The sequence below is a fragment of the Neltuma alba genome, unplaced genomic scaffold (assembly GCF_004799145.2).
Source record: "Neltuma alba isolate B1F8T4 unplaced genomic scaffold, ASM479914v2 tig00011705_pilon, whole genome shotgun sequence".
NCBI classification, from domain to species: domain Eukaryota; kingdom Viridiplantae; phylum Streptophyta; class Magnoliopsida; order Fabales; family Fabaceae; genus Neltuma; species Neltuma alba.
This window is the reverse complement of record NW_021636342.1, coordinates 532,603-604,691: the sequence shown is the minus strand read 5'-3', so window position 1 is coordinate 604,691 and position 72,089 is coordinate 532,603. Positions and strand designations below refer to the sequence as shown.

At 34.0% G+C, this 72,089-nt stretch overlaps 3 protein-coding genes and 3 pseudogenes across 3 annotated transcripts; 2 read left to right on the top strand and 4 right to left on the bottom strand.

Moving 5' to 3' along the window:
• Positions 1–2,258: 2,258 nt before the first annotated feature.
• On the top strand, positions 2,259–3,609 carry LOC114717032 (small ubiquitin-related modifier 1-like; annotated as a pseudogene).
• Positions 3,610–4,668: 1,059 nt separating this feature from the next.
• On the bottom strand, positions 4,669–11,393 carry LOC114717074 (uncharacterized; annotated as a pseudogene).
• Positions 11,394–23,007: 11,614 nt separating this feature from the next.
• Positions 23,008–29,901, bottom strand: LOC114717031 (nucleobase-ascorbate transporter 1-like). The gene is given in 14 exon segments (XM_028902109.1): positions 23,008–23,323; positions 24,141–24,298; positions 24,381–24,458; positions 24,651–24,742; positions 24,852–24,910; positions 25,496–25,582; positions 26,043–26,180; positions 26,182–26,406; positions 26,490–26,549; positions 27,038–27,120; positions 27,210–27,303; positions 27,704–27,880; positions 28,193–28,290; positions 29,826–29,901. Coding segments are annotated over 14 exon segments (1,638 nt in total). The 3' UTR covers positions 23,008–23,110.
• A 4,024-nt stretch (positions 29,902–33,925) lies between these two features.
• Positions 33,926–42,138, bottom strand: LOC114717051 (uncharacterized; annotated as a pseudogene).
• A 3,295-nt stretch (positions 42,139–45,433) lies between these two features.
• On the bottom strand, positions 45,434–50,375 carry LOC114717050 (probable plastidic glucose transporter 1). The gene is made up of 12 exons (XM_028902125.1): positions 50,073–50,375; positions 49,875–49,995; positions 48,985–49,185; positions 48,523–48,622; positions 48,069–48,181; positions 47,788–47,881; positions 47,557–47,713; positions 47,198–47,344; positions 47,027–47,100; positions 46,660–46,748; positions 46,043–46,157; positions 45,434–45,846 (listed from the first exon to the last, which is right to left on the bottom strand). Exons 1-12 carry the CDS (start codon positions 50,263–50,265, stop codon positions 45,664–45,666), a joined length of 1,587 nt encoding a protein of 528 aa, XP_028757958.1. The 5' UTR covers positions 50,266–50,375; the 3' UTR covers positions 45,434–45,663.
• A 13,821-nt stretch (positions 50,376–64,196) lies between these two features.
• LOC114717062 (endoglucanase 11) lies at positions 64,197–68,175 on the top strand. The gene is made up of 5 exons (XM_028902146.1): positions 64,197–64,664; positions 64,777–64,989; positions 65,102–65,302; positions 65,528–65,782; positions 67,329–68,175. The coding sequence occupies exons 1-5, from the start codon at positions 64,443–64,445 to the stop codon at positions 68,001–68,003; spliced, it is 1,566 nt and encodes a 521-aa protein (XP_028757979.1). The 5' UTR covers positions 64,197–64,442; the 3' UTR covers positions 68,004–68,175.
• The last annotated feature ends 3,914 nt before the right edge of the window (positions 68,176–72,089 follow it).

Below are 72,089 nucleotides of genomic sequence, written 5' to 3'. Positions count from 1 at the left end.
AATACAAATTTTGTCTCTCAAATTTGAGCCCACTTTGGTATTGGTCCCTGAAATTTAAAACGTGTGATATTGGTTTCTCAAATTATGTTCGTTTCAGACCGTTGATCCCTGGCATCTTGACACCATTAAATTCTGCTAACATGGTTTTAACACTGTTAAATATAAATTTTGGTCCCTCAAATTTGAGGCCATTTTGGTATTAGTCCCTAAAATTTAAAACCGATGGTATTAGTTCTCAAATTATATTTGTTTCTTGCTGTTGGTCCCTGATAACTTTAGCCCTCCTTTTTTTATCTGTTCCTGTAGAACCCTCTGCTTTGCTCTTATCTGGTTTCGACAGCTCTGGTGGCTTGTTGGTCATGCCTGCCTTCTTGTTGGAGTTGCCGGTGAGGTTCTTGTTGCTTCTTCTCAGGCTTCTTACTCTCGTGATGGGCTTCTTCTTGTTTTTTTTGGAGGTTCATCATTGTCTGTATCAGAAGAAGATGGCTTCAATGGGGATGGTTTTGTATCTGAAGCTGGCTTCTTCTTCTCATGAACTGTTAAGTCACCCTTTTGGCCAAAGGTAACGGAGGAGGTAGAAGGTTTAGCAGAGAATGCACTGCGTTTCCTCCACACTAATATAGGAGCAGAAGCTTTGTGTTTTGACAAAAGTGAATCCCAGATTGCATAGAGTTTCTTCGACCACGGCCTTCCATTGCTCATGTCATCAAGCTTTAGTTGCCAAGTTAGATGCCACATCATAGGTTAACAAAGTTAGTGCCAACTCAGACGAATTTGATGGCCTAAAGCTATCAACAAGGACCAACAGCCGGAAACGAATATGATTTGAGAGACCAATACCATTGGTTTTAAATTTCAGGGACCAATATCAAAATGACCCCAAATTTGAGGGACTAAAATTTATATTAACCCAAAACCAGGCCATAGCCACCTATATGCCAACTCATCAGTTCATGTCTAGGTCATATACCACCTATATGTCCAACTCATCAGTTAACGATGTTAATGCCATGTCAGCAGAATTTAACGGTGCCAAGATGCCAGGGACCAACAGTCTGAAATGGACATAATTTGAGAGACCAATACCTCACGTTTTAAATTTTAGGGACCAATATCAAATTGGGTCCAAATTTGAGAGACCAAAATTTGTATTAATCCTAATAACTTTTTCCCTCTGTTGGGAATAGGTAGTTAGGTCAGAAGCAGCCACAAGGGACCTTATGGGTATCAAACAATCCCAGATCTCATGGGGCATGTTTTGCCCAAAGCCACTGTTTAGGAAGTTGCTTTGTGCTAGAAGCCCCTTAGCATAATATTCTTCCGGTCTTAAATATAAGACTCTTTTTTCTGGTGTAATTTACACTACAAAAGAGGTCTTATATTTAGGACCAGAGGAGTATTAGAAACCAAGCTGAATAGTTGAATCTTATGACTCCTCCGATGATTAAATCAAGTAGGAGAGGAGAGAGAAAATTAAGAAAGATCTTTAGGGTGTATTAGAAAAAATATGTCATATTAACTAATTTAACTACCATCCTTGCTCTACTTAAATTAGTTAATTAAGTCATACATTAAGGAACGGAGGAGTACTTTGTTACTACCTCCAGTCTTTAATATAAGAACTAGTTTGGTACTCAATTTTGGTTCTAAATATAAGCCTGTAATATATTTTATCTTTCATATTTATTTATTTTTCCCCACGAATAAGTCCTTGTAGTATTTGCATATATTAAATATTTCATTAAATGATAATTCTAACTAATACACATGATTAGTAAGGGTATTATGAAAAAGATCATGCCTATTTATTACAAATAGTTATGTTAACAAACTTTCTTAATGTACTCAAATCAGTCATTTAGCTCTTATATTAAGAATCGAAGCTAGTATTTGTAACAAAAGAAATAGGAATTTTGTTGTTTTTTAGAATATGTATATACTTTTTGCCGACCACCCATATATTAATTTATGTCCATGAGGATCATTTTCCCCCCCAACACTTGTGACATTCGTATCTTCTAAAAGATGCCTTGTACTTGCACGGAGGAATAAATCAACGACGACTAAACAATAATAATGAAATGGTGGGAAATAATTGTAATGAAATCATCCGATTAATTTGGCCGAAAAAAGATAATCGGAATTAATTAATTGATACGGTAAAAATGAATGACAAGGATCCAATCAATTTGAGACATTAAGTCCAGAGTACCTATTTAATTAGGGTTTGCGAGACAAAAGAGAGGAAGCCGAAAACAATGCCTTCGACTCACGATGCTCAGCAAGACAAAGACAAGAAGCCCAACGTTCAGTCTGACCACATCAATTTGAAAGTCAGAGACCAGGTTTGTGACTTTTTTCTCTTTTTGACTCTTTTTTTAAATAAAGTTTTCATTTATAAGCAGGCTCAAGTTCTTTCTAAGTTTGAATCTTTTTGCATTCTGCTTTCATGTCTCGGTCTCTCGTGTTCTTGTTTTTTTTTTTTCCTTCCCAATTTCCCTCTTCTTATTGTCATTTTAGCTAACATGCACGAAGAAAACAGGAGCTTAAATTTAAGCTGTTTTGTTTTCTTGTTCTTCATGCCTCTAAGGACCCTGTTTTAATGTGAAAAAAGATTAATATTAAGTTTACCTCATTTTAGTTTTGGTTCCTTAGTAGGCAAAATAGTCCAAGTTTTAATTGAATTATTAGGACTAGTGTTTTAAATAAAAAGAAACTTAAATAATCAAAACTATAGTTTAAAATTTAAAAAACAAAAACTAAAATGAGAGCAAACTTGAGAGATAAAAAATTGTATTAACACAAAAAAATTAATGTTAAATAAAATTGTTATCGGCCTAAATGAGTCTTTTTTTCTCATAAAAGTAAAATCTTTTTGAGCTGAATGATTTTTAGAGTAATATTTTGGCAAATACTTTTCATCATACGGGATTTAGGTAATTCTTTTTTTTTTTCTAACTGTTTATAGCACTTTGATGAAAGTACCAAATCCGTATACAGTACCCTTACCCTTAAAATATAGGAGTCAGCACAGTTAAAGATCCTAGAGGGCAGTTCGGACTTTTCAATATGCTGCCCGATCATTAAACGGATTATACTGAAATTTAGTTTTATGAGCATGTCTTTAAATGGGCGACATAGTCTAAGAAAATGATTTGGTTGATTGTAGGGGGGCAATGAAGTGTTCTTTAGGATTAAAAAGAGCACTCCACTGAAGAAGCTAATGAATGCTTATTGCCATCGACAATCTATAAACCCTTTTTCAATTGTTTTCTTATTTGATGGTCAAAAATTCAGGGAGAACAGACTCCACATGAGGTAACATTCAGCTAAATTATACTTTTGATCCTTCTACTTAATGCTTGCTTTTGTCTCTTAAATAACTGAAATTAACGGATTAATGTAAATTCATAGTCAAGAAACCAAACAAAACGAAACATGAAAAGTGTATCTTGAAATAAAATTGAAAGATTAAATTGAGATGAAATGAGATTGAGAAATAAAACAAAAATTTGCTCCTTTTTCATGTTGTTTCAGCTTGAAATGGAGGATGATGATGAGATTGATGCAATGTGGCACCAATCTGGTGGAACCCAGACCATGAACTGATGAGTTAATTTATTGTTAATGAAATGAAGGAATACTTAGTTTATGTGACCTTTACATTTGCATTTTGGTAGTGTTCTCTCTGCAGCTTCTGTGATTGGTTTTTCACTTCTCATGAAATTTAGAGTCTCCAATGCTTTGAGCTTTTTGCAATCAGTAATTTCGTTTCCTAATAATGTGTTTACCCTTGTTCTTGGATGATAATCATTTAGGGATCAACCAAATGTACTCTTTTTTTTTTGGGTTATGACGAAATTCTCAAAATAGTTATTTTAACTTGAAGAAGGATTTCTGAACGTGGGGTTTGATTAAATTCTTATGGAAGGCATTTAATATAGCGTTTCCTTCGTGAAGCAATTTTACTATGAATGATATTTAAATTTAAGAAACGGGAATTTTCGATTAAATTGATGAAAGGTTGTGTAAAATTAATGAGCTTATTATTTAAAATAGGTAAAAGTAGACTCAATACTCTGATCTTATTTGCCAGGTGCATCAAGTATCTAATTTTTTTTATTCTAGATCGAATACTCTAATCTCATTTTTTTATATGTCCAATGCCACGATATTTTTTTTTTAGTTGCATCTAACAACCTAATTTTTAAAATGCTAAATGTATTAAAAATAAAATTAGGATGTATCAAAGAATCGGATGTTGAACACACTTTTATCCTTTAAAATTTATCTTTCTAAACTAATGTTAAATTCTCAAAAGGTAATCTAATCATAGAAATAAAGTCACTCATAATGCGCACTTCGAATCTTTCCATGTTCAAATAATTATTAACGTTTGAATAACGGTGTTTACGCATGATCGAACTGTAATAATTGAATCACAATAATTTAAATCTGCAACCCGATTCCATTAAAATAGGTCCATCCGTATTCACCTTGAATTTTCTAAATTTATTTATAAATATGAGGTGCTACAGTTTAAGATAATCAAGTAGATGCTACAGGTTATTTTTCCTCCACATCCCACTGATGATCATATGCAAATTCCATGTAAGAAGAACTCAAATAGAACATCAAATTCAAATGTATGAAAGCAGCGAAATCAAATAGAAAACCCAACTCCGCGTATACATTTTAAGAAATCAATGACTAGTTATGAAGAATTTACAGGTTGTTTTTGCTTCTGTGGCCACTCGAGAATTTACAGGTTGGCTATATATACATATATACATCTCATAACTTCGACCATAAAAAATGTCAGAGAACAGACGTTAACTTACAAATTGAAGTTATCTAAAGACAAAAAGGGAAACACCCACGCCAAATTTGTTGAAAACGAAAAAAGAATCTAAAACATCCTAACTTACAAATTGGTATTGTATTTGCAGCATCAGCAATTTTGTAAACCGCAAAGCTCTGTCTGTTCTCTGCTCACCGTCAAGTTTGTCATAGTTATGTTGCAATGCAATAAAGAGTAAAATCTCTGACGGGTTCAGCTCCTTTTCGCATGCACTTTCTCTTTTCCTCTGCCTGGAAATTGCCAGAAATAAGCCCCACAGAACAAAGTGAAGGTAACAATTGGATGCTATCAATTATATATGACCATATCAGCAGCAATACGCGATTCTCATTTGGTTTGCGTCTAATATAAACCTATTAACTGAGAGATGCTGCGAATGAGGAGCAGCAATTGCAACCCAGGAAAAACCATGTGACCCTCAGTTCTATTTTTCTAGAGATGACCTGGGATATGTTTTGCCCATCCTCACCGTAAAATCTACAGAACTTGAAAGCTAGCCTTTCTAGTGTTTTAAGTACCATCCAGATTCATATGGACCGCGTGTTCCTTGTATGCTTGATCATTAACTAAAGTCACTGCAATAGCGTTTGCAGGTCCTGACCCCCTATTAGCTCCAAATTAGACACATCCGCTTTTAGTCATCATCATTCTATTCATTAGTTATTAATACATCTGAGACTTGAAAGACTTTAAATTAGATACCCTCACCTTGCTATACCTTGAACCATAGATCAAGCCGAGCCACTAAATTCACAGGGCTAATAGATTGCTCTAGCTTATTAATCTAAACAAAACCGATAATCCAAATCCGTAGAGAAGTACCCATTCAAGTGGCCAGTCTAGATAATCCCATTTATATAATCCCAACTACGACAGTTTTTCTTCCTCTTGCTAAAATCAGCTTTCCACAAAATTAAATCACGACAAGGAACAAATGGTTCCCTAAAACTATCAAATTATTCAGACAATAATTACTTTTTAAACAGGTTGTATCTGGTTTTACCTTCTCTTAAATCTGCTTGTTGTGATCTCTGTCTCTGACAATATACTCTTCGAATAAACTCCTGTAGATGATTATAAATACTGCATATGATAAAATCAAATGAAGGTTAGAGCCAGAAAATACTGCTTGATTGGCATTCACAAAAAATTTACAATGCTCATGAGTTTTGTGCGTTGGGAATGATTATTTGGATTAGAAGCAGATACTACTTGATACAGATTCCAAACTCAGAATAAAGGTGACTAAGAAGAACATAAACTCTCTGGATTAAAATATCAATAAAATGGGTTAAGACTGAACTATTCAATTTGGCTTCTGATATTGGAAGCCCGTTAGCATAATGTTAGAAGCCACGTTGAATAGTTCAATCTTATTCATTGCGTTTTTATCACTTTATTATTTGTTACAAAAGAAGCAGGAATTTTATTGTATTTTAGAATATATTTAAAGCTTTTCAGTAGTTTAATAAAGGACAAATCATATTTCTTCCATTTGTGGTTTAGACTTATGTCCAAAGGAGCATCATTATCTACAAAACTTTGATCAGGACCTATTATCCTCCCTTAAACTACACAATTTAATTTTCCGTGTTTCTCTTTTCCACTGTCGCACCAAACAAAAGAAAATGGAGACTCCACACAATTTTTTCCATCTTCCCCCTGGTATCTCATTATGCTCTCCAGCAACTAACAAGGTCAAATCTCCACCAGGCGGATCAATGATTCCGACTGAGTCACCTCATTATTTCATAAAACAAAAGGATGGCCCAATATGCTCCTCCCTGAAACTTCTAAATAATTTATACACCAGCTATCAAGCCTAAAAATCAAGTTGTCACCAACTGTAGTACCCACGGTTTAAGAATACGGACTTTCGTTTTAATTTCTCACAACATAGACATACAAACAATATCTCACTCCTGGACCACCGCCAAGAGCAATGAATATGTTCTTAAGCAGTGCTGCAAAATCATAAAGTGCTTTTGGCACCGATTATCATGATGCTCATGGATCAACAGCACTGTCTACCCTTAATGAAAGACTTATCATATAATCTAAATTAACAGTGTGATGGCCTCATAAATTTTCAACAAGAAACTAGAGGTATATGAAGGCATAATGCGGTGAGTGCAGCATCAGACAGCAAACGTTTACTTAACATGATATGGTTCTGTTCTCTATATATCAAATGGGAAAAAAGACAAAGGAATACCTTAGTCGATGCCTGTTGCAGGCCATGAAGAAGGCAACAAATCCATTCAGTATACTCCTGACCGCACGGAAAATCTAGAAACAATGTTTGAAAAAATAGCAATTATGATGGTTCTCGTTTATTAAACCACCTAGACCCTCAAATTCATTAACATACAATTTTACAACCTGCGAAAAGAGGTCATTCCAAAGAGAGCGCCACATGGAAACTCTGTAGGTGCTAATTGTTGCCTCAGATGACGATGCCACCGCAAAAAAGCTAGAAACAAGCTGCCATGTCTCCCCAAGAATATTATATATGCTTGTACATATGAAAGCCACAAAACTCAAGATTGCAAGGACAAGCCGAATGGGAGCATATACAATTTCCCACAGAGTCCAAAATATAGGATATAAGATTGAAGTGGCTGCAGTACAATGAAAAATGATTATGCAAGCAATTAGCAGAAGACTTGTACATGAGTGACTGATATCAGAAATAATATAAAAAATGAAAAGCTCCAAATAAAATGATAACCTACCAATGCTCCAAAAAAGAGTAAGGATAGACCACAATGGCCAAAGTAAAAGCTCCAGTGCATCCTCAACAAAATTGTAGGAAGTCTCAATTGCAATCCAAACAACAGAACCGGTGTTTACTGCTAAATTATATAACAAATTCCAGCTTGGAAGAAGAAATCCAAAGAACTGCACCAATGGTTCTGCAAGAGGTTGAATAAGAACAGAGAAAAAGGATCTTGCGGTATGTGTGAAGGCAAGACACCACTTAACAGCCTTTTGAATGTTATGCAGAAACAACATTGTTCCTAAGTACTTAATCCTTGAAACCATCTCCCAAGTTTCTATCCAATCAAAAAGCGGCCCACATATACGAGATGCAGTTGCCTTAAGAACAGGAACATTTTTATATAAATCATAAAATCCAATGATGACAGTGACAACTGAGATAAGTGCATATAAAATTCTTGCCAACGGGCACATCCATGGGCGATATAAATTGCAGAATCCAGGGTAAGATTGTAGGAAGATGACCCAAGATGGAAGGCCAGCCTCTAGCAATGTAAGCAATCGCAGATCAGATACTATAACTTCCCTTAATTTAAATGGAAGGTCATGGTCATTAAACCTAAACAATATTAGAACGTCCTTGTACTGAGTGTTATCCACTACAATCCCAGAAACACCACTAGAGCTCTCGCTATAAATTCTATTGTTGTCAATTCCCCCTGGCATTTCCTTGGAGTAGCTATGAACTCTAGCTCCACTACAAAGGGACTTCATTAGTTTTCTCCTCTTGTATGGCCCAGATGGTGGAGGTGTGTGCAGCATGTCTTCCCTCTGATCCTTATTCTCACAATATATACCAAAATGGCTCCCCGGAGAGTCAACAGAATTATCCTCAATATTCAGCATACCCTTGCACATATTATCCTCATTATCAATAGGTATAGTCCGAGAAAAATCTTCACTAGCATCATAAAAGACCTCCCCTGAAAATATTGCAGATGAAGAAATAGTTAGAAACATTCTTTTCGTCTAGAAATTAAAGAAGGGGCAACCTTTAGGTAGCATCAAGTGATGAAATGAGATGCAGTACAATCTAGAATTAGATAACTAATGTGAAGCAACCACACATACGTGTATATAAAGAGAGTGAGAGAGAGAGAGACCAATGGACTAGAGATATGCATGTATCATTACACGCATATATGGGCGTATGCTTTACTTAAATTGAAGAGATAATCAAAGCCCAGGAACTAAGGAAATAAGATTTTGAACATACAATCACTTAAAGATGTACAACCAAATAAGTCAGGTAAAAGCAATCATTACCTTCACGTATTTATGTTTGATTCCACGCATATAGATGTTACATCAAATCAAAACCAGAATAGAAGATCGAAGCCAAACATAATCAATAAATAGAGAAAGAAACAACCAAGTGCTAAACGCAATGTCTTTAAGCTTTTTTCCAATGCGAAATTCTTGATTTCAACTAAATAGAAAAATATACTCATCCGCTGCCTTGACTCAACAGAATAATTAATAAGTAGCCTCATTTTGACAGACAATAATTTATGTCTAAGCAAATTGGCGACACATATTCAAAATTCTAGCTCTTGCATGACATATGAACTCCATACACAACCAGACAGATACTTATATTGTACTTTTTCATATTTGTGAAATTACACTCCATAAAATAATGAGAATCCACGTTACAACCTACGGTGGAATCCAAATACTCTTTCAAAAGCAGCTGCTCAGATGGTGTTCCTGAAAACCATGAAGATATACAGCTTGCAGCTTGAGCAATGCTGTCAAATTCCCATCTTTTCATAGACTTTGTTTCTATAGCCAACGAGGTATCAGTCTGCAAAAAAACAAAAAACATTAAGGCGTCATAGTATAGACAACTGCAAACAGAATAAGGAGCATGCAGGAGATGCAGTACCTGAAGCTCATTCAAGTAGCTCATACCACGGACACTGGTCCATTCAACTTCAAAAAATATAAAGCCATATAAGGTCCTATGTAATTCGCGGCTCAACTGCAAAGAATTTCTTAGTTTTTTCACAGGCAGAAGAACCCTCTTTCTTGATGACATCACCATGTCAATCAGCGAGAACCATCTCAGGAAATTCTTTGGTTTACTTGTGCTCGGTCCAGAGCAAGCATCCTTTGCGTGATTTCTCTCTCTCCGAGATTTGTTCGCAAAAGGAGACAACCTTGACTGAAATTAAATACAAATGATGCAACTTTATATTAAAGGATAAATGCCAATAGAAACAGATTCAATAAGTTATGGTTTTTTCAGAAACCTTGGTAACCATCAGCTGCCACAAGTGAGCCCTCCGAGGACCCAAGTCTCTAACCATGGTCGATTGTCAACCAGAATATATAATTTTCTGCTATCATTAGCAAGGAAAATGCTAAGATCTGAGAGGTATGACTGCAAGTCTCTGCAGGAAAAAGGAAAAAGTCTTTAAAGATGCATTGGATCAATTAAATACAAAGTTTTAAAACCAAGTGTCACTAAAATGGGAACGAAATCAGGATGAGTTGTGATTTCCTTATCTAGCTTTTCTAGTAAATCTAAAAAGAATTTTCATCGAGTCGATGTGATAAATCATTTAATTACTGTAAGCTGAAAGAAAAATCAGCTGCAATTCCAACAATGCTCCTCTATTCCGATTTGATTTGATAAAAAAATGAACAATGTGGCAATAAAGTTGACAATCCGAAAAGAATTTAAACCGGGATGACAAAATTGCCCCAGAAAAAACAAAAACAAGGATTACACAAACTTGGGAGCAATGTTGAGGACGCCACCCTTATTCCCCCGTGAGAAACCGGAAACCTCCTTCAGTCGATTGTCAACTTGCCAATCACATTGTTCTATTGCATTTGTCTATCAAAGATTAATTGAATCTCCTCCATGCAGCTCAAAGATAAACTTATAATTAGAGCTATAAGCCCACAAATATTGCTAATTGCTAATCAGAGAAGAGAAAGAGAATAAATATCTTCCTCCTTTGAGGTTGTAGTAATTATAATCAACATGCGCTAGGACAATTTAATGTAGCAGCAATTGCGAGCAGCATGATATGATCTAATCAAGCAACTTCATCAACCTTACCCAATTTGCAAACTCGTAAGAGGAAAGATGCACCGCCCATCATCACCTTTCCCCATCGAGACCACGCTCTAAGCTCTCGAGAGGCAAAATTCGTTCAAACTCGCCATAATGTCAACTTTAGTTCCCAGAAGTTAAAAAAGAAGAGGAGAAAAGAAGGGGGAAAAACAACACCTCCAATCAGCGAACTTGGTCATTCACACAAAATTGAAAATGAACATAAGGATAAAAGACACACACAAAAAAAAAAAAAGACCTGGGGTAAGAGAATTCCATGAAAACGAAGGATAAACGCTCAAGAAATCACCGAGGAACGTCATAACAAAATAAAAAACATGGAAAGCCACCCGGGGAGGAGGGGGAGCAGAAGCAAAAGCCAAGAGAGATGCAGGTGTATACACTGAACGGAGGCGTAGGAAGAAGGGAGGCTGAATTAGGATCAATGAATCAAATGGGACTAGAGGAGAAGACACAAATACCGAAACAATGAAATTATGAAACCCAGAATTACATTAATGCAAGTCAGGCCAATACAAGCGCAATTCAATGTGTCAATTAATCGAGCGTTGGTGATAAGAATTAAATTGCTTAGCTCGGAAGCCGTGTCCTGGCCAAGTTAAAGGGAGAAGAGGTGGAGAGAAGAGAGAGAGAGAGAGAGGAGAGAGAGGGAGAGAGGGAGCTGTTGTTTGTTTGTTTGTTTGGGTTTGAGTCAATGAGCCGTAAGAGAAGAAGGCGTGTGAGATTCGTCATTTGAAAAACTAATGGATGATTACTGTACGTATTTAGTGGCGTGGGCGGGTGAGGGTAAAAGGGTAAATTCGGGGCTTGACAGCTGAGATGATGGTTCCCGCCACGAACTCCTTCCACACGCAGAGGGATGTGGAAGGAGGAGGGGAAGGGAAGGGAGGGGAAGCGCTGCAGAGGCCCCCCCTTTTTTTTAAATTATTTTATTTTTATAATTTTAACTCTGTTCTAAATCTTAATTTTTAATTTAGCGCAAGTGTGCGACTCATCTTTGTAATTTTAACACGATTTCTGAATCTTTACTCGGTGCAATCTAATGAAATTAAAAATTTTAAATAGTTTTTTTTGGTGAAATAAATAGTTAAAATTACTGGAATTAAAGGCTTGGTTGGGCCAATGATAAATATTTATAAGTACTTTTGTATAAATTGAGATAAAATTTTGTCACATAGATGCCTCATATTTCATAAATTATAATTAAAAAATTACTTATAAGTCATTCTAAACAAAAATAATAGATATTAATATTTATAAGTGTTTGTGATAAGTATTTATAAATACTTTTATTTAGGTCAAAACAAAAATTTCCTCTCTGGCTATGTGATTAAAAAATTGTTTTTGAGGATCCAATCATAATTCAACTGAGTATTGAGTTATATTGAGTTAAACTTGAAAACCAAGTTGAGACAGAATAAAACTAATTTTTTTAAAAAATATTATCTTTAATTTTATTTATAAGATCTTATTTATAAATTATGAATAAAATTTTATAATTAGATCAGAAAATATTATGTTTTTGGGACGAAACAGGAGAGAGAGAGAGAGAGAGAGAGAGAGGAGAGCGTAAAAGAAACGGATGTGTGGAAACCTGGGAAACATGGTAATGCGGGCAAGTTGCGAGGATCGATGGGACGTGCTGGTTTTTCTTCGTGTGGGTCCCTCCACCTATTTTTATCTCCAAATCTATCCATTCCCTCTTTTTTTTCTTTCCCCCTATTTTTCCCTTTTTTACAATTCATATCTGGATAAATCCGAACTAATATTCACATATCCCTTTATTCTCGTGACATCTGTAACACGTGTCATGCCACGCCCAACTCTCTCTTCGTTTATGCATTTCGTAAAATCACTTATTATATATATTCAAATAAATGTATTTTAGAGAATAAATCTAATATATTTTAACGAGATTTTCTGTTTCAAATCTTACAATATCTGCTTTATAAAAATATTCAATCTTTAGTTGGAAAAACACGTCAATAAAAACAACTACTTTGCTTTTGCACTAACAACCTAAAGTAACAAACAGATAAAACAACCACTTGTAGCAGGTGACATAGAGGCTCTTAGTTTATAGATTATTGGTAAGTGTTTTATACTACTACCTGTCATCTTAATTATAAGAACTAGTTAACTAATTTGAAGAGATTAAAGAAAGAAATTAAATTAGTTATTTGTAATAAATAAGTGTTGTCTTTCTTAAAATATTCTTGCTAATTAAGTGTATTAGTTAAAATTACCATTATTAAAAGGACTACATTGGAAAAAAATACATAAATATAAGAGATAAAATGGATTGAAATTTTATATTTAGGACTAAAATAAAAGTCAAACAAGGTCTTATATCAAGGACTGGAGGTAGTACCTCCGGGCCTAAATATAAGAGATTGTTTGACTAATTTGAGTAAATTAAGGAAAGAAGTTAAATTAGTTATTTGTAATAAATAGATATTGTCGTTCCTAAAATATCCTTGCTAATTAAGTGTATTAGTTAGAACTATTATTATTAGAAGGACTATATTAGAAAAAATGCATAAATATGAGAGACAAAATAGATTGTGATCTTATATTTAAGACCAAAGTAAAAATCAAATGAGGTCTTATATTAAAAACCGGAGGTAGTATGTTAAATTTAGTGGCAACAAAAGACACTCCCTAATGTGCCACCAAAATAAAACAACTTCAATAAAATTTGTAGGGATATTTATTTTAATTATATATTTTGATTTTTAATAAGTAATAGATAAAATATTTTTGATAAATAAATAATAGGTTTTTGAAGTTAAAATTTAAATACTTGATATGTCTATTCACAATAACATAATTAGCCAATATTAACTGTAATATTATTCATATTCACTCATTATTGAGTATAAAGTTCATAAAACTAGTGATACGCAATTATTCACAAATCATATACTGTAAAAGACACCACAATAATTAATCCACCTTGCGATGTATGGAATCTCCAACACAACAAAATTTCACATTCGTTTTATAATGAAAAGTTTAGATGATTTAACTCAAATAATGCTTATAGAAATATTTACAAATTATCCATTAATAAACTCACAATTTCGTAGGTTATGAAATACTCATCTGGTCCTTAATATAGGACCCATTTCTTGAGTTAGTTTTGGTCCTAAATATAGGACCCATTTTTTATATTTATTAATTTTCTCTAAATTACTCCTATGGATATTCCGTCAACTATAATCAAGTAGAAGAAGGAGATGAGGTATTAAGAAAGATGATTATGGCATTTTAGGAAAAATGTGTCACTTTTCTTATAATTAACTAACTTACCTAACTTCTTTAATCTAATCAAATTAGTTAAATGGGTCTTATATTAAGGATCGAAGGAGTAGTAATTAACTCCTTAGTAACTGGACTAAACTTTATTAGCAAAATTTCATATCTTAATATATATGCTTGAGGGTGATAATTACGGATCACTACAATGAAAGTTTGAAACGAATCATGCTTTTTCTTTGCTTGTTTTTGTTACCAACCTCCGTATTCTTATTCCTATGTTCTCCTATCAGTATCTCTTTATCCTATAACGTGATATTTCGTGCTGATAAAAATATCCAACACTCTATATATCGCTTTCCTTATCAATTGTGTTGTTGCTTGATTCTTTTCTTCACCTTTTTTCGACATGTATTTTTTCCTTGCTTTTAAAATGACTACTTTTTTCTTTTGCCTACCATTTTTAGGGACACGATATGATAACACGACGACTTTTTTTCCCATGCATATCATTTGAACATTTTTCCAAATTTACTTTGGGAAAATCTCTTATAAAGAATTCTAAGTATATGAAATTTTAATTCAGACATCTAACACTTCAAAATAACAAGAAAAGAAGTAAGGCCTGTACTGGCATTTTGAAAATAATATGAAATTACCTATATGCTCTTTTGTAACAAAAATGTTATGAAATTGTTCATTTTCAGTTCACAACTTGCTGATTAACTAACTAACTAAAATAATGAAGAAAAAAAGGTATGAAACTTGTTATTTTTAATTCAATACCTGTTATTACTAACTCGACACTTGTCATTTTTAATTTTATAAATGTCATTTATGTCACTATATAATTTCACAACATTTTCATAATGTTAATATGGGCTAACTTTCTTTCCTGTCATTTTTAAATGTTAGGGTGTATGAATTGAGATTTTCATATATTCAGGATTATTTACAAGGGATTTTTCCCTAGCCCTCAATGTATAAATTCATGGATTTTTATCATGATATAAGATCAGTGCTTTAATTCTTATTTTATTCTATATATGCTACATACAAAGTATTCATATTAATTAGTTTATAGCAAGATATACTATTTACAAATCATGAGGATGGCTTATTTTCAGATAATACACGAAAAATTATCTGGCTTAAACAAAATTATAAATTCTTTTGGCGTCATCATAAACTTGGTCTCCTATGCGTCCTATATTTTAATGGAAGGGAGAGTGAAAGTGGGGTTTAAAATTTAAAATATGTTTGGTATGCAAATACATGTATTTATAATATCAAAAGACTAATATACCCCTATTCAGATACAATGTAATGAAACCCAGTAAGAATCAATCTCACTAAAATCAAACCTATAACCATATCAAAGGCTAAGAAAATCGCAAACAATCCAATTTGTTGAAGATGCAAAGAAGGGGCGACGAGAAGGGGGGGGAAAAAAACAGAGCAAAGAAGATAAAGCTCATATGAAAGGGGTGTTTGGATGAAACCAAACCATGGTTTGGAGAATAATTTTTGGAGAATAGATTTTGTGAAAAAGTGATTCTGAGAAGTGACAGTGTTTAGATAGTTGTTACCAGAAGCACTTTTTACATGTGCAAATTACTAAAAAAGATATAAGTTAATATGATAATTATATAAGGAATAGATTTTATAATATATTTTGATTTGAAGAAATAAAATTGTCAATAAAATAATTTTTACTAACATAATTAGTAATATATAAGATAATATAATTAAGAAATAATTATATTATCTTATATACAATAATTCAGAGTCGTGACGGCGAAGGAAGGGCAAACAGGGGAGCTGAAATTATCTGTGAGTGATTTCTAGCTAGGTAATGGGTGAAATAATTGATGCTTGTGACTGATGAGTGATTTCGAGCTGGGCAATGGGTGAAATAATTGGGATATGCTTGTGACCGGTGGGTAATTTCGAGCTGGTGAAATAATGAGTGAAATAATTGGGGTGTTTTCGGTCAAATACCATTGGCCCCTCTGATGCTTCAAATTTCAGTCCCCAAAAGTGACAAATTTTCACTTCTAGGTAAACCATAGTTTTACAGCATCAAACCAAGGTTTCAAAACAAACTAAGGTTCTGAAAAAATTGATGCTGTTTGGGTGATATCCCACCCAAAGCATAGTTTTGCCTCCCAAACCATGGTTTTGGGGAGTACCCAACCAGGCCTGAAGAAAAAGCTCATCACCACTGGAAATCCAAGAAGCTAAAACCAGAAGAGGGATGGCGAAGCATATAAACATGCGATGGATGTCATCGTTGACGATCGTGGTTGGGTCAAAGAAGGCAAGAGGGATCCTTGAGGGTAAAGATGACAAATGATGTTGGGCATGTTTGCTTCTGTTTTTTTGTTCTGAAATTTTTTTATAAAATTGTTTTTTAAAACAAGTTTTGGAAAAAAAAAAAACAACAATATTTGTTTTGACAAATTTTTTTCAAAAATTACATTTGAAAATAAACATACTGAGATTAGAAGGTATAACTTTAATACAAACTTAAGTCCTTATATTGGGGAAAAAAAAACCATTGAGTGGAGAAGAAAAAGCTTTCCATTTTTTCCAGACAAAAAAACTAAGAAATACAAAAACAAAAAAACAACTAAAAATTGTTTTAAAACAAATAATAAAAACAAGTGTTTCTATTTTTATGTTTTTTAAAAACAAAAGAACTGTTTTCAAAGTAAGAAAACAAACAAACCCCTTGATTCTGCGGAAGTCTGAGCATCTCCAGAGGGTACCAGGGAAGCGAGTTCCATCAAATTTGATGGAAATGAATTTCCTTAGAAAAAGGGAATCTGCTATCTTGTCTACCGCACATTTCATTTTCAAAGTTCTACTTTCATTTCTATTTCTTCAATTCTAATTTCACCTTACCCGACGAGGCAGGCATAAGGGTTGCATTAATTTTGGACAGTGCCCAATCTAATCTTCTTTTTATATTTTTCTCATCCTATTTATAAATTTTTTTTAATTTGTTTCACATAGACTGAAAAAAAAAAAATCTTAAGTCTCATTAACTCTGCATTGAAATTCAACAACTTTTTATTTTTATTCCTATTTAATATACATTATATCATATGATAACAAACTCAACATAATAATAAATAAAAAATAAAATTATACATTCATATGAAAAATTTCTTTATCTGACTTACAAGAAGGAGTACAATGTATGTCATTATGGCAGGTTAATTTATGGTTTAGGGAGATCACGTATCAACACATTTGAGTTAGTTTAAAATGATTGATTGGCTACAGGATGCATCCAATGCTTGAAGTTTTCACGTAAAAAAACGTTTCAAAGCGTAGAATTCTTTGTTATAAAAACTAAAAGGGAAAGAAAACCTTAGCCAAAAGAGAACGGAAAGAAGTAGTACCAATTTATGATGGAACTGTACGAGTTTCGTTATGTCCTTTTTGTCCCATTGTTTGAGAACCATTTTTGTCTCCATGCCCATAAGGGGAACGTGCCTCAGCAAACCAAGCTACACTCTCCAGTCTTTATTTTACCCAACAAAGCAAGGGTCTTCACTCTTCACAGTCTTCGATGAAAGAGGCGCAATTTTAAATTTATCTGCTTAAAGTTCTCTTAAAGCAATCCAGTTTTTGTTAAGTTGAGGGCTTCTTCAACCTCAAACTCACATTTGTTTTTTTAATGTTAGATCTAAGGAAAAAAATAATGAGCATTCATATGTGGAACCTAACCAATAACCATTATGCAAATCCATGTGCAGATCGTTAATATAATATTCAAGTCCTTTGTTTGGTATCAATCATTCAGTTGGCATGAGAGACCAAAGCGAACAAAAAGACAAAAAGAGAGAAAGGGAGAACATGCATGCATCATGCAAGTGTATAATTGCATTTAATTTTTTTTGTTATATTTATTTTCAGATTTCTTTTCTCTTTTTCATTTTTTTACTTGACCAGCTCACTTTCAAATCTAACTGAAAAGGCCAATTATATATACAAAGGATTTCCACGTCTAGTAAAATCCAATGTTGTTGTCTAAAAAATCGTCAATGATGTAATTCCAAAATTAAAATATAAAGCACGTATTATTTCACGTTTTTTTAGAGTTGTGTATAGTTGACAAAATTATGGGATGATTTTTTTTATTTTTTAATTCACACACAAGAGGTTTCCTTTTATTAAAATGAACATATCCAACATACAAGATGAGAATCTTCAATTATTTGCAATACACATAGCTGAAAAGCAATAATTTATGTACTCCTCCGGTTCTTAATATAAGACCCATTCAATTAATTTGATTAGATTAAGAAAGTTAGGTAAGTTAGTTAATTATAAGAAATGTGATACGTTTTTCCTAAAACACCATAATTATCTTTTTTAATACCCCTCTCCCTCTTCTACTTGATTATGGTTGAGGGAGTATCTAGGGGTAATTTAGAAAAAATTGATAAATATAAAAAATAGGTCTTATATTTAGAATGAAAACCAACTCAATAATTAAGTCCTATATTAATGACCCGAGTATAATGGCCTACTACTCCTCCGGTCCTAATTATAAGACCCAATTGACTTATTTGAGGAGATTAAGGAAGTAAGTTAAGTTGGTTATTTATAATAAATAAGTGTTGTTATTCCTAAAATATCCTTGCTAATTAAGTATATTGGCTAAAACTATCATTATTAGAAGGATTATCTTGGAAAAAAATGCATAAATATAAAAGAAAAAATGGATTGGGTCTTATAATTAGGACCAAATAAAAAGTCAAATTGGGTCTTATAATAAGGATCGGAGGAGTATTTAACTTATACATGAGCCTTTTTGGTGGTTAAAGGGAGCACACATTGGCCCACAAAAAAGAGTGCTCCAGCACAAAGGGCAGGGACGTTGTGGGTAAGATATGCGGTGAAGGCGCATCCACTTTAAGGAATGGGGGTCCCTTAATTTGGGTCCCCCCACTCGAAAGCATTACTATGATTGAGCGTGGGACCCACCGGAAGTTCTTGGTGTTTCTCCGTCGCAATCAGCGACGTAATGGAAGCTGGCGGGGCCCAGTCGGGAGGCTGCCGTTCGGGATAGGGAGATACGCAAGCCACGTTGGTGTGGCCGTATGACACGATAAGGACAAGCATACACACAATCATCACCACGTGGTTTGGCACTCGCAGCCTAGCAATGCGTAATATATTTAAATGGACATTATGATATTATTGCCGGAAAACATATAGTAAAATAAACTATTGACAGATCATCATTGCTATAATACTATTTACAGCGCATTAAAAATCAAACTAGGCTTATTGGGTCAATAATTTTGTAGTCTTTTTTTGTCAAAAAAAATCCTAATTCTGGTAAACTTATCTATAAATAAATGAGAGATCGTAAATTTGACCTGCCCATAATATTAGGTTGGTAATATGTTTTCTTTTCCCCTCAACTTATTTTCCTAAATTTTATCGGTCCAAGTCCAACTGAGAACAACTCTCCTAACAACTTTTTGCATTTATATGAGTTCAAACTCGAAACTTTAACCATTAGTTAATTATGAACTGTTGAGCTGGTAAAAATAGTCAATTCTTTGAATTTTTGCATTCATTTTTGTGGGCCAAGCGCAAATTCATTTATTTGAACTACATAATTTTATGTTTACTTTTTATAATTTTTGTATTTTATATTAGTTATTTTTAATCCTTTACATATTGTAATCTTTTTAAGTCGCGTAATTTGAATTAATTAATAGGTGATTAACATGAATTTATGCTCATTATTTATGATGTAAGGCTTATCTAATTAAGGCTAAGAGCATATTACTTCTGATCCTATTTATAAGGCAGAGAAAGAAGGTTTTTCTTAATCCTATTTGTAAGTTACTTAATTAAATTTTTAGGATAAATGTACTATTTTGTCTTTCATTTATTATAGTATTGATAATTATTATTTTTTAAATGAGTATAATTAAATAGGAATAAAATTTAAATGAATATATTTTAATAAATAATTAATACAATTTAAGGTTTTTTTTAGTTCATATAAAATATACTGGAATTGTCTTATGTACAGTATCAGAGGAATATTTATTGGTGAAGGCTTTAGATTTGTGTGTGGGAACACAAAACACTATCAAAGGGTTTGGTGATTGGGGCTTTTGCAAGCAACACAGCAAATCCGACATGACATGTAATGTAATGTACCTCAGCAATTGAAAAGAGAGTTACATTAAAATATATAAGATTAGATATTAAAGTACTCTGTTTAATAACAAATTTTGAATTATGTTGTTGTATAAGATTAACTTACAAGGGATGGAAACCAACTGTATGACGTTGACTCGTTATTTTTAGTTTGTATATTTTTGGAAGCTTCTTTCACTAACCGAATTGAAATGAAAAATAATTAAAATGATTGATTTGCCGTTCATGCTGCTGCTATGACTACGACAGCCTCAAAAGAATCAATAACAATGAGTAGTTGAGAAAATTATTAAATAAATATAAATGTTTTTAATAGCCTAAAAAGTAGTTTGAATAGTCAAGCATGCGATGAGATAGATGCTGAAAGCAATATTAGTAGGGCAATGATGCAGCGAGGTTGGGTTCTTGAATCTCGAGAAGATTTTAGCAGGAAAATCACTCCTTTGGGAAATTTAGTGACTCATGTATTCCATTGCATTGAGATCTATGCTGAGCTGATAGTTCGGACTGATGATTAGGCACTTAGCCTGTTTCGCTGATGCATGAACTGAAAATTAAGCAACGCAACTTGAGTTTAACCCAGTCAAACTGGTAAGCTGGATGAGGCCGCAGCAAGAAGTCTTATCCTGTAAAACATCTCTTTAAAACAACAGTTTATAAGTAGTTTATAAATAACTTTTTAATAGTGATTTACGGAATACAAGATAAGTATATAAGAGAAATTTTATTTCGACTTACGTGAAATGTATTTGTGGGAGATTTTTTAAGCCCTCCAAACAGGCCCAAAATAGGATTAATTACATAAGTCATGCAAGTTGGACGGGTCAATTAGATTATGAAAACCCAAGAAGTGTTTAGGTAGAAACCAAACTATAATTTTAAAAATATTTTTACGGTTTATGAAATAAATATATGGAGGAATTTGTTTCGTTTTTTAGAAAAATACTTTTTAAAGATAGTTTTAAAAGTTGCCAAACACCCTTTTGATTTGATCCTGTTGATGATCAAAAGGATAAATATTTGTCACTGCTTTGAAATCAGTGGAAACTGGCAAAAAGTCTGGATTTTGTATGCAGATTCTTGAATGAAAGATGGCGTTATGACTTCAATCATTTGGGCTCTAAATAGAAATCCATTTAAGGCCGTTTGAAATCATGGTCCTGAGTACTTATAAGGATATTTTATTTATGTCGAGATAAAATTTTTCTCACATACTTATCTTATATTTTATAAATTATTATTGAAAAGATATTTATAAAATCTTTCACACAAACTCTTAATTTGATCCTATCCATAGTCAAAATAACAAACATTTGTTAGTTTCTCTCAGAATTCCGAGAAGACTCGTAAAAAAGTTATTAAACTTGAAATGAGTTAAAAAAGAAACAACTAACAGTTCACCAAATTTATGCTTTAACAGTTCTGTTTTATTAAATTATATGATTTATGTATGAATATTCCATTCACTTATGGATTTAAATATTATTTTTTAATGATTATATATAAATATTTTATATATTTTAATTTTTTTATAAGCATTCTATATATTTTAATTAATCATGAATAATTTGATCCTAATTTGAGTCTAGTTAAGCCCCTAACTCATGAACCAATGCCTCACTATCTTTGTGTATATGCACTTACAGACGAATTTTGAAATGATGGAACAATGAAGAGCGAGACCAATCCGTAGGGAAAAAGAGTGAGAACTGAAAAGCAAACAATAATAGAGGCGATAATGAAAGAGAATACCAGGTGATGGACCCAATTCTGATAATGGGCCTCGTCTTATTTAAAAACGGAATTGAAAAGAGCACATATGGGATTGGCGTTTTGACTTTTGGTTTTCTCGTTTTGTGGAGCAGAAATTAATATTGATATGACATGATTTGAGAAAGCAAGCAATACAACCGACCATTATACTGTCTTCCCTTACTAATTGAAAATTAGATTTTATTTTAAATATAAAATCCCAATCTATTTTGTCTCTCACTTTATTCTAAGATATCTTTATTGACTGTAAAAAATTTCCACTAAAAAATAATTTCAATCATCTAATGTATATAATTGAAGATAAAAGTTTAAAAAAACCAATACATAATTGTAAAAAATAACCAATTTAACTAATTTTTTTACTATCTTCAAATTATTTATCTAACTCTTATATTAAGGACTGAAAATAATATATCAATAGTTGCAATTGCAATTTGCATGCAAGATATATTCAAATTCCAATGCAAATCTCCTTAAGAATTAATGAAGAAGAAAGAATACACAAACATAAGTATGAAAACCTATGCAAGTTTTCCAAACATTGTAGACAAACGAGATCTTATAATTAGAACCAGAGATAGTATAAGACAATAATTCCACCTCAAAAACTACCGCCTTCAATTCTAAATATAACATCTAGTTATTGAAGACAAGAGATAATAATAAAATCATGCTTAGATGAAAATATGCTTTAACTAAGATTTCAATAATTCCTAAGATGAAAGATTTTAGTAATTTCTAACACGAAGGTTTTTCTTTTTGGTCATCATTCACCTAGTAGCATAAATTGACGCACTCATCGTACCCTTAAAAGATCGATTTTTTTTTTCTTGGACTGATTAAAAGATCGAATTTTCAGCCTTAAGCTCAAGAAAAAATTGAGGTAAAGCATCAATGGACCAGAATACCCGGGCATGAAACCAAACATGTAAGGGTTGCATCTTGAAGAACTTTGATTTTTATTGAATCTACCAAGCTTGGGTCCCAAAAGCTTTACAAGCCTATGCTGGACCAAGGCTTACATGGCCCCCCAAAAAAAAAATGGAATGATAGTGAACGAAAAATTGCATTTGCTTACATTTCTCACGAATTCCTCTTCTCTCACCTCTCTGACCTACAAACACCTTGCCTTTGATTTGGCATCAACATCATCAAGTAGGAGGGAAAAACCTGTTGAGATTGAATGGCAGAGTGTAGAACTCCTCGTTTCTGTTGTCTCCCCTGAATGTTCTGAACTTCACCCACCACGGCATCCCTCGGTCTTTCTTTGACCTTTCCACTTCCATCGTGTTGTCAAGGAACACCGCCACGATCAAACCCACTGTCGCCGGTGAAGCGAATATGGTATTCAAGAATGCATTAAACTGCATACAAAATCAACAAGAATGAATCCAGGTACAGCATTTGTGTTTAAGATATGCTGGACTAACCAAAGCTTCTCCATGTATTACACGGTGAGCTTCCCGTTTTTCTTTTTTTGGCCAAAACATGGTAAGCTTCATGACTTGTGAATAATACAACTTATATTCTATATTGATTATTTATCAAATTCTCGTTTTCATGATATGATATTATAACAAGACCAGAGGGCTATTTACTGCAAGTCCAAGTTCCTTCATAGAAGCACATGGGAAAATAAATAGTCTTGCATATAAGCCACTTCTTTGGAAGTCTCGGGGACCAAAATACAAGTTGCCATTTGCACAAATAACCCTATGTAAAATTTGGGAATCAAAATGAGAGAAAAAGAATAAACAATTAAAAGATAGTAACTCATTCATTATCAAGGGCAAACTTGGAAAGAATTCAATTTGGAGGACATTTAATGATAAGAACTAACTTTTAACTTTTTTAGCCGTGTGAGCTAGAGTATTGTGACTTTAAGAGGTAGTATAACTTTACATGATTACTTCTTTTAACAAAGTTTCTTCATAATTGATAATGTTTTTATTGGAGAATCTAGTAGCAAATAGCTGAGTAATTTTACTTTGTCATGTGCTCATGTTAGAGTCAGAAAAGGCCACACATTTCAAGGATGAAATCAAACATGGTGATGGAAGTAGTAGTAAAAGCTCAAAAGTTCGGTTTCCTTTTCAGGAACAAATGCAAATAAATAACACGATCAACGGGGCATACGCCTTCTAACTCGTCAAGACTTCCAGAAAGGGGAAAACAACTCACCCAACCAGCATTTGTATTCACAAGGCCTCCACGTTTAGTCCAATACTCAGAGAAAAATTGAGGAATGGATATTCCAAGGAATAATGTGAGCCCAGTGATGATAAGGTTTCTCATGGAATTCATGTTTGTGAACTGAAGAAATGATAACCCCACTGAAGCTGAACAAACAAGAAAAGTTCTTGTGAAAAATAGAAAAATAATCAAGTATAAAGATCAAATCTAGCCCGACCTGATACATACCAACAAGGCCAAAGAGAATACAGTACAGTGCAGCGAATATGGGGATGGGTATAGATGCAAACACAGCTCCAAACTTTCCTGCAGAAAACAGAAAAGAGAACCCAAAGAGCCTCAGGTGAGGGAAACTACTCATATTTCCTTATTGCTGATAGTGATAATAAAAAGAGCTAAACAATATTGGTTAGTGAGGCTTGCAATCCTCATGGAATTAATTAAGAAGTGACTTCCCTTGTAGAAGTTCAGACTAATGTTTCAGAGGTATATACCAACCTAAGGTAGAGAAGAATATCATAAAACCAGCAGAAATCTGAACAACTCTGCGACTTCCAACTCGGGTTAGCCCGAGGAGTCCCACATTTTCCCTACAAAACAAACAGCCATAAAAATGACATCAAGTTAATGTTGAGACATTTAAAGAACATAGACAAGAAGCAGCAGCTTGCACGAAACCCATGGAAGGATGAGACTTACACAGAAACTGTAGAACCAGTCCCTGTTCCATAAAGACCATCGAGCAAGATGCCAATCCCCTGTACAAATAGAAAAGATCAGCCTTCTTCTCTGCGAGCCGTTTATTTTATGCCATATGAGAAACAGTGAAATCCAAGCTAACATAACAAAATACAAATTAGCATGCACGCATGGATTTTGCAGTATTCATAAAAGTTTTAGTACAAAGGGAATAGACACAAATCTACTTGTTCATATACAAGTAAAATAAAATCAGTGAATAACACAGCAGGGCCAAAGGGAAGCTGTGCATACTGTAATGTAACTATTTGCATGTAAAACAAAAAAGAATAGCACAGAAGAATGGAGACAGAAGCACTGAGAAATATACTAAGAAACTGTTCCCTGTAATATCCTCAGGTTACAAGTTTACAGTCATTCTCGCAGACAAAACTGCAACAGTTTCTTCACATAATTGTGAGGAAAGTTTGAATGCTAATATACTTCTTTACTCAAAATCATGGCAGGATTTGCAAACTCTGCAAGAAACAGTGCTGCATTTTGCTATTATACACACCAGTCACTATCAAAAATCTAGGATCATGTTTAACAAGCACATCTACTTCAGGCCATATCAATAATTGACTTGTTCCAGAGTAACTTACTTGCCAACCAATGCCTCGACTTAACACATAAGCAGGAGGTGGAGTGGCAATTGCCAACCGAGAGGCTGCTTTGTAAGCTGCAGTTGACTGCAGAAAATTTTACAGTTAGGAGACACTGTTAAAAATTTCACCCAAATATGAATGAAAATTCCAAGTCTTGCTGAAATCCACACAAAACCGTTTTCCTTCTTTCATTGGGGACAAACTAAAAAATCTTTATGAATCCGAGACAAATCTTTCAAGAAGTCCATAGTTACATAAACACAGGTTCAGGTAATACAGTTCTAAATTTGACCCTCAAGCCAAATATTCTGTTAACCTTGCCAAATTAGAAATTGGGACCCTCTAAAGTTTGAAGAGAGATAAACACATGTATAAGCTCTACTTGAGTGGTGGATCAGACCTTGTATGGGTCCCATGCGTGTTCAGTTTATCTCTTTCAAAATTGGATCCAAATTCCCACATTAGCAAGAATAACAAAATAATTTCACCAAAAAAAATAAAGAATAAAAAAATAAGACAAAATTTGAAGAATGAAAAATGATACCTCCACCATTGACACAATAACAGCAGACATTGTGGCAAATGCATGGCCAGCATTAAACGTAGGGGGGCCCCATTGAAGAGGGTATGGAAACATGAACCTATTGGAAAAGAAAGAAATCTCAAAATCCAGCAAAACTTTAAACATATGAGAGAAATAAAAATGGCGTCGTAGCGTACCATGGGGCAGTAGATATCAGATTTGCTCTATCTGTACGGCAACTACGTTGTGTGGAGTTAGGTTTATGTTTGTAAGCTCCACTGGCAGTCAGGATAACAGAGTAGATCCATATAAGTGTAACACAAATCAGCACTGGAAAGCGTTCAAAGATAGGGATATCTCGAAATGGTCTCACGTGCTTTAGATACTGCAATTTTAGCAAATTCGTTGGTGCGAAGGAATTACATAATACTTTGATGCTCTATGTTCTAGTTAAACCAAAGTACTTACTTGTGACAATCCAATTACCAACAACAGCATCGGTATGCCAATTTCTACACAGTTCCCCAGCTGAAGAGAAAATTAAAGATCAAATTGTATAACTTATTCAAGGTAATATGACAAATATTCATCAGGTATATCAAGCACAGTGAGAGAAGGATTTTAATTAAGAAAATATCATATAAACACGCAATACAAGTTGACATTGGTTAAAATCCTAGAAAGACAGAAACAAGAGGAACCCTAATAGTATGTCAAAACTTCAGCAAAAGAATATGAATTCACTTTAAGAATAGGTGGCAACATCAGAAGTCAGAAGGAAGATATGTTCCTTAAAATTACTTGTTTATTAGCTTATCATAATCAGAACACATTTTCTTTTAGATGGCAATATTGTAATCACAGATTTCTGTATCAGTTAAAAGATACTCTTCTAAAAAGCTGTATAACAAAAATATCATGACAAATTGACACTACGCATAAAGAATTTAGCCTGAGCTTTTAACTCAAAATTGTTTTGATGGATAACATTTGAAGCAGCTCAGATCAATGCCTACCAGAGGAAATCCACGTTGAAATAGTCCTAATCCAACCAATCCAATTACAGGTGCCATGCCAAGAGGGCTAAAAAATCTGGAGAGAAGATCCATGTCACACTAAATAACCAATTAATTTATTTAGTCATTTAGATTTCACAGCCATTGTCACTTGCAACTTGTGTACCTTGAAAAAGTCCCCAAACTTGGCTGTAACCAAGGATTATCTGAATACTTGAGGCGACAATCAGAGCTCCTTGTATAGCTCGCATTGTTTGTATAAATCTCTGCAAACCAATCACACGGGGAGATCTCTTTCAATACACTACCAGATAAGAACTTGATTTAAGTATACTTAAAGCTAAAGTTATTTTAGGATGCATATGTCATATAATGTGAACTTAAATCAATTAAATCACCATTGGTATAATTGAGTTCCATGATCTGGGTTAGCTAGTATTAATTTGAACCATACGATTCTATATTTTCCACTTCACTGACTACCTCATACCACACGTTTAATGCTGAGATAAGTATGGGTTTCCAAGATTTCAGAGTCCCATGAGAGGACTGAAGAATCACCATTGCATTAACATTTCCTTGATTGGTTCTCAGTAGCCAAGAAAGACAAGGTTTGGTTAATGCATCCAAAGGAAAATAATTAGGAAATGAAAGGAGGAAACTTACTTCATGGTTATCACTGATCTGTTGCAACGAGGAGTCACTAATTATATAAGCAACTGGAATTATATAAGCAAAAGAGCCTCCAACAACTGCAGGCAATCTTGTTCCGAACAGTGCTTGGAGAAGGGTGTTAATGCCAGCAACAAAGAGTAAAGTCTGTATCACTTGTGCTTTATCACCCTGGTTTAACAAGTAAGCAAGTCACTAACAATAGAAGTTCTGATAATCTGTCAAAAAGTTACAAGTGCTTTGCACACCTAACTGACACATGCAGCCCGTAATTTCTGGCCAAAACTTGACCCGAAAGCATCAATGACCATACAAATATAATCCAAAATGTAGAACCAACTATTGTGACTCAACAATTAGGATGACAAATACTTTATCCTGCTAAGTGGATCAGGAAAAATGACATGCAAGCTAATCATAAGCATGCAAGACAGAGGTTCATTGGAAGAAAGAATCCAAGAAGAAAGCAGAATTTTAGCTTACAGCATTTCCTCCCATAGCTGGGACAATTATTGAAGGGATCAACACACTTGTGCCAAGCATCAGTATGTAATTTTGAAATGCCAAAAGGATGGTTTCAGCTGCAACACATGGCATTCACTGTGAGCAGGAAATGAAAACGACAAAGCAAACAGAACATCTGGCAACACACTTGCTCATGCACATTCACGACACATAGCCACTCAACTGAAATGAAATTAACGTAACTCCACAGAAAAGTGAAGGCAACAGAAAATACTACATGTTTACATGCCTCTGGCAGGAAAATTTAAATTGGACTTGTTTTTAACATTCGAAATGGCACCAACTCATTCTTATAATGACCACCTCATGACCTTCAAGTGATGCAAAAAGGAAGAAAAAGTCAGCTAACTTAAATAAAACACTAGCCTTGGAAGAGGCTCTATTACACTCAGCCAATTTTCTTACATCCTTCTAATGGACCTACTAACTACATTAGATTGTTCTAGCTGCTGTTCCACGATAAAGGTGAGCTTGATGATGTCTTGGGTTCAATCCCTTTCCTTGCCCTTTAAAGTTATGGCATGAACATGAACATCCCATGTACTCTACGAGATAATTACCGCATGAATATCAAACCTAACAAATTATATATTGCATTAAAATCACTTAGTCCTACGTCATTGACTATTTAAAAACAAAAGAAAACTTCTCGGTGAATCAGTGTAAGAGGTTAGAGCTTTCATTAGCACGTGTGAAGGACTAAAATATGAACGATGTGGCCACTTAGAATGCAATGAATCCACCAATTTTAAATGTCCCAATGCAGCACATCAACTGAACACTCAAAATTTCTTGTAGAGAATGACGCCATTGACAACAAAACAAAATAACTCACAAAGCCCAGAATATATTTCGTCTATGAACGGTGTAATAAATAAAATAGAGGGTTAGTCATTAAATAATTTGTGGGGCCTCTTTGATTTCATTGGTGATTAATTTTTAATTACCAAGAGTAACCTCGATAGAAGGAGAAGAATGGCAGTAACTAAGCCATTATTACTAGTGTCGTTACGCGATGGTTTTGACGGTTTAATAGTTAGCAGCAAAGTATAAATAGAAAATAATGGGAAGTTGAAGATGTCTTAAAAATCATGTGATAGTGCCATTCACTTTCGAATTTTAAATAAATCTTTTTAATAGCAAACAAGGCCGAAAACAAGGGAGAAAAATACTAACGAAAAAATGCAGAGTCCCGTTTTATCTCAACGACAATAAAAATTTGAACTTTCAAACTAAATCCCACAGTTCTCTTGTAAACTAATCGGAAACCCGGTATATGCAAAAGCTTCCAGGATTTGTTTTTGAAGATCAAGCCATGATAAAAGGAAGTCACTGGAGGTTGGCAAAGCGCCAAAGCACTGACATGATCTTCGAAACCGCAAAGATTCCTGTCAAGTATCTCATGCTCTAAATGACCAAGTTCAAAAGTTAAATGCATGATAAGCTGTCTCTAAAAGATGACGAAGTCGGAAGTAAAAGCTTGAAGGATGATAATGAACGAGATAAGCATCTCGAGACAAGCAGACCCATGAGCCCATGTTCACATGACGATAATGAACACAGAACCCAAATGACAGATGTAGAAGAATACCCCAGGGAGGATTTGAGTCGATGCAGTACTCAAGGTCCTGAAGCTGCTCCATGGGAAGGTGGGTAATGTCTGCCATTGTTGAAGCTTCTGACAGAGCTCAAGAGCAGAACAGAGAGGCAGAGAAGCAGAAGAGTGAAATAAATAAAGGGGGATGACGAAGAAGAATTCTTCCCAAAGTAAAGTGCGCATATAAAGTGAGAAAAAGCATAGTGCTCAGAAGAAAAAAAAGGTGAGAAAAAGCATGAAAATAATCACAATAAAACAAATTAAAAAAAAGGATGCGATGGATGGGAGAAACAAGTGCCTACATAACGCCCTCTTCCATTATTTTTTACAGCCAAGTATGGAAGTACAATACTACCCCTCAATTTCTCATATGTGAAAGGAGGAAGGCCATATGGGGCCCACAAGTTCGCATGTAGTTCAATGTCAATGAGGCACAGCATGAAGTTGCAGGTTTTCACAGGGATTCTAGGAAAAGCACAGTTTGTTGTTACCTGGGTCGAGGCAAGTTACTCAAATAATTACTATTGCTTTGGGAGGGGAAAAAAAAAAGGACACTTTTTTCTTATTACCTTTGCCTTATAATTACTAATAACATCATGTTCTTATTTTATATTAATAAATAATAATTTGTAGTATTTATAAATTTATAAAACATACAAAAATGGAATCAGTATTTATGTTACAATAGAAGGGAAGAAAGAAAACAAGAGAGTCTTTATGATGTAATTGGAAGGTGAAGGTACACACCTGTACCATGAAGCCTCCAAAATAGAGGGAACGGAAGGGAGACAAGTGAAAGGATATATGGCCCACACAAAAAGGATTTAGATTTTTCTAAATCATATATAAAAATTAAAGCAAAAATTTCAATCTTCACAAGTGGACAATGGGGTGAATAGGTCAGCCCCTACTAGGCGACCTGGTGGCTAGTTAAATATAGTAGCTCAAACATATGTTTTTTTTATTTGGACAATTGAATCCTCCTTCTCCTAAGAAACGGCACCCACGCACCCATTAAAAAACTTAACCCTTATTTTTTGTCATTTGGGTTCTAAAACCCATAAGAAAAAAGGTACAGAGTGTCATTTGGGACAAAACTCTTAGCAACTAAGCTCAAATTTTTCTTCTTCAAAATATTAAGCATCTGTTTGGGATTATAGTGGAAATTTCTTATAAGCGCGTTTCATATAAACCAAAACAAAATTTTTGTCACATATTTACCTTGTATTCACTAAATCATTATTGAAAAACTATTTATAAACTATTTATAAACTGTTCCAAACAGGTCCTAATATGCATAAAAAAGTTGGCCTATTTTTAAAAGACTTGTACAGCCATGACCCAAATAGTTTTCACTTGCACATGAAAAGAAAGAAAGTTTAATTGAGTCAAATATACTGTAACTTCGTTGCATGAATACTCTCTCATAAGTAGGAAGTTATGGGTTTTGTCTTTTTTGTATGTGCAATTAAATAAGAATAAAGATGAGTGAAACATCTTAATTACCACCACCAAGAAATTATTATAAAATCTTGTCTATTAAGGGAGTGTTTGGCAACCACAAAAAACACTTCTTAGAAGCACTTTTCCGCAAAACGAGACAAACTCCTCCACATATTTACTTCGTAAACCGTAAAAATACTTCTGAAACCATAGTTTGGTTTCTATCCAAACACTCCCTAAGTATTTGAATTTCATTACTGGTTTTGGTTCCGGTGGATTCTTCAATATCAAATGTAGGGAGTGAACGAGGAATAGGCATGAGCTCTTTAAGTGTCTCCATGTTATAGAATGAAAGATGAATTATTTCTCTAAATGTGCTGATATCCTGTCAAGAATTCTTTTATTATCATGCATGAGACATATACCACTTTGTTCCTTATTATAAGTTATTTGTATCCTAAACCCGCAAACCAAGAAGGATATTAAATTAACTAGTTTTTTTTTCACATTTACCTTTATTAAATAAAGATATTTAAAAATGCATGAAAGAGTTTTATATATTCGAACGGACTGCATAGGAAATAAAAAGTTGAGAGAGAGGGAGGGGACAAACTGCATAGGAAATGAAAAGTTGAGAGAGAAATAGAGAGGGAGAGGGAGAGGGACGTGTTTAGAGGAGTTATTGTTTCAAACTTAAATTAATTAATTTTTTATTAAATTGAGAAGGGTAAAATTAGGAAAAAATCATTAAATATACTACATGTGATTTATATTTTGAAACAAACTTTTAAGGTACAAGTAACCTATAATAAAGAATAGAGTGGTACTGAAGATTTAATTTAATGTGTTGGGTGTGTCAAATATGAAATAATGATTTTATTTGGTAAAAAAATAATTATCTGAATTAACTTTTATTTACTACAGCAGAGGAAAATTCAGAAAAAATTTCATTAGAAATTTTATTGGTTAAAAGAACTTAACCAAAGTATCAATACATTAATACATTGTGTGTACAAAGTAGGTAGAATATTAATATTTTTCTGCATATAAAAATTTAGCAAATTCCAATGCAGATGTTTGTAGGCATTATTTTTAATTTGGCATGTTTCACTTTTGCCTCATTTCCGATGCAAATGTTTCCCCCAGCCTACAACACTGCAAATTTGATATTTTCAAAGTGACCTGTTATTACAATACTATTATACTGGTACCGTAGTATCAATAATCTTCAATTTTTTGATTTTTTTTAATCTAACAAAGTATTATAAATGATGCACTATATAATTAATTTTAAATCAATAAAAGTATATTTAAATTTTTTAATTTAAAAAATGTTGCCTTATATTTTTGACATTTTGCAATATACTTTTTGACTTTCGTCAAAATATTTTTTTATATGATATTCTAAAAAGTAAAATGGTGAAATTTTCTATCAATTAATTGAAAATGTGATATCTCCTTAAGCAATTCCATTCCCAAGTGAAATTATATATCATCCAAAGGTGGCTTTGTAAAGGGGGCAAAAGGCAAATTTACAAAGGAAGGCTTTTTTTTTTTGGTAAACTCAACGAAACATAAACTTTTTTTTTAATAGAGAAACATAAACTTTAAAATTTGTATCCAAGACATGATGAACTATTATTATTTCAATTTAGAAAACAAGGAAGAAGTAATTTTTAGTTGATGTGATTGGATTATAGAGGAAGATTGGAAAGGGAGTAAATAGGCATTAAATGCATAAGCAGGGGCATTAGTGGAACAAAAAATGTAAAACCAATGACATGGTGATGGTCGGTTCTGTCGTTCTCCTGTAAGGAAGGGGCAAGGAATAAGTGCTGACCAAGCAGCCAGACGGTTGGCTGCTTTTTCAACACTGTGGACCAATGGCAACATCGTAAATTAAGTTAATATAGCACCTATTTTCAAGTTATTAGGATTAGGCCCCAAGGCCACCCAAAAAAAACCCAAATAACTTAATTAAAATCTTGGACTGAAATCTCCTTCAAGTTTTTTTTTTTTTTTTGAACCGAAATCTCCTTCAAGTTCTTAATCTTATTATAAGGAGTATTAACTAATTTTGTATAAATTAAATTTTTTTTTTTTAAATATCACTTATAAAATATAAGAAATTACCTCATATTCTTAATATAAGCACTAGTTTAATTTTCAATTTAATCCTAAATATAGTATTCCAATTTATTTTGTTTCCTATGTTTATCTATTTTTTTTCAAAATAATCCTTATAGTAGTTGTCTATGTTAAATATTTTATCAAATGATAATTTTAGTTAATATACTTAATTAGTAAAAATATTTTAGAAAAAATAACACCTATTTATTACACATAACTAATTTTCTTAATCTGCTCAAATTAGTCAACTAGATCTTATATTAAAAAATAGAGGTAGTATTAAATCACATTTCTAAAAAGCGCCATTAATAACTTCATAAAAAATCCGCAGTAGCTTAATTTAATAATCTTTATAAGAAATTTTAATTTTTAAAGCCCTTAACGGTCATTAATTTAAATTATAAACCCTTACCTGTCATTTTCCCAAGTTTGTCTTTATCTTTTAACATAAAAGGAGGATTCACCTAACTCTGAAGGAACTGGGGGGAAAAAGGGGATGGGGTGATAAAGGAGATGAAATCTAGTTAAGTAGCACAAGTTGAAACCCCTTACGAAGACATTCTTTGAATAAACAAGTTGGATGTGGTGGTCAAAAATTCGCTAACAGCTTGACAAATAAATCATTCAAATCTATCATTCCATGTCCTCTTTGTCAGGTCCAATATACATGGTGCAACAAAAGAAAAAACAATAAGAAAACATCCCACAAGCTGCCCAAAAGATGCAGCCACTTTTGACAAGGCCAGAATCCTCCATACTTGGGATAATGCTGCCTGGAACACAAAAATGCAGGAATGCATCAGCAATTGGGACATGTTCTCTAGTTCCAATCATCAGCGATTCAAGTACATAATGGCTAGATAGAAGAAAATAGCCAATGAGAACGAGATGATCTCATAACAAGTGAGTATTATACACAGGAGCACACAATTTTGAAAAAAAAAGGGGGGGTGTTAGGAAAGAGGCTTGCAGCAAATTCTGTTGTATATGCAGGGAAAAAAAATGTAAGAAGACCTTTTGCATATGCATCTGATCATATACATGGAAGAGAGAGCTCAGCTCAATCTATAGTTATAGGCAAAGTATCCTCATATATCCTAACAATAGTGATTTTTCTAGCAGCTGTTTCTTTCTACCCACTCCAGCTGCTAGGTATTTGGGATGCAAGTTCTTTGATATTTTGGTTTAGGAATAAGCAAACGAGGGCAAGGATCTTTCACAAGCCTGTGATACATACCATGTTAATTGGCGTGGGTGATCAAGGGGGAGAGGCATGCCATGATTTTCATCTCAAAATAAGGTTCTAAATTCTATAGTACTACCTATCTTATATTTAGGACCGGAGGCACTAATTAGATTCTCCGGATAAAAGGGAAGGGAACTTGGCTGTTAACCTTAATGACCAAAGAAATTAACAGAATGAACAATAATTTTAATAAGAAGGATACCTCCAAGTAAAAACATTGGCAGCTTTACAAGTCCTCTCAAGTTGCAGTCCACGTGCTAACATGACCTGCAGTGAATAGTGGCATTCAGTAATGAAGATTTATTTGAATTTTGTAATCGTAACACTAGTTTTTAGTTTTTCGAGAGAATCAGAAATACAAAAACACAGCACAAGGCATCCTCCAACAAAAGCAGAAGGACAAGTAAAATCAGGCATAACATATTCGTAAAACTCATGTAAATGCCTTATTTCAACTACAACATAGCACAAGCAATAACTCTGCTAACTGCCTATGGTACAATGCAAAAAAAAAATAAAAAAATAATATCAAAGTAGTTTAGAACAGCACCTCAGCAAAGAAGGCCAGAACACCAAGTACAAGCATAAGTAAAATTGATGGAAATCCTGGAAGCACAAAATCCTGCAAAAAGGGAACAAGTTTTTGCTCTTGTGAGAACTAATGAGATTCTCCTCACTTAGCATCCAGGAGAATAGATAGTGTGTGGACGATAAATGGCTAAGACGACTGCGTCTAAAGCATCTAAGTCAGGACAAAAGTAATCAAAAAGCTAGTTACAAAGGAACTTCCTTTTTTCCTCACTTAAACTTGGAAGATGTTGCCACCACAGAAAGATGCTTGCATTTGCAAATGCAATAAGGACCTCTTGAATCATGGTCCTATTACTTTAGTGACAAAGGTGCATAAAGAGCTGTTGAATGTTGATCAAGAAAATGGGGGCGAAGTAAAATTTTAGCGAAAACCACTGGCTAATCATTGTCCTTTTATGTTCCAGGAGATATCTCCTCCTATTTATCTTCGTCAATAAGGAAAAAGATAATAATTAATAAAAATGTGATGAATTTCTATCACCTTTGACAATTATCCAAAATTTTTGACCAAGGATTGATAAGATCCATATACAGATCGATGCCAATAGGAGCGCAGAAGCAGCCGTAGAAGACTTTTGCAATTAAGGACTATGAAGAAGTAAAAAGTACTGCAAATAGAGAGGCAAGATTGAGAAAGGCAAGCACAAGAATGAAGCTGTATGATGTAATATGCCTCTTCAGTTCAAACATAGGATCGTTGGTTTTCTTATCGGCAAAAAACATTTGATATTTCATATTTGGGATGGGGGAAAACAATGAAGAAATGCAGAAGTGCCAAAATGAAGATAAGGCAGCCATCTTAGCAGGAAAATTGATTTGGGTTACAGGAAAACAGAATCTCAAGATTTCACTGGAACCAGACAAATAAAATTTTGATCCTCCACTTTTCTCTTGTGTATTTTAAACTCAGCAGTCACCACCCAGGAAATTTATCGAGTGAAAATCGTCACTATCGCTAATTTTCTCGATGAATGTATGTCTCAATAATTCACAGAATGCATAGTTAATTTACCTCAAAAATAAACATACATATCCCTGTCACAGGGCTAGCCAACAAGCCAAATGAAAAGATGGTTAACCTGTAATAAAGAAGATTGAACACATGTTAGAGTAGAGATACATAAACTCTCTGAAATACACTGTACCAGAAACACATGTTAGTTATTAGCCATAGCTCTCCTAACCTAACTTCATAGAACATTAGGGTCACAGGACTCTGGAGTAGATATACTGAACAACTGCTTTACAGCTAGTAGTACTTGTACCTTATGCATCCTAAAAGATACTAACGGCATCTAAATCGTTAACTCATGCAATCTAAGAAGCACCAATATAGGCAGGCATATCAGATAAAACATTATAAGTGGGAGACGAATTTTTAAAGTTTTAGAATACAAATATGCAGTATATATAATTTTAACCCCACATACACAGCAAACAGAACGGCAAGAAGGATAAGAACAACAACAACAAATCAACTCATTAAAGATCACATTGAGTCTTAAATAGGCTATTATAGCATAAATGATAAAAACAAATTAGTACTACAGTTTTCAATTCAAATTAATCTTTATCTCTGTCCACAATGGAAGATTAAAACTTACAATGAAGCAGCTGTGATTTATTTCATCAAAGCAAGAATTGAGGACCAAGAAATTGAAGCAAACAGACAGAACTTTGGAGCTTGAAATTCAAAAGATTCAGCAAGCTTCACTCCCATATGAAGATGAAGAAAGGCTCATAATATTGAAGCAAACTTCGTTTGCTCACACTAACAGACCAAATGAATAAGATAAAGAAAAAGGAAGACACAAGCTTCACTCAAACTTGCAGATGCAGACGCAAGAGAATAGCCTCAGAGAGACAAAGTCTCACAGAAGAAAGGTAAGGATTTCCCCCAAAAAGAAGGAAGAAAACGAATCAAGACGATGCTACAAATGGTTTGACGCATATACCATTGTATCATACGCATATTTGCCCTGGATATGTATCTAGTACAGGCACAACACCTTTTTCAGCATATCCATGCTTCCTAGAATGCATATTAAACCGAAAGATTCTAACAATTGGCAGGCTCAGAAAGTTTCTCTTAGTTTCAATAACCAGAAGCACAAAAACTAGCATGAAGAATGAAGCATAACATAATATTTATAAGTTTCATCTTTAAAGCAAGTCCGATTAATATCAGGAAACAACTATAGAAACTTACAGAGGTTCATTGGATGCTTTTGCTCCAGCCCTTATAAGGCAGTAGGAAATCCCACCAGTTATTGCCGAAAAGAGACCAAATAAGATGGCAAATATATGACTGGTTCTATTAGAATTTGCATTGTTTCCTTCCTCAGCTTTAATTAAATGCCCTGGAAATTCCAAATACAAAAATTAGAGAAGGTCCCAGTATATTTAACATTCTAGCTGAAACTATCAGATGCAGGCTAGGCTATAAAGGTCAAATTTATCAACAAGAATTTGGCAAAAAAAAGAAAAGAAAGCTTATCAACAAGAAACAAAATAACACGGGCATGTTACTTTCCCCTCCCCTGAAAGATAGCTCAACTACATAACTCTTCTTGCCATTATGAAGATCCACACTGAGGTCCTCTGAACTCAAAAGAGACAATCTACATAATCATTTTTCAGATTTAGCAAAATTTCCAGCGTTTTATTAAAAAAAAAAGAAGCTTTTAATGCTTAATAGTTTGCATGAGGGTGTTTTGGTCAAAATCGATCTTGTTGTAGGATCTTTTCCTTTTAGGATGTGGTGGGGCAGATTTTCACAATAGAAGAAAGAACCATGTAACTAAATCATCTCTCAAGGAAGGGGATATAGTACTTAACCCATATAAGAGACTAAAGAGAACATTTTTTTCGGGTACTAAGGAGAACTACGCAAAATTAGAGGATAGTGTATTCCCCAAGTCTATCAAATGCCGATTCTTTTTTCAGGAAGGCCATACCTCACTTTCACAATAAACAAGATCGGTAATATGAAGAAACAAAGCATTTAAAAGAGATCACAATCAATAAATCCAAGTTTCTTTAGTCAACCAATCAATAAAGTCAAACTTGCCCAGGTGAATTCTTAATTCTAAACCATGTAAACTTTGTATAGCTTGCAGATAACAAAGGTATTTACAAAATTATGAATATATTGCTGCAAAAAAAAAAAAAAAAATTGTTGCAACGAAAACTACTCTACCTTGTACTGCAAGCATTTCTTGGAAAGTGAAGAGCACACCAAAGAAACTGCAAGCAAGACCTGCCATGTAATATACATTCCATTGCATTACCAAACATTATTATCTACGGTGGTAAATGCGGAGATAAGTGTTTATAATTATTCTATCAATTTTTTTTATAACTTGGGATTCAAGCTTTTACAATTTGAATACAGGGGTTTAATTACTGAGATTCAAGTCTTTAAGGTTTAGTTATTTGTATCTCTAAAGATCCCATTACTTGTTAGAGATTGGAATTTGAAATAACATTTGATTCTGATTTGGGTTTCTGGTAAAAGTTCAATTTTCCCCCTTTTTTCCTCATCACCCAAACCGGGAACCCAAAAAAAAAAAAACCCGGCCCAAAAGAGAGCTGTAAAGGCCAATAGGTGTTTCTGTTCTGTCAGTGAAATGTTCAATAATATTTTTTATGTTTTCAGGTTTACGTTGTTTTCGTTTTCCTATTCCACATCAACAGTCAAGCCAGACTGTCTAAATTATCCAAACTGAGAGAACATCAAATTAAAGTCCTTACTGTGGGTGAAATTTTTTTTTTTTTGGGGGGGGGGGTGTGCTGTTTGATAACATCACTCACATAACAGAAATGTGGAGCCAAACACGCATGAAAATGTTAAATGAATATAGATGGATTGAAAAAAAGAAACCAACTTTAAGAGAGGAAGTGAAAACCCTCAAAGTTTAGGTTTTACAGTTTAAATAAGAAAGCTAAAATTCCAAAAAAAAAAAAAAAAGCAGCAAGCAAACAAACAAACAAGTTTGAAGATTATGATTACCACCAGTCAAAAACAATAAAGGGGCAAAATCATGTACAGAAGCAAGACAACCGTTCATCAAATGACAACTAAAGAAAGGAGATGGTTATTCTGCATAATAATTTTACACTCCACCTAAAGCGAACCAAAAATGGTACAGTCGAGCAATAATATCTAGACAGACTTCCACTAACAAATAGGGGGTCGGTTTCACACAGAAATTCATGTCTTTCAAATCATTGCAAACTTCAACGGGAATATACAATGTCAAGTAGTTTAAGAACAGAAAAATGAAACCTTACCCGCCATTTCAGCAATTGTCAGCTTCTCATGCCAAAAGACCCTTGCCATTATTGAAGTCAACACTGGAGTTGTTAAATTTAATACAACAGCCTGAGAGAAAGGCAACCTTTGAATGCTGAAGAATAACACATATTCTTGTTATTACAATAGGTTATATCCAATGCAGTTCTCAGGGAGCAAATGCCCACAAGTAATAAGTAGTAACAAATTTTCCAAGATCAGTCTAGCAGAAACTCAAATATGCTACGGAACAAAAGAGTTATATAGTGATAAAGAGAATCACACTTAAAACCCATTTATTGAGTAGGAAAGTGTTGCTCATATCAAATTAATAACAAACTGTCATCTGGGACTTAAGTGTTAGGGTTAATTTGGGAATTAGGATAATGAGCAGGAAGCATATTTGTCCTAAATTGCTATTAATATAAATAAGGGAGAATATAAACACTTTTGGTTGTGAATGAATTAGTATTTTCGCCATTTGGGCTTTTGCTGTGTCTCAGAAATAGTGGGCATTGGTTAAAACATGTTTTATGTTACATATTGATTGCATGCTGATGCATTACAAATCCCTCTTTGGAAACTTTCTACGATATTGTACAGAAAACTATTGTAATAATTGTTTAATCCAGATTTAACTAACAAGCGTTGCCTGAATGAGTATATATGGTTATAAGAGTCATATAAAACTTACCAATATACAAAACTTGACAAAGACATATAACCAATAAGGGCCCTTGAAAACAAAATGGTTCTAACTTGGGATGTTCCAAAAAGTGGCTGTTCACTCCTCCTCAACCACAAATATGACAGTATCAAGATAATTGTACATCTTGTAAAAGCAGTCTCAAACAAAGGTATAGCCTGAACTGTCAAATCAAAATTATTATCGCAACGATTAAGAAGAGGAGCAAATAACAAAAATGAAAAAGATCAAGAATAATTTTTAAGAATAACAACATGAGAGTGCTTATTATTTCTTTCACCAGCTCAAAATAATAAAATATAAATTACCTGTTAAAGAGAGGGGAGAGGACAAACATTCTAGAAAGTGCTTATTATTCCAATATGACAGTGCTTATTATACTTGTTAGAACTGGTTTTTTTTTTTGGGGGGGGTGTTGTGGGGTTGGTGTACAAACAAATCGAAAGCTTTGTTCCTCAGAAAGACTCTAAATGAATTGGCCCTGTGTTTGAGAATTAAATCAATCAATGCCAGCAGTGTGGCTCACAATAAAATTGGCTTCAAATATTGGGCATATCTATGAGAATGAGACCGACTTCCAAAGTGAACAAAGAACTAAGGAGGAAATAATGAAGAAATAAGTCTGCGTTCGTTCCTTTTTTCCCTCTAAAACCATATTGATAAAAGTCAAACAAACATAGTAATTGTAACTTCCATTGCAATCAAAACCTCTTGTCATTTGCATTCAAATTCAAGGATGTTTCCTTCTAGTGATTTCGGTCATTATGTGAGTGCTGAGCAAAAAAACAGACCAGGGCAGAACATACCAGAAAAAATATTGGAAAGAACTTCCATGAGAAAGTAGATGGTAGATGTAAGGGTCATGCAAAGTAATCCAGAGTATCTGGATCCACTCCATACCCACAATATGAATTGAGTCATAGACGAAGTCTCTGACTCAAGTGACCTTGTTACTTCATCCTGAAACCAAAGCCCACATATATGTTACATATTGGGTCTAGAGCATCATTTTCCAATCAGTCAAATTTCTATCTTGAAAAAAATTATTTTTTGGAAAAACATTAAAGAATATTTTGAAATTTTCTCTAATGTCTAAAAAGAATAATCTCCAATCAACATCATTTTTATTGTCTTCAATTGGTTTCATTAAAAGACAAACTAAATTTGACTATTGTGCTTTCCCGAGCACCGTTCACCGCCGAAAACTTTGGGTTCCAATTGATGAAAGCCAAATGTCAATTAATTCACGGCAGTTCTTCTAGAAGTTGGATATGTGCGATCCACATTCTAAAAGCACAGCTTCCCCACCCTTATTAAGCAATGGAGCTTTAACAAATCATCCTATAAAGCACAAGTCATTAGCTAGTTTCAAAAGCTTCTCCGTATCACCACTCTTCAAAGCAATGAGTTCGCTCGTTTTTCAGCAAAATGACGAAAGACCCCAAAACAGTTAAAACAATGGCAAAAGCACAAAACACCCCTCCAACGAAAACTTCGTTTCAGATATACATACATAACAAATTCTCTAAAAGAGGTTAGAAAATATAAAAATCCACACGGCCGAACCTGAAAGCCAGTGACTTGCAAAAAAAACAAAATAAATCGCACAATGAGGAAAAATTACCCTGGGTTTTCTCCTGGGATAAGAAGCTGTGAAGATGTTGATCTTAGGCACTTCGGCCTGGATAAGCAGAGGGGTTGTCTGCTCTGAAACCGCTTCAGCATCGCCTGGCGATGCTGATGGATCGCGCTCCATAAGCTCTACAACGTGATCTACATGGTTAGACTCCGCGGAAGCCATGGCCGTCTGTACACTCAGAGGCCCTCTACCCCTTCTTCACAGTTTGGATCCAGGAATTCGAAAGACGAAGACAATGTTAAAGACGACTACTGCGTCAGCCTTCGCTGGTAGAAAGTGACGATCAAACGGTCGGGCCAGACTTTTTTCAGCAGAGTGTGTCCTGTTCCGTGAAAATTACATCTACGAACTTCTAAAAAATATGGCGCTTATAATTTCTTTTTCATTTTTGTTTGCCGACAAATTTCTTTTTCATCTTTCATAATTCGTGCTGCTCTTTTTATTCTAAATATAAAACTTTTTTTATAGTGTAATTTATATTATAAAAAGAGTCATATATTTAACACCTGAGGAATATCATTTTTCTGACGAATTTTGTATCAGTTTTTTTTATTACTAATGTGTCATTGTCATGCTTCGAAACGTTATTGAATATGTTATTTCATGTTTTGTCTTTTAATAATGCACTCATTAATTATCAAAAAATATTTATTTAAAATATACTGGAGACATTTTAGGAAAATACCTCTTTTTTGGCCGGCTTTAGGAAAATACTATATTAATTTTACAAAAACTTAAATTTTTTTAATAATTTTCTAAGTTCATGTGAAAAATATTTTTCATACTAATGTCAACTTATAATTTAAAAAAATAAAATAAAAGATCAAGTTACACCAGGCGAAGTAGCAAAGAGTTCAACTTGAGTGAGTGAGAAATGAGAAAACAAAATATAAGCTCCGCAAACACAAAAAGCATAAAAGAAAAGGACACAGAGTTAATTTAAGGAAAAATCATATCATAGGTACCTCTATTTTTTCTCAATTTTTAATTTGGTACCTATATATTTTTTTCTCTTAATTAAACATTTAATTTTATTTTTTTTAACAACATTAGCTCTTATAATTTTGTTCTATTGGCATTTTTAGTTTTTATATAAGGATTAATGATGTTAATTGAGCAAAATTAAAGATTTAGTTAAGAACAAAAAACACATAGGTACCAAATTAAAAATTAAAAAAAAATACAGACACCTCCAATATGGTTTTCCCTTAATTTAATAATTTTGGTTTCTTTCACCGAATTATTAACAACTTTCATACAAAGTAATTAAACTATAATCACATTACAAAACTGAAAAATTGGTGAGATTGCACCGAATGCATACAATTTTGGATGAGAAATAGATGAAGGCTGCAGTATTTACATGATATTATTATACTACTACCTCTAGCCATTAATATAAGAGTCAATTAACTAATTTAAATAAATTAAAAAAATTAGTTAAATTAGTTATTTGTAATAAATAAATGTTGTCTTTCCTAAAATATCCTTACTATTCAAGTATATTGATTAAAAGTACTATTATTACAAGGACTATCTTAAGAAAAAAATAATAAATGTGAGAGATAACATGGATCGAAATTTTATATTTACGACCAAAATAAAAATCAAATAAAGTCTTATAATTAAGATCCTAGTATATCAAAACGACGTTTCCCTTTCTTTTTCTTTTTTTTTCAATAGTCAAATCAAACATGGCCCATTGAATGGGGGCGAAGACCTTCTTTCTCTTTTTACACTTTTGTCTTCTCCTTTCATGAAAGCTATTTTCCTTTCGTCATAGATTACTTCTCCCCCTTCTTTTAAGATCCCAACAATTACCTCTTTGTCTCCAGTCAAAAAAAAAAAAAACAATTGCCTCTTTGAATTTACAACAGACTTTGACTGCGACGGATCTTCTGTAGAGAACCTAATCATCAAAGAAGATTGGTAGGTGGGTTTACTCTCTCACCAGACCTTCATGTTTCAATCTCCCCTATTTTTCCTTTTTCTTAATGATGGCCATGGGATTTTCTTTGTCATAATTCACAGACTCGTTATACTCTCCAACTAGAAACCTCACACTTAAAAAGGTTTTAAAAGAGGTGTTGGTATATCAGTTTTGTTGATAGTCAAATGAGAATTTCTTATTTATAAGTTTGAACACGGGCCAATGTGTTATATATGTATTATTATTCATGTTCTTTTTTTTAAAAAAAAAAATAAAAGGTCAATTTTGTTATAAGTAAAACGATTATATCAAAAAGCTCAAGGAAGGTAGATAACTACTATTACTTGGGCTTAGCCTATATCCAACACAACAGCAGTAAAACAGAGAGAAATAAGAAGCACTGGATGTAAAATATGCTCCAGACCCACTTCCCTTGTTGTCAGCAGACCAAAGTCGCCGTGTAGTGTTACCTTTGTCCTCCGGGCATCCATGCAGTGTCCCTTTTCACATAATCTATTTTCCCGTTCTCATCCGTAGCCTCATAGGTTCTTTTTAGTAGGAAATATTGAAAATAAGAGGTGAAGACCGAGATTAGAATAAAAAAAAATTATTAAAAAAATATTTAACATAAGTAATTGCTTGCTACTCAAGATTAAATAAACTCGTACAAATAAGACTGAAAAATACCATGAAGGAAAATATTATTCTTTAATCTCACCTATATGAATTTATCCCAATAACAAGTAATTCTTAGTACTAAATACTCTCTTAATATGTTTTTTCGATCACAATTCCAATCTTTTTCAATAATTCTCAATGTTTCATGCCAAATAGGATGATAATGTCTCTGTAATTTAATGCGCCTAGAGCTCACATCATTATAATCGCCAGAAGACTTTTCGCTTTCGCGTCATGTTAGGTTGGTTCTGAGACCCGTCCAATTTGCATGCAAAGCCCCACTTGTCATTAACATCGAAGATGGTCGAACTCCAAAACCGATGAGAAATTCGATACCAACCAACATGATTGACATTCCAAACTCTAATCCATCTACCCAAGAATCTCATATTAGCATTTAAAGACAAGGAAGGACCAGACTGGAAAGTGTTGAACTTGCACCGACATGGGGATGAAAGTTTTCAGCCGAGACAAGAAAGCACAAACGGTGGAGTGAATCTAACATGTTGAAAACCGGCAAACCTGTGCCAGTGCCACATGACCAATGCATCCACATCTTCAGCATACACGAACAATGCGTTCTAGGTTCTAACATCATCTCCATCTCTACCAAAAGTCCCATCTGCCAAGCGAAATCTATGGACTATGGGCACTGGCTGTCGGGTTGATATCAACACCTGGAAACGAAGACCTTCTCACTTGTGACTGGATTGAAAATCAAACTGCAAGAAAGTTCCCATTGCCCCGAAGCATGCACAATTATAATAATGTATAACGATAATGATCACTATCTCTTTTCTAAATGAGATATGCTTCTCTATAATAGATCCTCAACTTGTATGTGCCCACTATCCTCACTGTCAGATGTTGGTGGTTCTGATATATTTCAACAGTTTTTAGATGGAAAAGGAAACATATCAGAGAAGCAACAATCACAATGTTGTGTGGTAGAAACAAGTTATTTGCCTTTTATTTTTGTTGACCAAACATAATAGACACGAGTTCAAGGAACAGAGCATCATTCCTACCATGAGGGCATATGTTTATACAAGGGAATTGCGGGAGACTGGGAATATACAGTGACTCGGGGAAGAGCCTGCTAAGGTTACAGATGTCAAAAAAGATCTTTTTATCTTCTCTTTTTTATCAACAAATCGGATTTTATATGGCTTGGTTCAAGCTCTCGGGTTAAGGGACCGTTCAATTTCTTCTAGAGAACGCCCTTTAGTTTCTACTACGAAGTAACTGGCAAATGCTGCAGCTAACAGGGAAACTGCTCCAAAGCCTGCATATACTGGTGCAACTCCGAATTTCTCCACCAAATCAAGAAAGAATAGTCCCACCACGAAATTGCAAACCTGGAGGTATTTATTAGCATGTAAGTTTAAATTCACCGTACTTGGATCCTCAATTGAGAGATCTTGTAAATTATTCGATTAAGCAATCGGAGCCATTCAGATTTGGTTGGCCAGTTGTGAAATTTACAAGATCCTTCAATTGAGAGAACCAAGTTCATGAGATAAAAAGCGCACATTACTATGAGCTAACACCCACCCAATGGGTTGAAAAACTGAACCCCATGATCTTTCCACGTGTCCTGGTGCTGCTAAGCTCCGGGATAATAATACCAGTTACTGGTCCAGCTCCAATTGCAAAGGAGAAAATGTACCTATCATTGTATATAAGAAAAATGCATCATACATGTGCCAACATTTCAGAAAAAATCGAAGACAAGATAACATCCCAGATCATCTTTCTTTGTGTGTGCGTCTGACATTTTATTCATCTCAGAATATCTGTATACCATCCTCTATGGACACAAGCATTAGGCCAACAGATGAAAAATAATCATTCTGATAAATTACTATCTCACAACAAACAGTAAGTTATTCAACTCCACATGATATAAGGACGGATGAAGGATCTCGTGTACAGTCCTTAGCTGCACCTCATGTCCATCTGTTTTTTTTTTCCCTCAATTGAAAACCGAAAAAATAGTAGTACAATAAATTCGTTGGACTTAGGCAGTCATGCAATAGAGCAATTTTTCTCTTTTCACTCTCGCATCTTTTTTTTTTTTTTTACGCAATGCTACAGTGTTTCTTATTCCCCCCTGATTATGATAAATAATCTTTTCACTGCACTTTTATGAGCATCAAGTGATTGCTTACATGACAGTTCCTAGTATAGGTAAGTTTTTGCTGAGTTGTTCATCTAACGGAAAGTCAACAGCATAGACCACAAGAAACATTGAGATTGCCTGCAGGAAACAAAGTCTTGACTAGTTAGGCAAGTAATAACACCTAAATCAGTCGAAATAAAAAAAAAAAAAAAAAATCTTGTATCTTCCTGAAACTGCAGCCAGTGTCAAGATGTTTCAAACATCAGGAAAGGAGAGAAAGTAGGGCAGAGAAAAAACTTTACAAAGATATAGCGTTAATCCAATTCCTTGAATTCCATGAGTGTATGCGTGGATACACATATTTGTTCACATGAGATTTCATAGACAAAAGTTATTAACATTTTATTAATACTCACCATTCCTATGTAGCTTCCAATTAGAAGTTTCAGTCTCCCTTGTCTATCAATTAAGTATAAAGAACAAAGTGCGCCTGGAAATAAATAAAAAGAAAAAGTTCCCAAAAATCGACATATGATTCCAAGAATACATTTTGAATGGAATATGAAAATGCTGTCCAGACTGCATACCTGCAAAGTTGGTGAGTCCAACAAACAAGCTTGCAAAAGCACTGCTACGAACTCCAACATCTTGAAAGGTCAATGATGAAAAATAGAGAACTCCATTTATGCCAGAAAACTGCTGGAGTACAAAAAGGGCAGCTCCGATAAACGAAACTGCAATTTCACAAAACACAAGTAGGATTCATGTGGCATGTCTCCAATACGTAATGCTTAAAACATGTACTTTTTTTTTTTTAACAAACCACAGGACTATTTCCCAGAACTTAATGAAGGATGCGGTACTATTTTAACACGAATAGAATTTTCCAGTTTGCCATGCATAAAATCCTATCTTAAAGTAACAGCCAAAACCACCTTGACACGACCTCTAGAATGCGGTTCCTCTAGGATCTCTGTCCAGCCGCTGTCCAAGTCGCTACCATCACTCTTGCTGACTGATTGAAAATCTTCAATTGCTTTCTCAACTTTAGATGCTCCCCAAAGTTTACGCACAACAGTTTTAGCATCATCTAACCTCCCAGCCTGAACAGAAATATAGACTATTAAACAGTGGAAAAGTTTACAGACCCTGGGGCACGGAAATAACAAAGTCTTACCTTGCACAGCCAGCGTGGACTATCTACAGCAAACTGTATACCAAGTGCAACAAAAACGCCAGGGATGCTTGCAATATAGAGAATAGTCCTCCACCTGAACAATGCAATTTGTTATTTAGTGTTTGCTTGGGGTCCCCCCCCGGGGGGGCCCGGGGGGGTTGATAGAGAAACCCCTTGTTTGGTATTTATTCATCATTATCTTTTAATGTCCAAAAGCTTTTGCTCTCCAGTCAAACGCTTTCAATCAAGGAAACAACAAGAGACAAAACAAAGAGTCTCACCAGTGGGGATCAGTTTCAGAAGGGATTCCCAGAGATAGTGAAGTGATGATGCCAAGACATGTTCCAATTTGACATAAGGACCCTAATGCACCTCTATAATTGGTTGGGGCAACCTACAGCACATAACAAAATGGCAAAAAATTATTTTTAAAAAAAAAAACAGAGAGAGAGTGAGAAGAACACAGAATTGCGTTTTTAAATTCGTTCCTCTCACCACATAAAAAATTAAACAATTGTATCATGTTCATACTAATTCTGTTGGAAGTATGACTGTATAATTCCACTTTTTTATTTGATCTATGAGATGAAAATAGCCGTTCAAGTTACTGAATAAGCACCGCAGATTAAAAAATAAAAATAATAACACAAACTCAGTGAGGCACCGCAATACACATAATAATCAGGAATTTTGAAGCATAAAACGTATAAAGCTAAGGTTGAGATCAACAAGTACCTCGGATATATATATTGGAACAAGAACTGTATTGACACCTATACCTAGACCAACAAGAAATCTTCCCCACAGTAGCTCATCCAAGGAGTGTGCATTTGCGCTGTCACAAATTAGCCAAGGTAAGGTCATAGATATCCTTCCAAGGAAGTCCTTATAGTCTGAAGGCAATATATATTTGACTATTCAAGGAAAACATATAAAATAAGAAAATGAACATGGAAGGATAGACAAGCTAGTTCTATATCATTAACGTTTCTGGCACCTGGAGTTTGCATATCGCAAATAGCACTACAAAATATGTTTTTGCCCAAATATTCTGGCGCCCCTCAGGCAAGCACAAAATAATTAGATTAGCACAACTGAGTGTGGGAAGAATACAGGGTCACATTGACTCTAACAATTTCAATGTCCACCGGATTAAAGTATGTTACCAACATAAATTCCACAAATGATGTATATTACCTTAATATTGCACCAAGAATTAAGGGTATTGAATCAATCTGAAATGTGCGCCGACAACCAAGCTTATCCACCAGAGAACCAGTGCTAATGCTCCCAACAAAAGCACCAGCAATAAATATGCTGACCACAAGCCCCTCAAGGATTGAGTTTCCCTCAAAACCAAGTTCCCGCGCAATGGAAACAATAGGGCCATTCATGACTCTGCAAGATATGCATTCCAATAACAGAGTTTTAGAAGGCCAGAAAATTTAAAAAAAAAAAAAAAGACACGCTTATACCACCAATTTTTCAGCATGATTATGCAGAATGGCAAGAAAAATCAAGGAACATAATAAGAAAATACTCAAATATCTTTATTCACATTAAATAGTAAGAGCTAAAATCACAATAACAGCTGTATCCTTTATATAGGCAACACAAACAAACCAATTAAATTAAAATTTAAATCTTAACCAAATTAAAGCATTATTACTAAACTAAAAGTCTAGCATGAAGTAAGATTCTCACGATTAACATTCAAGGCTATAAGATTCAAACGAACTATAGTCCGCGCAACACTTCAAAACCAAAGGGATTTCCTTGTGAATTGGGCATGCTCAATATTATGATAAAACAATTCATAAGGTTTCACTTTACTAAATCATAGGCCCATGATGCGGTAATAGTACTTCTGTGGAATTCAATCAAAACATCAGGAACCATTATATATATATATATATATATATATATTAAAAAATACTGTTTTATAATTTCTACTTCATCTCAGTCCTTCAATTGAATATAGCGTCATTGAGATCTCATTTAAATACACCTCTGTAGATAATTCGAAGTATTTCCTTCTACCAGAACTTAACAAGAGGAGTATAAATACAGGAAGTAGAAAAACTGACCCAATATGATATCCAAATGCAAAATTCGACATTGAAGCAACCAGAACATGAGGAAAAGCAGGTAACCATCCCAAATCAGATTTTTCATCACCCGTTTCCTGAGTTGAAAGTTTTCCTTCATCTGAAACATCCATAAGTCAAACTCAGTGAGTAAATATTCCAACAAACTAGTTTGAGCGCTGACAAGCAGTGTAGGACCTTGGCAACCAGTCTGTGACTCCGGAAGCTGCTTCTTCGTCGCTGAAACCTTGAGCTTACGAAGCCGAGAGGGAAAATTGGCACATGGTTTGGTTTTACTGAAAGAAAAGGCAAGTGGCTTCGGATTTGGAGATACAGTGAGGATCGCCAGTACCTGAGCCGACGGTTGCTGAATGGCGGGTGCCAGCCACATCGATCACGGTTAACGGCGGCTTCGTTTCCGTAAATGGATATTTAATTAATTATAAGCGAACGTCTTCGGCCCAAAAAAGGGAAATCGGACGTTGACGCTTTTTCTCACGCCCTCGCGGCCTCGCCCACGAGGCCACGCTCCGTAACTGCGTAGTGCGTAGAGCCGGTAATATGGGCCAACCCGCCGATTATGGATTGGCCCGTGACGGGCCTGAAACTTAACGGGCTGAGCTTTTTAAGACCGCTTTCTGACGGGCTGGGATTTTATCAACCCGGCCCGCAAGGGTGGGTTGGCGGGTTAGGCCCGCCAACCCGCCAAATTTTATTTTTTATTTTTTACTTTTTTTTAAATAAAACCTACTCAAAGTCTCAAATTCCTAAATACTTAAAATAAAACATACAAATAGAAATTATCATAAATAAAACATGGAACCCATCCAAAGTTCCAAGTTTTAAGTTTCAAATATATCAAAATATTAAACATATGATTAAATGAACATGATATGTCCTTAATAATTTAACAAACATCTCAAATTAAAACATAAATCCAAATTAACACTACCAAAGTCACAAACACAATGTCACTACACAAATCACTATCAAGTATCAACTATCAAGTGCTCAATCATCACTCATGAGCTAGGGCAAAGGCGCAAAGCAAAGATAGAGAGCAGAGAGCTTGGGGCTTTGGACTTGGGACTTGGGAGTTGGGACTGGCCGAGGGCGACTGGGAGACTGGGTCTAGGAGAGTTGGGAGTCTGGGAGGAGTGCGACACGCAAGCAAAATGTGAAAATGGGACCATGTTGGTGTTGCCGTGTTAGACTATTGGACATGGATTGCTCACTGTTGCACTGTGGACTAGGCCAAGAGTGTAGAGACTGAGAGGCAAAGGGAAAAATTTGCCCAAAAAAAAATGGTTAAACGGGTTGGCCCGCCAACCCTGCGGGTTAGCCCGCCGCGGGTTTGGGCTTGGCGGTTATGGGCTCAAAACTTCCATTTTAAAACGGTCCTAATTTTTATCAACCCAACCCGCCACTTGTTGGCGGGTTGGTGGGTTGAGCCCGCGGGCTCAACCCATATTACCAGCTCTAGACTAGTGCGTACGCGACTTGCTTTCTTCGACTTTATCTGGCGTTGGATGTGGATGGGCCGCATTATTATCTGGGCAGGAAGATTTTTAGTTTTTAAAATACTACCTCCGGTCCTTATTATAAGACCCCGTTTGACTTTTTATTTGGTCCTAATTATAAGACCCCAATTCATTTTGTCTCTTATATTTATGCATTTTTTTCCAAGATAATCCTTCTAATAATGATAGTTCTAGCCAATATACTTAATAGCAAGGATATTTTAGGAATGACAACACTTATTTATTACAAATAACCAACTTAACTTACTTCCTTAATCTCCTCAAATAAGATAAATAGATTAGGGTCTTATATTTAGGACCAAAATAAAAGTCAAATAAGGTCTTATATTAAGAACCGGAAGTAGTAGTTGGCAAAAAAAAATCGCTATAAGATCCCAAAAAAAAAATTGTAATCAATGACAAAAATCTCATAATAAGCAAACAATATGAAACTTTTTTTTTTGGTTACGCATACCTGTCTTTCTATTGAAAGTATTCATATTCAAAGCATCGTCAGTATTAAACGTAAATATCTCTCTCACCGAAAATTAAATATTATTTTATTCTGTTATGAAATATTAGCCTATTTCGTTAAATTTAACATCTACTGGTTGAACAATATGAACATGTTATCATTTTTTATATCAAAACTTGTTATTGTATCCCTTGGTGATTGTTAGGTTAGTATATAAAGAAAGTTGTGTTGACTTACATGCTTATGTAAGTACTTGATATAGTGCCTTGGAAGCTCATAATATTTTTTTTTTCAAAAAATAGTAATGAGTGGCAAAATAACAGGAGAAAAATACTTGAACAATATGAATAGTTAATGTATAGCAATTGAAAAACATTATGAGTGAATTTATTGAATGATTGTGGTCTTATTTAGGATAAGAAATTATTTCGATTGAAAAACAACAGAAAAATCAACTTAAAAACAGTTATTTACATATGCATGTGTATTCATACGCACATCAGATAAGTAGATATAAGTGCAAAACAGCCATTGGGCGAATGCGAGTTGGAGTTATCATATCAACTAATAAATGAGAAGGGAAACTCCCCCCCCCCCCAGTTTGCCGCAATTCCATTGTCCTTAAGGTAGAAAATTGGTTGTCTATTTGGATTAGCTTGAAAGAAAAGTACTTCTGCACTATTCGATATAATATATGAAAGGATTTTATCTTGTAAAATGTGAAGATGGTTATTTTAAGAGATGGCAAACACACTCAAAAATCTGCCAATGTTTCATGAAAATCAGAGTTCTACTACTCCTGATGTCCCTGGTATAAAATCAGCGAGTGCTTTTTCAGGCTAGACCAATTTTGAAACCAGAATTGTTCCCTAGTGAGAATTGTTCCTTAGTGATACCCTTCTCTGTTTTTCTCACCAGATTTGTACTTGGATTTAAGAACTAGTACTCAAAGATCACTTTCATCAAGGTTAAGGTGCAAATTGACCCTGAAAGTTTTTGCCTTGGAGTGTTGGGTATCTTGAAGTATTTTTTGGCTCAGTGTAGCCTTGAAAGTCTTCAAATCATAGCAATGTCGCCATGATTATTATCTAGGTTAAGTTTGACTGTTAGTTAACCAACTATACTGAGTTGACATGTCCACATGTCATCCATGTCATTTTCTTTCTTCTAGGTTAAATATGCAAATTTGTTTCAGAAGTTTTTACTCTCAGAGTGCTTGGTATCCAGAAGTTTTCAAATTGTAGCAATGTTGCCCCCACTGTTATCCATGTTAAATTTAATCATTAGTTAATCAAATATGCTGAGCTGATAGGTCCAAGTATAATCCACCTCATTTTTTTCTAAAGGTGAGGATTTATTACTAACTCTAGAAAAATTATTGCTTCTATGTTTTCCAAACCCATGGCTATTCTTGAAATTGACTTCATCATTTACATTTTTCAAGAATTCTTGTGAGCTTCTTCTCTATATATATTATTTACCATATTTTTATGCTCTACTTTTATCTTTATAAAGCCACTAAACTAAGAGCAAATGACAAAATAATATATATGTGGAAAAAGTTGTTTTTGTGGGGAGAAATGGCATTAAGGTTATGAACTAGGAATGAAGTGGATAACTTGAAAAAGAATAAAGTGGATTACATGTGGACTTATCAGCTTAGCATATTTAGTTAGTTAATGGTCAAACTTAATATGGATAACATTTGGGATAATATTGCTACAATTTGAAATTTCTGGATACTTCGTGATCCAGAGTAAAAACTTTTGGGATAAATTTGCATCTTAACTCAAGAAAGAAAATGACGTGGACAACACGTGGACTTGCCAACTCAGCATACTTGGTCAACTGACAGTCAAACTTAACCTAAATAACGGCCAAAGCAACATTGTTACGATATGAAAACTTTCGGGGCAATATTGAGCCAAAAAATACTTCCGGATACCCAATGCTTCTAAGCACCAACATCTAGGACAAATTTACAACTTATTCCTTTTTATTATTGGTGAGTTTTCAGCAAAGTATTTGCTTCATAAGTTTCTTTATTGCTGCTGGTCCTCCTTTGCTTTTCTCCAAGTTTGATCCCTCCAAGGGAATTTTCTACTTTCTTTTTCTATCTCAATGAGAATAAGTCTCTTTGGTAGCTAGCATTATCGTTTGCACATGATAACTGGAATAGCTGTAATGACAGCTTTAATTAGTGTTGTTCTTCCAGCCAGTGTTTAATGCATTTTTTTTAATATTTCTTCAAATCCTTTTACAAACTAACTCTTTTATATAATGTTAAATCGGGGTCATTCATTATGACACAGTTATAAGATAATGCAGATATAAGTTTTCCGGCACACCTAGATAGTCCTTCAAGTTCAGATAGCCACGTAGAGATTTGGTTACTATGATGAACTTAGATCTTTTGTTTCACAACAAATGCACATTGAGTGAAGAACAGAGGGGGAGGGAAGAAGTCATTTTTTATTGTCTTTTCAAAAATAAGAAAAAACTTTCCATATACCCACGTTATTCTAATTGTTCCCTCCCTTTTTCAATTTAAAACAAAAGGTGAAAATCACAATTAGAAACCCAAAGGTTCTGTTATTTGCACAAGAACCCCAAAGTTAATGGGCTTGGATCCAATCCACCAAGGGTGAACTGGCCCATTTTCCTATATCTCCCACTCACACTTAGTGGATTAGATGTCATAGGTCTAGTCTCTTTCTCTCCCCTTAATTTCATACTTAGTGTTTTATAGTGACCACGTGGGCATGACTTATTCACTCATGTGTTTGTATTAGAAATCCTTTTATAGGACCAGCACAAGTTACCCTTTCCTTCATGTAGCTTGAATTTTAAAATTATGCCTCAGATGTCCTATATTTACCTATATACACTTTTTTATGGTAAATCTAATCCCTCTCGAGTCAATGTTTGACTCAGATTACCTTCCTCGTATGTCTAGTGTCCACACTCACAATAACGAAATATCATAAGGGACATGTCGCAAACACTATCATAGATGTGTATATTGCAGTTAATCTTCCTTTCGTCCAAATATCACTTTGATATGAATTAGTCGCTTTCTTAGCATAATACCTTAGATCGCATCTATTATGACCGTAGGAAACATGCTAAAGTAGCAGTCACTGAAACGCATCTTCATGACATTGTCAAAGTAAAAAGACACCAATGGGAGGATTGTTCCTCCTTGGGACTCACACAGCAACGAAACAGGGATCTTTCACGTGCTTCCCTTTTTGCGGTTCTTCCAACACATGTGGTATGAAACACATGCTACGGTATTACTCTTTTATTATAAAAGCGTATGTCGTTTTGAACTTATTATTAATACCATACAAACTTAAGTCTAGGAACACTCAGTGTCTAAACTCAAATTCTTCAGCTTTGCTTATATCTATGACGTCTACATTAAAGAGTTTGTTATCTGGCTACAATATTATAGAAGTGGGATTCTAAGGTTCGATCCAATTTTATTTATGTGGATCTCATCTTGACTTGCTACACTTTAGTCAAGGCGACATATAGTTTGTGTTTCTTTCCTACCATATCAGCATTCTTTGCCGTTTTACTGGTGAACACAAATGTCTTATCTTTGCTCACTCCACTTGAGAGGTCAAAGGCGGTTGCTTGTGTGAGAGAGCCAATCCTTTTTAACCTGTACGACATACTAGACATTGTATACTTCCATACAGACACATAATAATGACCAAAAAATATAATTTTATTAATTATGAAAGCATATTACATAAGGTCTGTATATTACATTTTACACATGCCAAGGGCTTGCACATGTTCCTTAAAAACTTTCTCGCCTATTGGCTTTGTCAGGGGGTCTACTACCTTAAAACATTAATACCTGTCTTTTTTTTTTTTAAAAAAAAGAAGAAATTATTATAAGTTTTAAAAAATAATATAATTATCCAAAATTCTAATGAAGAGCAATAAGAACTTATAACTGTCATTTATTACACTTTTCATTTATTTTGGGATTTTTTTAATATTACATTCGGTCCTTCACACTACACTGTGATTTTCTCTGTTGAAAAAAACAAAATTCCAAGGTATGAATAGGAGAGGGACCACATTGGAGAAGAGCGCCCCAAAGAAAAGGGGCTGTCATATGCGGAAGCGCAAATAGAGGGGCTTTTTTTTTTTTGTTGGTCAGACCACATAGAGGGCCCTGAGGAGTGAGGATTTGAGGCGAAGGGGTCCCTCTGGCCTCTGGGGATTGGCAAAGTAGACAGCCAAATTCCATCCCCGCTCTCACACCGACACCCCTTCCCACTGTCTCGGAATCCCCCGTATCCACACCTGTCACTCTCTTTCTCTGTTTGTTTTTTTTTTTTGAAAATCTCATTTCTTATTTTTTTTTTACCAGCAAAATCTCATTTCTTATTAATTTACTACTCCTCTTGTCTTATTTATAGGATAGAGACAAGATATTTTTTAGTCATATTTACAAGATAGTAAGAGAAATTTTTTATATCAATATATAATTTATCTTTCATTTGTTATTATGTTGACTTTGATTATATAAGATATTACATTCGGTCCTAATTATAAGATATTATTTATAGACTATAAGTGAGGTCTTATAAGTAGAACTGGAGGTAGTATATTTATATTAAATAGAAATAAAGTTATAAAGTTATTAAATTTTAATAGAAAATTAACAAAGTTCAAGGTTTTTTTTTATATGTGTGAAAATTATCAAAAGTTTTTTATAAATAAAACCAAAGTAGTATTTTCTGTCATTAATATATAACCCAGTTGATTAGATTAAAAAGGTTAAATAAATTATTTAAATAATTTATATTTATTATTTTTAAATTAATTTGCATAATTTATAATCTAATGATACGTATAATTATTTCAGAGAGATCATGCAATATATATTATAATTAAATATTTTTTTGAGATTATTTAATTTTTTTAAATTAGTTAATTAATTGGGATCTTATATTAAAAATTACGCTTTGAGGATAGTATTACACATTTACACTGCATTTCTCTATTCATTCATTAATGTGCTTCAATTAAAACAAAGTCCTCTGCATTAAGAAAGGTATTTTGCTCTCTGGGCGCTTGCCCCCTTGATTTTTTTACTTTTTTTGTTTTTGGGCCTGAGGCCTCTTTTCTTACCAAAAAAATAAGAAAAAAAAGAAAGGTATTTTGCATTTGATCATCTCGGATTTGATTCCCACGTTCATCATATATCCTGAGATATCACACATTAATGAATCCCGGCTATTTATCCTATGGATCTGTGGCACTCAATTAAAAAAATGAAGCCATCTAAAGGAGTCATCTTTCATGCTGTCCTTGATTATCTCATTTCAAGCAATTACTGTATGGTAACGGCAACAAGAGTTTTATCTCATAAAAAGCAAAATATTTTCTTAAGGCATATCATGGGGTTTGCCAAACAAGTTATAATGAATTAAATCTTTTTCCTTTTATTATACATACATTTTTTTAAAAAAATTAATTCCCTTCCATAATCTCCTTTTATTTATTTTGATGATTATTTATGATCATGATGAGCTTATATATATCTCCTCTTCAATACGCACCAGCAAAATGCTCAAAAAATTTCTTCTTTTTTATTTTTTTTCCCAATTCCGAAGCCTGTAAGCGGTGTCCTTTTCTTGTGATCCAAAATCTCATCGGCACAATAAAAAAAGAAAAAAAGAAAAACCCTAGTGCTGCTAATAATACAGGACTTGTTTGGAGTTCCGTTCCAAACGGACTTTTAAGTAAATTCACATAAGTTGAGATAAAACTCTCATTATATATTTATTTCGTATTCTGTAAATCATGTTTAAAAAGTTACTTATAAGTCAATCCAAACAAGCTCACAGTATTTTTCAAATTTTTTGCAATGTCTAAACCATAATGCAAAAAGAGAGAAAATAAGGATTGAATAATGCATGCACTCCTTGGCGATGGTGAGAAGTCAAAAAGAAGATATGATAAAATTATTTTCTTTAGTTATTTATGAAATAGTATTTAAAAATCTAGTAATATAATATATTTGTACATAGAATTGAAGAAAGGCCAACGCTTTTCACTTTATAGGCGACATGCATGGGGAATTAAACTCTTAAAGCATGTTTATGCAGTCACTGCTACTATAGCATGGTCAGCCATTATAATTATGTCCCCTATTTATTATTAAAATGATCAATTAATTTCTTTTTGTCTATAATTATGATGCTCATGATAGTGCATCCTACCAACTTTGACTTGATTGGTGTAATCAACATTCATCATGAGAGCTTCTATTTTTTTGCGTGATTTTTCACCTAATAGATTATATTCATGTAAAGTTGAATTTGAAACCAGACATTTAAAAACTACCATAGTTAAATTCGCAATCTTACACTTAAAAAAAACTTAGGAGAGATGCTTAGTGATCGACAACATTAGATGAGATTCCAAATACTCCTTTGGTTCTTAATATATAACCTAATTATTGGGTTACTTTTAGTCCTAAATATAAAACATATTTATCATATTTATCATTTTTTCTTAAATTACCTCTATGGATACTTTCTCAACCATAATCAAGTAAAAGAGAGAGAGGGGATATCAAGGAAGATGATTGTGGTATTTTAGAAAAAAAACATGTTATATTTCTTATAATCAACTAACTGACCTAACTTTCTTAATCTAATCAAATTAATTAAATAGATCTTATATTAAAAATCAAAGGAGGATAACATAAATGTATATGTGCGTGTGTGCATTTAAATGATACCACCTCTGGTCCTTAATATAAGACCCCGTTTGACTTTTAGTTTGGTCCTAATTATAAAAGCCCAATCCATTTTGTCTCTCATATTTATGTATTTTTTTCCAAGATAGTCATTCTAATAATCATAGTTTTAGCCAATACACTTAATTAGTAATGATATTTTAGGAATGACAATACTTATTTATTACAAATAACTAAATTAACTTACTTCCTTAATCTTCTCAAATTAGTCAACTAGATCTTATAATTAGGACCCGAGGTAGTATGAACCAAGAAAAAATAATAAGAAAGACATGCTTAATGTCATTGAACGGAATGCTTTAGCCATGAGAGCTTCTTCCATGTTTCATTTCATTTATTTTCAAATTCAAGTTATTCGATTACGTAGTTTAAAAAAAAAAAAAAGCTGAAATACTATGATATACTAATAAAAATTAAAAAACATAAAATTTAATTTTGTTTAAGTGATTCTTATTGCCAATGGTTCTTAATTGACCTGATGATAATTTTCAAAGGTATAATTTGTTGTTTTTAATGGTATAAGGATGTTTTTAATAATATTTTTTGAAAAGCAGAAGCAATAACTTCGATATACTTCAAAAAAATTTAAATATTAAATTATTTTCGAATAATTAATGCTTGATACGAATCGTTAGATATTATTTTTAAATGTAACATGCGATGTTCTAAAATAAAATGACATCTTTCTGTGGTGGACATAGCAGTATCCAAAATCCTATGGTCATATTCAAACGATTTTGATAGTGATGCATGGCTGTCAATGTGATTATATATATATATATATATATATATATATATATTATAAACATTATTTTCTTCATAAAAAAAATCTTGATCACACAAAACTTATTACAAGTTTTCAGTACTTGGAATTCGATTATTTCTTTTTTTGCCAGCTCAATCTGATTATTTCACAGTAAATATATTATTATAATAAAATTATATGGATAAAATGTATAAAAATAAGTCTTTTTTTTTTCATATTATTTTTCTTATATGATTTCATTTGTAAAGCACTTTTAACATATTCACCAGAGAATTAAGAAAAATCTTTGCCCCATTAATCTATCTTAAAATTTAATAATTTTTCAACTTTACTTTAATACATACATACTTTTCAAAAAGAAATTTATATATTCCACATAATAATAAATTAGAGATAAAATTATAACATGCATCTAATAAATTCAGTGATATGATTTATATTCAAGACATTTAAAAGTACATGATGAGGAAGCAAGTGAATCAATTGATGTGAAGTCCAAGGAATTCGAAATTTGAAATTCAAGGCCAAGAGCAGTCTCCAATTGTCGGTTATAGCGTTCCATCTAAATTAATTGAATGCTATTGAAAGAGAAAGGCGTACTGTATATATATATAATGAAGTTGAACAAATTTATATATGCAATAAAATTCTTCTATATCCAGAATAGTTTGGAATTTATTTAACATTCTATAATAAATACTGTGAACGTTCGTTGGCTTTCTCCCTTTTGGCACATTCTTTTTCTCAACTTAGCAAATTCAAATTTTTTAAGAAATTGAAACTTAAAATTTTAAATATGTGCATATATGCATGTAAGTATGTAGAGTTGGGAGTGTTTGGCAACTCCCAATAGTACTTAAAAATAGTAATTTTACACTAAGAGCAAGATAATTAATTTAAATAAATTAAAAAAGACTAAAACAATCAATTAATTATAGTAAATATGATATAACTTTCTTAAAAACCCATATATAATATTATATTATATATTAATATATGAGTTAGGTAAATTAATTTAAAAAATAATAAAAAAGATCAAAATTTTATATTTATATAATCAAATCAAACTTCAACTAGCTATTGTAGAAAGCGTGGGAGGGATTGAATTTTTTTGGAGTGAGAAATAACAAGATGATAATTAATAATAAATGCTTATTTTCACACATTTAGAAACTAAAAAAATTTCACGAACAAACTTTAAAAAAGCATGTACTGGTTGTTTGTATGTGATCTAAACTCTAAAGCTAAAATGGGTTTTATGTGGTTTTGAATATTAAAAATTTAGGAAAAATCATTTTATGCAAATTTGATAATATATGAAAAGCTTTTTTTGCCATCGATAATATATATCAGGTTGAGTTCATCCATTCAATTATAAAATTAATATTGAACAATATATCTCCTAAAGCTCGAATCTGCATTTGTTTGTGATATTCGACATCACATGGTTATCACAAAAAGAAAAAAAGAGAAAAGAAAGAAACTTTGTGGAAATTTTTTTTAATACTAGATGCATTAATTTTTTTCCTTAATTAGTAATGACCATTATGATTAAATGAGACTATATTTAAAATTATTTAACATTTATTGGAAATATTAATTAAGCAATATTATCATGGCCCATAGCATAGCATTGAAGCAGCACAAGAAGGAAATTTTAATTTGGCGAAGTATAAGAATAAAAGCATTTAGTTCAATATTTCCCGCCCGCAAAAGAGATGGAAATAAAGATTTTTAAAGAAGCTAATAATTATCAAAACAATCCTTTTGTCTTTTCAGATTTGGGCACTCTCCTTTAATTTAATTTACCCGTCTCGTCTAAGAATGATGCCTAATAGCAAGAAGCCGAATATAACCTTAATAGATTGAATTGCTTGATTGATTAGAAGAATCAGTGTTCTTGGGAGAATAACTTAAGAATAAAAATGTAATTTAACTCATATTTATAATATTAAATTCATGCAAATGAAATAAGGCAAGAAAGATGTTATTATCGGCAGATCATCGAGCGTAGGAGACAGAGCAGGAAGAGGGACAGGTGGAGAAATAATGATGGAATTGCATGTGGTAGGGTAGGATGAGCTTTGAACCATGTGTAATGTAGGCATACACTGCTATTTTAACAAAAATAAAATATATATATATATAATTAATTATTAGGTAATTTTCATGTTCATCATGGACATATCTATAAATTGGAACATATATTTAGAAGTTAGTTATTAGTTTTACCCCTTTTTTAATATTAATGGATTTATAGATGTCATGCTAAATTTTCTCTAGTTTGAATTGAGGTAAGGTGGGTCAAATTAGATAGGTATAAAACTTTCCTAACATCAATTTATGTACATACGGTTTGGTGTGGCATTTGCACAAGTGAAATATTTCCAATATGTTTTATCTTAATTTAGATCCCATTAACTTTGCTTCAAAAATTAATAATTTTTTTAATTTTTTCCATTTTTTTATGCAATACAATTAAATATGAGCATGCACAAATATGTTAATACCAACTCAGACCCAAGAGCTCATCCAAACATATAATGGATAGCACTGGCGCAGGGCAACTACCCATTGACAATTTTACCTCTATTTGATATATACAATTATACACTTTTTTTTAGCAATACAATAATGCACTTTCTAGGAAAATAAAAATTTATCATAAAAATTTAATAATATGACTTATAAATGAGTAAAAAATCTTTTCTCTCACTTACATATAAGACTAGGTAAGCATTTAAATTTTATTTGATTGTACCTACCACAAAGAAAATATTACTTGTATTTCTTAACGTAAGAGTTAAATAACTGATTTATAAATATTAAAAAAATCAATTGATAAATATACTTGGTTTTTCTAAGTTGTTTTATTTAGTCTTGTCTATCGAAACTATCCCTCATAGGACTTTTCTTAACATTTATAATCAACAAGACTATTCTAAAAAAACATATATATAAATTTAGGAGACGAGATGATTTGAGGCCTCTCACAAATAAAAAATATAAATTAAAATCTTATATTTAAAGTTAAAATTTAACCTTTAATTCACTCTTATAATAAGTGATCCAAACTAGTATATTTAACGATTTTAAAAATGTGAGAAGAATTGTGAAAGAAGCGAGGATGATAAGATGAAAGCGTGTGAAACGCAACAAATGAGGAGGGAGGGACTTTGCTTTTGATGCAAAATAGTGACCAACTTTACCCACAAAAGACCTAATTTTGGATCACAGCAAATAACACACAAATGTGACAGACGCAACCATTTTGTATAATTCAGATGCAGCTTCACTGTGGGGTGCATTTATGAGGCCAACTTAGCAAAGCCCTCCTTCCAAGAGACTTGTGTTGGCTCACGAACCTTCTTTCTCTCTTCACTTCTTTAGCTCTCCATCACATTCCTTTTTCTATATCATACTTGTTCATTCTTCCCTTTTCTTTATTTATATCTTCTTCATTCTATCCCATCCTCTTCCTTCAGCCGTTTTTCCCTTTTAAATAATAAGACATTGCCCATTCAGCCACCCCTTCTTCTTATTCATTTATTACTCCCTATTGAGATCTTATATGTAACATCTCATTAAAGATTTATGTTGACCTTAAATATAAGAGATCAGTTCATTTTATCTTTTAAATTTTATGAATTTTTTATTAAAAAATATCTCTATAGATTGCGTATATTAGGCAGGTTTGTGTTAAGGAGTAATTTTAATGCAAATTAAATAGAGAGCATTAAAAGTTAGAGGGAGTATTATATATATAAAAAAATTTAGATAGATTGAGTTTTGAGGGGCCACCGTGGTAGAAACAAAACCTCATGATTAAAAATTACTTCCAAAAGTATTTAAAAATTACCTACTAATGATATCTTCTTGTGAGTAGAAATATTTGATTGTTTATTTTGATATTTATACTAAATTGAGACAATTTATGAACTTACTGTATTATGATTTTTAAAATTTTTTTTGTAAGAGTCTGATTTTTTAAAATGATTTTTTTAATAATAAATTGTTGAGAATTATTTTTAGTTGAAAATGTAAGAAATTTAAATTCTGCATTATTGGAAAACAATCGAAATTTAAATTCTGCATTATTGGAAAACAATCGAAATTTGATAAACGAACGAAATAAGGATTCGTCCAGGGATCCAAACTCTTGTCTAAAGTATCTTTTTCATTGGAATGATTTTGAACACATATTTTTCCGTATCAATCTAATTCAACAATATTTCCTAATAAATTTAACCAAAAGCTCAAAGGCTAAAATGCTAAATTCCGTAGAATAAACGAATTTTAATTTAATGTACATGTAAATATTGTACACTATCAAAATTTGATAACAATAATGATTAAGAAAAATTCTGTATAATTTAAGCAATGAACAGATTTTGTCTCTTCTTAAAAATGGAACTAGATATCTTTTAGTTTTTATGCACATTGTACCCTCTAAATAAATATAACAAGACTATTTATGTTAACTAAATTGTGATCCAGACTTTATAAGTGATATTGTTAATAATAATTAAAAGAAGAAGACGAAAAAAATATGGACAGATAGATATATACGTTGGGGAACTAATCTCCCGACGGCAAAGTTAAATATGCAGAATTATGGCCATAAATAGAGGGAAAAGCCACTTTGAAATTTGCAGTGTGCAGCAGACTTCCCACATTAGAGGCGCTTTTCCTCGTCAGGCACAGAAGAGAGAGAGAGAGAGAGAGAATTGAGGGAGAGAGAGAAACATCAAAGCTTTGCACAAATCACGCTTCTGTTGAAAGGAAATATGGCTAGCAAGGGAAAGAGTTTCACATTCATGTGAGACTCCCACGCAAAAGTGGGAACCTATAGCCATTGACACAAGGCAAAGCTTTCAAAGCTATTTCAAACCACTTGTGAGCTGAGAGAGTCAAGAGGCCTCACTTTTCCTTTTCCCCAGTTTCCCTTCGCTCCTAAAACAAGGAAAAAAGGTTTTTTTTTTTTTTTGGTTTAGGAGGGAAGGGACCTCAATCAATGGAGGAGAAAATTCAGTTTGTAGTTTTTCAGCATTGCTGGTTTTGCCTCTTCTTCTTCATCGTCTACACTATTACTTATACTGTTCAAGCTTTTGATTATGCCGATGCTCTGTCCAAAAGCCTTCTTTACTTTGAAGCACAGCGTTCCGGGAGGCTGCCGTACAACCAGCGGGTCTCTTGGCGGGACCATTCTGGCCTCACCGACGGTCTTGAACAAGGGGTTAGCTCGAATTCTTAACGCCCATTTCCCACAATTCGTTCACATTCCGAGGTTGAGCTTTTCTTAGTATGCCAATCGCTTTCAAAGATTGAAGAAGGTTCGTTTTGTGCAGGTGGATTTGGTGGGTGGGTATTATGACGCTGGTGATCATGTCAAGTTTGGGCTTCCAATGGCGTTCACTGTCACTATGCTCTCATGGGGTGCTATAGAGTACAGAGAACAGATTGCAGAAGCCGGTGAATTAGAACACACAATGGAGGCAATCAAATGGGGCACTGATTACTTCATCAAAGCTCACACTAGCCCGAATGTGTTATGGGCAGAGGTAGCTGAATTCATATGTACACATGTTTTTAAATTTGAATTCTTCCACACGCAACAAAACTCATTGTTATTCAACTAGAAATTGATTATCAGAAACAATTGTTGTGTGTCAGGTGGGTGATGGAGACACTGATCACTATTGCTGGCAACGTCCAGAGGACATGACAACATCACGGCAAGCTTACAAGGTGGATGAACAAAATCCAGGTTCAGATCTGGCCGGAGAAACGGCAGCTGCCATGGCTGCCGCCTCCATAATGTTCAGAGAAACAAACCCACATTACTCCCACCTTCTTCTGCATCATGCCCAAGAGGTAATTAAGCTCTCAAGTTCTTGATTTGTTCTGTATACAGAAAAAAGTTTCTGCTGAACCTGGACTGCCACTTTTATGAACAACATTTGAATCGGAATAATCCAAAGTTCTCTAGTGTAAATGTTAGCGAAACAAAGTCAAATTTGAGGTTCAAACATGTTATATTCTCCTAGAGACGGTTAAGGTATCTCAATTCATGATAAGTATATATTTTGTTTTGTGTAGTTGTTTGAGTTTGCAGACAAGTATAGGGGAAAGTATGATGAAAGTGTTGGAGTAGTGAAGAGTTACTATGCGTCGGTGAGTGGATACATGGACGAGCTTTTGTGGGCAGCCATGTGGCTTTACAAAGCCACCGACAAGAAGCAGTATTTTGAGTACGTCATTTCCAATGGTCATAGCTTCGGTGGCACTGGTTGGGCCATCACTGAATTCAGCTGGGACGTGAAATATGCTGGCCTTCAAGTCTTAGCATCAAAGGTATGGGAAAAAAATTTTTGAACTCAGTTTCTCTGTGTATATATCAGTCCCTTTTCAAATTTGACTCTTTTAGTTTATTAGAACAAATTTGAAGGTAAAGTTGCCTTGAATCACTCTCTGTTGTCTAATAACTGTCTCCTTCCAAAAGGGGTCAAAATATAATGGTCCACAATGTCTTCTGCTTTAATTTGATTTTCAAACCAGTTTTTGTTTTTTACTCCCCAAGTTCCTCAATTCTCACATGATTTCAAAATTGGATGATGGACCAAATCTTCAAATCTTGGCACCTTCATGCTTGGTTTCTAAAGGTCATACATGGAGTGTGCACTAATTAAGGCATATTATCTGTTGAGGTTAAAAGTTTAAAACTGGAAGAAAATGTAGTCAAGCACAAGCCATGTGCTACTGGTTCTTCGTATGACGGTACAATTAAAGTGGTCCGTCTCATGGCTGAGCCAAATGTCCAAATATTAATGGTGGCAAACACTGAATACCTTACTTTTTGATCCAACAATATATTAAATTTTTCTTTTTACTTTTGAAACATTAATATTTCTTACACGTGATTCAGGTTTTTCTACTACGTTAAAGTTGTATAGTTATTTATTTTTAAATAAAATCATATTTTATCTTGTGAGATTGTGACTTGTACTTTCATCCCAATTCACACTAGCACTTGAAAATTAGCAAATTATGTATCGTATATTATTTTTTTTTAATTACAAAAGTAAATAAAAAATTTGATTTTATTTTAATGAATATAGATAGATGTCTATCAAATATGCGATGATGTGAAAAATGTCAAAATGGTAATAATTGAGTCCACTAATTGGTTATCTGATGGGCATATATCTTGACCCCCAAATCATGAGGGCAGTGAGATTGGAGTTGCGTGCCCCACCTCCACAGATAACCCTGTCTCCTGCGGAGGGCATAGCATACCCTTTTGTTTTATTATTATTATTATTTTTGGTCTTAAGTGAAATTAAAACAAACAGAGTGATAGAAACTATTTGTACTCATGTGAATCTTGCATAAATAAGTTTTATGTTTATCTATTTCTTCTAAAATTCATTTGAAGATATAACTTCTATCCAATTAGTTGGGTTGTGCACAGTTAAGAATCTAATTCCCATAGAAGGCCTAACATGATGAGAGGGATTCTGAAGTCTGAATTTGGTGAGGTTGGTGAATTTACATTGTCTTTCTTCTTCCTTTTTTCTTTTCTTTTTAAAGTAGACATGTGATGACCAACTTTAGAGGGATCCATAACTTCAGAGGATCTCATTCCCATGTCAAAGATAACTTTTTTAGTGGTAGTGTAAGATGATGCTGATATTGGGTTGAAGATTGATACACATGGCCCTCACATGCCTTGGTCCTGACACCTAACTTTCGAACAGCTAAATGTGAGGTTAAATTGAGATTCTTGTGAAGTTTCTATGGATGGCTAATCCAGTCCATAACTTTGAGAAGTCCGTAGGATCTGTGAATGAATGATGAGAATTCATTTATGACATTGCTTCATTGATTAATCACTTTGCAGTTTCTGGTTGAAGAAAAACACAAGGCCTATGCTGACACGCTTGAACAGTACAGATCAAAAGCAGAGTTCTTCATGTGTTCATGTCTGAACAAGAACAATGGCAGCAGCAACAACAACGTGGGCCTAACCCCAGCAGGATTACTCTACATTCGTCAATGGAATAACATGCAATACGTCTCAACAGCATCATTTCTTCTCACTATATACTCTGACTTCCTTCACAACACAAACCAGAGACTCACCTGCAACGGAGTAACCATTAGCCCTGAAGAAATTCTAGGTTTTGCCAAGTCACAGGTTGACTACATTTTGGGTTCTAACCCCATGAACATGAGCTACTTAGTGGGTTATGGGTCTAATTACCCCAAAAGGGTTCATCACAGAGGGGCATCAATGGTGTCCTACAGAGAGAATAAAGGGTTCATAGGGTGCACACAAGGGTATGACCATTGGTACAGTAATGAAGAACCTAACCCTAATGTTGTTGTTGGGGCTCTGGTTGGAGGGCCTGATCTTGGAGACAAGTTTGAGGATCGGAGGAATAACTACATGCAGACTGAGGCCTGCACATATAATACTGCTCCTTTGGTTGCAGTTTTTGCCAAGTTACTGGACTTACAGAACCACAACTTGATGGTTCCTGAGTCTGCTTCTCTTATGGTTGCTTCCTTTTAAGTTAATGATATGGTAAATAGTGATATAGTATTCATGTTTCACAAGGCAATTTTAACTTTCTAAGTTATTAAAAATATATATTTTTTCCCTCCTCATTGGTGATTGATTTCGTGGCAAACGCGGAATAGGAAGTCCTGCTCACATGTATTCATTATTTATTAGTGCCATACAAACTGCTGATGGTTGGTGATGATAGATATGTGGTCTTCCGGTCAAAAAAAAAAAAAAGATATGTGGTCTGTTATTTTCAAGGGGAAGTAGAGATGGGGCAAACTTGTCCCTTTCCAAAGAAGAATACATCCAAAGAGATTGGGCCTTTTTCTTTCTCTGTCTCTTTCTTTCATTCGGCCATATGTAGTGGAGGTGGCTAATTCTAAGTAGACATCATCCAAAACCTAATTATAAACTGAAATATACTCTTTGTTCTTCATTTATTATAGAGTACATTATTTATCTTTTTTTTTAAATGTGTATATATTAAATAGGGTTAAAGTTGAAAACTTGTTATATTTTAATGGAGAGTTAATATAGTTTGGGATTTTTTTTTTGTCTGTGTGAAATATGTTGTAAGTGTCTTATAAATAGTATCATAGGAGTATAATTTATTGTTATACATGAATATTTTAAAAAATTCATGTCAAGATTTGTTGGAATTGAATAGTTTATTTAACTTTTAAATATATTTAAATTAGTTAAATAATTTTTATATTAATGAGTGAAATTTTAAATATTGAGAGTATTAAGAATTGACCCTTAGCCTCTCTGTCTATAACTCATCTTACTTCTAACACGTGAAAAGGTATGATTATTTTAATAAGAATATTTATTTACCCTGTTTCATTTGATGTCAAATGAATGTCAAATTATTGTTTAAACAAAAAAAAAAAGACATTTCAATATCCTCCTGTTCGGCCCGTCGACCACGGCAATTAATGGAAAATTAAAAGGGAAAATGACAGATAAAGAAGGCTGAAATAATAAAATGCCAGAATGGGAAGCTAAGCAAATGTATTACCAGATAGGGAAGTGTTGCCTGATTTGGGATTATGCAAATGTTGCACAATTACAAAACAGCCCCTCATATGCAAACCGAAAAAGTGACCGGTGGAAGTGTGGAAGTTGTGGCGGGAGCTGGAGGAAAAAGTTGGGAGGGACCACGAACGTGGGAGCATGAACGCGCGAAGCAACAACTGAACGACGGAAGCGAGGTTAGTATCCAGTGACTATATTGTTCGCCTGTGTCTTTTGTCCCTCTCCTTTATGCGCCGGTTGATTTTCCTCTTCCCGTTGGATGGCAATGTCGTCGATGTGGGGATGGTTTTGAGGTGGAGAGGGTGGCGAAGCATGGAGACGGCGTGGGTATATAGAAAGTGTGGGGGGAAGGACGGTGATCAGAGGGTGAATGCACGAGGAAGGAAAAACACTGAGGGAGAGGGGTTTGATGGCGTCACAAGTGGGTTAGAGTGATTAGTGTCAGATAAATGGACAATGTTGGAGGGAGATTCGAATAATGGAGTGGATTGATTCTGAGAAAACGAAGCATTAGTGTGGACAGGAAAGAAATGATTGTTTTGTTGCAAATTATAAGCATGAATGTGTCAAACCCTAAGTTGGTCGTGTAAGTTGATGATGATGGTATTAAGTCATATAATCATTCGACTTCTGTTATGTTATCAGTGCAGGTAATGAAGATAAATGAATTTCGCAGCTGGGTCATCTTGTGGGAAGGAGCTGTTCTGTTATTTTCATGTGGGGGGGAAATTTGTGACAAATGGTGAAGGTGAAGTGAGATATAATGGAGGTGGCGTGAGGTTAAGAAGCATTAAGGATGGGCTGACACTTGATGAATTGAGGCTAATGATATCTGAGTGGATTGGTGGCGATGGAAGAAATTATGACATTAAGTACACAGTGGCCTTTGATGAGAAGACATTGATTGACCTTCATGACAATGCTGAAATGTATAACCTCTTTCAATACAATGGGAACAGCGGTCATGTGTATGTCGCCGAAAAAAGACAAGTGGGTCCCCAACCAAGGGACAATGTAGAAATGTAAGTGGAGTTTGTCCTAACTATTTGTTGTCATTTATGAATTTCTTCTTGTCATTTGTGTTAACGAGTCTTGTCATTATAAATGCAGAACAGAGAGATTTATGGGCATGTCACAGCAAACTGAACTGGATGCGTCTCCCATTAGTTTGTGTTGTGATTATGGCTGGCTCAGTGAAGAAAATGCTCGTGAATGTGACAATGATGAAATAAGTGGGCCCCCTAATGTGGATAAATCTATCGGAGCTGAAGATACGGATGGTAGTGAGATGGTTCATGCGGAATGGAGGGGACTTTTAACAGGAGTGGGCCAACGTTTTCCTAGTGCAGATGTATTTCGGGTGTCTGTATACAAGTTTGCACTTGCAAACAAGTTTGTGGCCAAGTATATGAGGAATAGCAAGGAATTCATGTCGATAAGGTGTAAAGTTGAGGGTTGTCCATGGAAGCTATGTGCAAATCATGTGGGGAAGAGTTGTGATGTGCTACGAGTGACGACATTTATAAACCGGCATGTTCATTCTGCCCAAGATAGCTTGGACGTGATGCATAGTGGAAGAGCTAGTTTGAACTCATCAATAATAATTGATGAGATGAGGGATCATGCAGACAAGCGCACTTCTGAGATAAGGAAGAGGTTGAAACGAGAGTATGGGATTGATCTAACATATAAACAGGCTTATAGAGCAAGAGAGAAGTCACTGGAAGACATATATGGCAGGCCCGAACAATCATACATGCTCATACCATGGCTATGCGAAAGGATAAAGGAAACAGATGAAAAATCAGTGGCTGAATGGACTGCTATTGGGAACCGGTTTGAGCGTGTTTTCATTGCTTACGGGGCATGCATTGAGGACTCCTTTGCTTGTGGACCCTTCCCCTTCTTCCAACACCATCTCGTATAGTTCTGCAAAGTCATCAAGGTACCATCATTAAATCATAATTTTAATACATTTACTACACATCTAGTTCTTTCCAGATTCGTTATGGTCATTTCCAATTAATTCATTGTCATTTACAATATGGCCATTACAGAGTGACAGTAAGGATGCTGGTATGAATATGGTCGTTTCCAGTTAATTTATTGTCATTACCAATATGCCCATTATAGACTAACAGTTAGGTCAGTACTATGAATATGGTCATTTCCAATTAATTCATTGTCATTTACAATATGGCCATTACAGAGTGACAGTAAGGATGCCGGTATGAATATGGTCGTTTCCAGTTAACTTATTGTCATTACCAATATGCCCATTACAGACTAACAGTTAGGTCATTAATATGAATATGGTCATTCCCACTTAATTCATTGTCATTACCAACATGGCCATTACAGTCTGACAGTAAGGTCATTACTATGAATATGGTCATTTCAAGTTCCTTCATAGTCATTTACCAGTTTGGTATTGTCATTTCCAGTTTATTCATATAATCTTTCCACTCATTCAGACAGTAAGGTCATTACTATGAATATGGTCATGTTAGGTTCGATCATAGTCATTTACCAGTATGTTATTGTCATTTCCAGTTGTTCATATAATTTTTCCAGTCAATCAGACAATTTTCCTACTGATTTCAAAACCCATTTTTCCAGTTCTCAACTACGTTATTAAAAACAGAATAGCTTGCCATAGCGACTCAGCATAAACCCTTAATCGCCATTCCTGTCATTCACAAACTTCATCGCGTCATATCTAAATATTGCCCTATCATTGATTCCCAGACTCACCCAGAAACGTCGACCACAGCACGAAACTTAAATGCCTGAACTTACCTCACTGAAATGCTGTTGATGCTTGTTAACTGCAATGGTGAATCACCGTGCGCCAACCTTCGTCTTTCCACACAATCAGTCAGACGCGACCACGTTCGCCCTTCGAACAGCACGCCCTTCCACTTCCAACTCCTCTGCTCTCTTACGCACACACTATTTCGGGGTCCTCAACTGTCCAGCTTGCCGGCGTTTTTAGGGCAACAATGGGGATGGTGGAAGCGAGAAACCGGGAAGCACGACGGTCAGTGCAGGAGT

What these genes read in the sequence shown, in the direction of transcription:
- LOC114717050 (XM_028902125.1), bottom strand. Translation starts at nt 50,265, where the DNA reads ATGTGGCTGGCACCCGCCATTCAGCAACCGTCGGCTCAGGTACTGGCG. An exon ending in TGGACTCACCAACTTTGCAG is followed by an intron (nt 47,101 to 47,197) that starts GTATGCAGTCTG and finishes ATTTATTTCCAG; the next exon opens with GCGCACTTTGTTCTTTATAC. An exon ending in TTGGAAGCTACATAGGAATG is followed by an intron (nt 46,749 to 47,026) that starts GTGAGTATTAAT and finishes TGTTTCCTGCAG; the next exon opens with GCAATCTCAATGTTTCTTGT.
- LOC114717062 (XM_028902146.1), top strand. Translation starts at nt 64,443, where the DNA reads ATGGAGGAGAAAATTCAGTTTGTAGTTTTTCAGCATTGCTGGTTTTGC. An exon ending in CCGACGGTCTTGAACAAGGG is followed by an intron (nt 64,665 to 64,776) that starts GTTAGCTCGAAT and finishes CGTTTTGTGCAG; the next exon opens with GTGGATTTGGTGGGTGGGTA. An exon ending in TTCAAGTCTTAGCATCAAAG is followed by an intron (nt 65,783 to 67,328) that starts GTATGGGAAAAA and finishes ATCACTTTGCAG; the next exon opens with TTTCTGGTTGAAGAAAAACA.